This window comes from Schistocerca serialis, chromosome 3, assembly GCF_023864345.2.
Source record: "Schistocerca serialis cubense isolate TAMUIC-IGC-003099 chromosome 3, iqSchSeri2.2, whole genome shotgun sequence".
NCBI classification, from domain to species: Eukaryota; Metazoa; Arthropoda; class Insecta; order Orthoptera; family Acrididae; genus Schistocerca; species Schistocerca serialis.
In genome coordinates, this window is record NC_064640.1 from 354,895,189 (window position 1) to 354,967,277 (window position 72,089).

The following is a 72,089-nucleotide window of genomic DNA, read 5'->3' on the forward strand; positions in this document are numbered from 1 at the left end:
TGTGCAACGTGCATTCCGCCGTCAATTCAACAAACAGCCGCCTCGTCATAAGCAAATTTATGAGTGGCATCACAGATTCGTAGAAGATGGTTGCATCTGCAAGCGAAAAAGCACGGGTCGTCCACGCACATCGGATGAAAATGTCGAGCGTGTCCGTGCAGTTTACGAAAGGAGCCCTAGAAAATCCACGGCACGGGCAAGTCACGAACTAAACATGTCTAAAACAACGGTATGGCGCGTTCTGAGTAACCGTCTGCACATGAAGCCGTACAAACTGCAGTTATTGCAAGCATTGCGTCCTGACGACCACAACAAAAGGTTCGAATTTTCAACTGCAATTCTACAGGACATGGAAGAGGACAATTTTGCCGAACGATTAATTTTTTCAGATGAATCAACGTTTCACATTTCTGGTAAAGTTAATCGGCATAACGTACGAATTTGGGCGAGTGAAACTCCGAGGGACGTTATTCAACATGAAAGAGACTCACCAAAGGTTAACGTCTTTTGTGCAATTTCGGTAAACAAAGTTTATGGACCTTTCTTTTTCATGGAGAAAACTATCACAGGAACCATTTACCTGGACATGTTAGAAAACTGGCTATTTCCTCAACTTCAGGAAGATTCAAATCACTTCATCTTCATGCAAGATGGCGCCCCACCACACTTCTCTGAACCTGTACGACGGTACCTAAATAACACCATTCCAGGACGGTGGATTGGAAGAGCAGGAGCACAAGATCAATGTCATCGTCTGTGGCCTCCCAGGTCACCAGACCTTACTCCCTGCGATTTTTATTTGTGGGGGTACATAAAGGACTGTGTTTATGTCCCACCTATGCCCGCTACTCTTCAAGAGGTACGACATCGAATTGTTGCGGCCGTGAATTCGGTAACTAAAGACCAGTTGCGTCGTGTGTGGCAAGAAATGAGATACCGGTTTGATATTTGTCGTGTAACAAATGGTGCTCATATTGAGGTACAGTTTTGATATTTGTTGTGTAACATTTGGTACTCATATTGAGTGAAGGACCGTTGGAATTGTGTTTCTATCATTTGTAGTTTTTGAGAAATAAATGTTTGAAATCTGCTCTTTCTTTTTGAAACGCCCTGTATTTGGCAGCTCAATTGTTCTTCATGTTACTTCATTTGAGAATATTAGTATATTTTTTAGTGGAAAGCTGAACTATTTTTAGACATCTCAAAATCAAAATTGATACTAAGTAATTTTTAAAGCAGAATTATCATACTGATTACTCATGAACATTCTAGTTATATTGAAATAATAATAAATGTTTAGTGAGTTTTCTCTCATGCTAATTTTGTTCTAGTCTTACATAGACCAGTCAGGTGGCTGTTTACTGAAAATTATTTTTCTGCACTAGACATAACCTACTCACCTGTGGCAGGGCAAGAAAACTTATTTTCTTTGTGCATCTGACAATTCTTTGAAGTTGGTCCTCTTTTTGAATGACTGTATAAAAAAGCACACCATTATTATTATTATTATTATTATTATTATTATTATTTAGGAAGACACTAAAACTAAAGAAAAATACTTATTACTTGGAATAAAATGTATTTTGTAATGCTTTTAATTCCTGCATTTTAGCTATTTAAAAAAGTTCACACTGTCTTTACCTAAACAAACTGCATGACTGTTGATTACTTTTAAAGGTGACAAGCATTGGTAAAAGGGACCAGCTTTTCAACTTTTTCATCTACATTTGAGCTTATGGTATCAAATAAAATTGACTTGTTATGTGAAGTAGGAGGGGAGAGCCTCAGCCTGCTGTCGGTCACAGTAGGTTACAGCAGACTTACAAAAAAGGAACTAAGTGTAGATTTGTGTAAGCCAGATGGGGAGACAAACTAGGAACAGGATGACAGGTCACAGATATTGTGAAGCCAAGTGCTAGGCTTAGCCAGGTGACAGAGGATATACAGTATTTATACAAAGATTTTAGCATAGAGGGTCATATTACTGTAGTATGTATACTGAGGAACAGCTTGGCTAAGGATAGAAATTAGAGCATTAGGGGTGACCTGGATGAAATTAGGAGCAGCAATTACACACACAAATGTGAGTCTTCTGGAGCTTCTACAGTGACATGACCAGACTTGAATTAACTCTGTTGTGCGTGTTGTGAACAGTTGAGAGGGCTGCTGCTGACTAAAATGGTATCTCATATGAATGCAGTGCCTGTTGCTACAATTGGGAGATGAGGATGTAAAAGACATGGCCTACATATGAGTAGCGGAAGTGAAGTGGCTGAGTTTTTTGTAGAAAATGTATGGGGAGGCCACCATCGGACAATGCAAGGGAGAGTATACGGAAAAACTGTTCAAGGTAAAATTTGCAGCAATATTTGAAACAGCAACCAGCATAGAATTCAATCAAATGAATGTATCACCAACTTCTCCTTTTGAAATTAAGAAAATTATACATTCACTCAAAAATAAAAACTTATTTGGATTTCATGGTATTTCCAATAGGGTACTAAGGATTTGTTCCCATTTCATACATCCAGTCTTACCTGAAATATGCAATGCATGACTATTGCAAGACATTTTTGCAGAGAAACTGCAATATCCACTGCTGCCATTTTCCAAAATTTCTGAGAAGGTGGTGTATTCGAGACTAGTATCCCACCTGAGCAACAATAATATCTTCAGCAAATCACAGTTTGGATTATATAAGAGTTGCTCTTCTGAGAATCCCATTACGTGTTCACTTACCAAATTTTACAAGCATTAAATAATAAAACAGTACCAGTTGGTATTTTCCATGATTTATCTAATGCATTTGATTGCAGAATCAATATTCTTCTACATAAAAATGGATAGCAACATATCTAACCAAAAGCATGCAAATGTAGTTGAGGGACCTTATTCTGACTGGGGAGAAATCACATATGATGGTCGCCAAGGCTCAATCTTAGGCCTGATATTGTTACTCGTGTATCTAAATGATGTTTCATGTAATATACATCAAGCAGAATCAGTTCTTTTGGCAGATGACAGTGGTATTGTTATTAATCCAAGCATACATTCAGCAAGATAAGAAGTAGTAAACAATGTTGTTGAAAGGGTCATTGACTGGTTTTCTGTGAATGGTCTCGCCCTCAATTTTTGAAGACACAACATATTCAGTTCTGCACATCTAGGGACATTATACAATGATAAGTATAACACATGCTGAGGAAACATAAATAGGATGGAAATTCAAAATTCTTAGATGTCCATATTGATGAGAATTTAAAGTAGAAAAAGCACATTTCAGAACTCCAAAAACAAGTTACTTCAGGCACATTTAGTTAGTTAGTTAGTCTTATGTTCCATGGATCAATTGCACAGTAAATTGTGATGACATGGAATGAATAATATTGCATGCACAGCACAACTTAATTTTTAAATATGGCTATATGCTGAACAGTTGTAAACTGCTTTTTTAATTCTTTATAAACATCTACAAATGTGAGCTACTAATTCCTCCCACCACCTTTTACACATTACGGTAATAGAAATTATTCTACAGAACAAGAGAAGTTGCCAAGGATAAACTTTTTTAGTTTGTTTTCAAATTTTGTCTGTCAGACATTTTGTATCACTAGGTAAGTTACCAAAAATTTTTGTTGCAGCATTGTGCACACCTTAATTTGCTGAAAACAACCATAATGTGTAGTGATGAATGCCAATTTTCATTCTGGTATTGTAATTATGTACATATTGTTCCTGTTGAACTACAGTGGATTATTTACAACAAATTTCATGAGATAGTAAATATGCTGTGAACAGTTCCCAACCCTTTCGATAGATGTCTACAAGATGATCATGGGTGTGTGACACATATTACTCTTACAGCTTGTTTTAGAACAATAAAGACTTTTTACTTAAAGATGACTTTCCCCAGAACATTATTCCATATGTTATTACTGAATGAAGATATGCAGAATGTCAACTTACAGATTCGTCTCTCTGTAAGATCTGCAGAGATTCTAAATACAAACTAAGTTGTTTTGGTGTTCCAAAATGTGCGTTTTCTTGTTTAAATTCTCATCAATATGAACATCTAAGAATTTTGAAGTTTCTACCTTTTTTATTATTACCTCACCACACGTTACACTTGTCAGTGGTGCAGTACCCCTAGACCTGCAGAACTGAATATGTTATGTCTTTTTAAAATTGGGGCTGAGACCATTTGCAGAAAACCAGTCAATGATACTTTTATGAACATTGTTTACTATTTTTTCTGTTTCTGTGTGTATGCTTGGACTGCATCTGCAAAAGAACTAATTCTGCTTCTTGTCTATCAGACGGAAGATCATTTACCTATATGAGGAACACTAGTGGGCTTAAGGCTGAGCCTTGGGGAACCCCGTGCATGATTTCTCCTCGGTTAGAGTAATGTACCTGGACTACATGGGTTGACTTACTAAGTAAAACTTACTGCATGTGTTTTGTCAGATATGACATTATCCATTTGTTGCTTATACCATCATCCCCATAAAACATCAGTTTATCTAAGAGAATATTGTTATTAACATAGACAAATGCCTTAGATAGGTTGCAGAAAATACCAACTGACACTGTTTTATTATTTAATGCCTGTAAAATTTGGTGAGTGACCATGTAAATGGCATTTTCAGTGAAGCAGATCTTCTAAAATCCAAATTCATGTTTGCTGTGGATATTATTGTCGATTAGGTAAGATACTATTCTGGAATACACCACCTTCACCAAAATTTTGGAAAATGGCAGCAGTGGACCAAGTCATTAACTACTGACATCTGTTCTATCACCTTTCTTACAGAGAGGTTTGTCAGTGGAATATTTCAGTTTCTTTGGAAAAGTGCCTTTCAATAGTCATGCATTACATATTTCAGATAAGATGGGGCTTATGATATGGGAACAAATCTATAGCACTCTATTGTAACGATCATCAAATCCAAATGAATTTTTAATTTTGAGTGAATGTATAATTTTGTTAATTTCAGAAGGAGAAGTTGGTGATACATCCATTTGATAGAATTCTATGTGGGTTGCTTTTTCAAATACTGCTGTGAATTTTCCCTTGAACTGTTTGTCCCTGTACTTTCTACTGTATTTAATAAGTTAGTATTAAACATATTTTCTACCTGTGACTCATCATTTATAGTCTTTCCATTTACTTCAGTAGTGATGATGTACAATTCTGTGACTGGTTGTCCTGTCTCGTTTCACTACATTCCATATAGCCTTAACTCTGTTGTCAGAATTACCAATTTCCAACATAATGTGCATGTTCTTTGAATTTTTAATAACTTTTCTTAGTAATTTTGAGTAGTTTTTGTATTGTGCAAATATTGAATGAAATCTCTTTGTTCTTGCCAATGGGTACATTTCCCTTTTCCTTTCACAAGATACTTTAATTCATCTTGTCATCCACAGTTTTTTACATGGCTGTTTAATGTTCTTTCTGGCTATGTGGAAAGCTATTTTGAAATAATTATATGACTTTATTGTGGAATGGATTAAATTTTATGTCAGCATTTGGTTCATTATAAATTACATCCCAAGTCATCTCTTGTAAATCATTCTTAAAAACATTTGGTCTGGAGTCATGAATTATTCCAACTGATTGTCACTGAATATCGATGCTGTAAGGCACTATCTTATTCATCCTAACTAACTGAGCGTCATTATCTAAAAGAGCATTTGTTAAGAAGTACACAGTTATTTTCTTGCTTTAAAGAAAATATTATCAATTAAGGTCCAACTGCCTTCTGTTTCTTGTGCTGGAATGTTAGTTACTGAGATAAAATTTTAGGCTCCAAGTAAGGTTTCCAGATCATTTTTCCTTTCAGAATCCTTTAGAAAATCTACACTGAAGTCGCTGGAGACTATTAACTGTTTGCTGCTGTCTTATAGCATAGTAAGGAATCCAGATTCCTCATAAACAGTTAGAAATTTCCCAATATGGATTTATATACAGTTGCAGTTAAAAGCAAACTATTTTTCAGTATTAATTCACAAGCACACACTTCTTTGTGATGATCACCACAAAATCTTATCTCATTGTTTCTGAATTTGTGTTATGTTTTATAATACGTAACAACTCAATCTTTTCCTAAATTAATTCTGCATGATGAAGCTGATAGTGTAATGTTTTATATGTAACTTACTTACATAACCCTGTGGTCATTGTAAATTTTTGGGAGAGACGAATCAGTAAGTCGACATATTTTTTTATATTTTCATTCAATAATGTCATATGGAATAACCTTCTGGGGTAACTCATCATTAAGAAAGGAAGTCTGCATTGCTAAAAAATGTGCTTTAGGAATAGTGTGTGGTGCTCACTCATGATCATCTTGTGGACATCTGTTTAAGGAGTGGCACATACTGGCTCTCACTTCACCGTGTATTTATTCTCTCATGCAGTTCATTATAAATGGTCCATTGCAGTTTAAAGGGAATGATATTGTACATAATTATAATACCAGAAGGAAAAATTTCCTTCATTACTACACTTTAAGGTTGTCTTCAGCACAAAAAGGTGTGTACAATGCTGCAACTAAAATATTTGATCACTTACCCAGTGATTTAAAATATCTGACTGACAGCAAAAGAAAATTTGAAAACAAAATAAGGAAGTTTCTCCTTGACAACACCTGTTCTGCAAAAAAACTTCTTTTAATGTAATGTGTAAAAGGTGGAGGGTAGGTATTACTAACTCACATCTGTAGATGTTTAAAAATGTAATAAAAAGTTTAAAAAGAGTTCAGCATGTAGTCATATTTACAAATTAATTTGTGATGGGAATGTGAAATACCACATTCCATATCACTACAAGTTTATCATGCAAATTATCCTTGGAACATGAAACTAATGAACTTTACTTGTACTTAATTGTAATAAACCTTTCCATCAATGTGTGACAATTCGGTCATGTAAAAAACAAAAATATCAGATTACAATATTATGGAAAGGATAGTTGCTACTCACTATATAGTGGGGATGCTGCTTCACTCTATGGTGAGTAGCAACTATCCTTTCATAATATCGTTACGTTCCATCCTGGATTTTCCATTGCTAAAACATCAAGTTAGTTTTATACATTGTTCTTTATTCTGGAACTGGAATTCCTAGCCTTGTGGAATTAAAGATACAGTATTAGATTTCCAACATACTTTTGTGCAAATATGTTAAACTTATGTCAAACCATAAATAGTAGTTCCACACAAATTTATTGGTGTTCCCCCTCGTCATCCTCAGGTGGAAAAATTGTGTGGCACCTCTGATTGGAGGTACAAGTCCATTACTAGTACTATGTTTTAATGTCTGAAATGTCAGTGCTTCATACAAGAATTTTTCTTCTTTGTGTATAAGTCTTCTTATAGTGCATATCTGGTATTCACTACTTCCAGATTCCCCCACAAATTTTCCAGGTAACAGTTATCCTTATATTAACCTTCAACATCTTTGGTTCTTCAGGTGTCTGTAATATTTATAACAAATTACCTACTACAAACAAGCCCTTCATGTTGCATAATTTTATTTTGTCCTTACAGATTGTGGCTTCTACTCATCTGCAGGTATTTTTATTACTAGATTACAACTCTCTCTCTCTCTCTCTCTCTCTCTCTCTCTCTCTCTCTCTCTCTCTCTCTCCCTCTCCCTCTCCCTCTCTCCCCCCCTCCCACCCTCTCCCCCCACTCTCTCTCTCTCTCTCTCTCTCTCTCTCTCTCTCTCTCACTCTCCCCCACCTCTCCCCCCCTCTCCCTCCCCTCTCCCCCCTCCCCCCCCCTCTCTCTCTCCCCCCCCCTCTCCCCCACTCTCTCTCTCCCCCCTCCCTCTCTCTCTCTCTCTCTCTCTCAGCACTTCATGCAACAAATTGTCACAACAAAATTTCTCTCATAGTCGATGATCAAATGAAACATACGTGTTGAAGATGATACAGAAATGTGAACTGCCCATGTAGTATCCTCTATTCAGTACTGAGAGAGATATTTACATATTGCAGAAACATCTCATGTGGTGATATTTGGACCTTCTTCAGTGTTATGTAGAATGTGTCCATCATGATTAGACAGTATGAGTGAATATTGGTCTACCTCAAACCATCATTTGTGGGTGCTACTTATCCTGTCTCAGTTACATCATGATAAACAGCAGAAAAGGTTAGATGACTCTGCTGTATTCTGGTTGGAAATGCAACCAAATTGCCTCATGTCCATTACCAGTTACAACTGAAAAAATTTGCTACTAATGGGTCAAGGAAATTTTTCAGTTTTCTGTAATAGTACCGTACCTCTTGAGTAAAGTAAGCTGTATCCTTAGAGACACTGTGTTGTTACAGTCTGTCCCATGGATTGTACCATTCCTGTAGATTTCGTAGCTCTGCTGTACTTCATTTTGATATAGACATGGTATGCAAAACTTACAGACAAAAATAACTATCACATGATATGTCACTGCCACATAGTATAGCTTGATGAAATTTGGACCCTGCACACACCTTGTATCAGAGTTGTGTTACAGCTGTGGCTGTGAAAAATAAAAGTAATGGATTATGTTCACAAATTCACTGTATTTATTCAAAATTTTCTCATCCTTTATTAATACATGCTGACATTGTTTTAAAAGTGTTTTGAAATGGTCATTGTAGTCCTTTTGTGGAACTGCATGTAGTACAGCAGTACAATTATCTGGAGCTTCCATAAATGTGTTGTAGTATTGTCCTCTCAACTTCAATTTGGGAATATCAAGAAGTTGGCTGGGTCAAATCCAGCAAATATGGTGGGTGATCCAGGACTGTGATCCATTTGCTGGCCAAAAAATCATAGGCAGTCTTTGCTTTGTGGGTTGGGGTGTTGTCATGGAAGAGTGAGCAGGAACCTGGCTCTCTCTATTCGGGTCAAATACAGCGTGTTCAAAAGAAAGTGTTGAATATAAACTTGGGTCTGGAAATCCATACTTTCCAAGGTAAACACATGTTTAAAGGAAGGGCTTGCATGATGCGTGGTTACGGATGTTAGCACAGTCATTGCATTGGCGCTCTGTCAAATGTGTCTGCATGGTATTATGATATCTTACTCACAGTGCTCTACCTACAATTAGGTGGTCAAAAGTCAGTTGTGTGGTTTGAGTTATATTGTAGCCTACATTAGTTTTCATTGTGTTTTTGAGCCGTGTTGTACAGTTCTGTCAACTCTGGGAATGTATCATGGTCTTTTTACCTTCTTCCAGATGTGGATTCAGTCATATGTTTACTGTTATTACTCTGTCTGTATGTACAAATGGTTTAGTAGATTTACATTTCCTCTCTTCCATTACTTGTTAGCAATGGAAGCCTACTACTGGGCAAGTGAAATGGTGCATATGCTATTCTGCTATGGTCTAGCAAATGGACATAGTCTGTGAGCCCACACTGAAAAATATTCACAGTGCAGAGTGCCCTCTGATAAGCTGTTTGGTAGACTTTTCAGCATCTGAGGGACACACATACCCCTGCACCTTGGAAGACTGGCAGCGGAAGGCCCGCACAGTCTGCACATCTGACATGGAGGAGTGTGTGTTACCTTTGGTGGAAGAAACATCTGGGAGCTATGTGCGATGATCAGCAGCAGCAGAAAGTGTGTGTCATTCTCTTATCTGGCAGGTGGTTCATGATCAATTGCTGTACGTGTATCATCTAAAATGTGTTCAGCCCTAAGGCCACAGGATCATCATGGCAGATGGCGGTTCTGTCAATGGCTGTTGCAGAAGTGTGGTGCAGACCGCTGTTAACATCCAAGATTTTATTTACTGACGAGGCATGGTTGTCAGGAGATGGTGTTGTGAATTTCCACAACCAGCATGTATGGGTAGATATAAGTCCCCAAGCATTTAAGGAAAGAGGGCATCAACACTGATTCTCTATCAACATATGACCATATGTACTTGGCAAAAGATTAATAGGACCATACATGCTACCACAAAGGTTAACTGGGTGCATTGTCTGGACTTTCTAATTGATGTATTGCCTATGTTGCTAGAGGCTGCATGATTTTAGCGACGAATACAGATGTGGGTCATGCATGATTGTGCACCAGGACTGCTGGATTGATCAGGGGGCCCCATACCTTGGTATGCTCATTCCTCAGACCTCAGTCCCCTAGACTTTTGGTTATGGGGACACCTGAAGGAATTGATCTACACTACACCAATCAATGATGTGCAGACACTACAGGGTTGTCTCTTCAATACGTGCATGCATGTACAACAGCAACCAGATATACTTGAAAGGGTGCATCATTCCTTACTTGGAGGGCAGAGGGGTGCATTGTCATGAATGGATGCACATTGAACACCACCTGTAAACATGTGTTTATTGCAAAAAGTATACATTTCAGGACCCATGTTTACTGGAGTTATTTTTCTTGTTTTGAAGCCGACTGGAGTGGCCGAGCGGTTCTAGGCGCTACAGTCTGGAACCGTGTGACTGCTACGGTTGCAGGTTCGAATCCTGCCTCAGGCATGGATGTGTGTGATGTCCTTAGGTTAGTTAGGTTTAAGTAGCTCTAAGTTCTAGGGAACTGATGACCTCAGACATTAAGTGCCATAGTGCTCAGAGCCATTTGTACCATTTTTTCTTGTTTTGATGCATACTACCACTTCTCGCAGTATTTAACACTGTTTTTGAACACCCTGTATAATAAAATTTTTCGCCCACAAATACTAAAATTAATATAAAACTTGATGCTGCATCACAGCTCCACCTCCACCTCTATGCACTGTTACTTTAGCAGCCAGAAAGTCTGCCACAGCAACACTAGCAATTTGTCCTTTGACACGGCTGTTGCTGAAACTTCAAGAATCATACCTTACCAAGAGATAACATTGCGGTGTGGAATTTCACACAAGCAGTCCTAATGAAACAGGGACTTGCTGTGTAGAAAGAACTGCTGCAGTATAGTATGGAAGGTAACTGAATGGTTATATTATTCTGAAATATCAGGTAGGCCACAATTGCTTATAAATCTTTTTATTACTTACTGGACTGGACAGATCTAGGCTGTTGTCATGGGACCTTGTAACACATTAACAGAAGTTCATGATCTTTACAAACTTGCAAGTCACATAGTGACATTGTGTCTCTTAGAATAAAAGATAGCAAGGAACGTCAGCACATCAAACATAAACCAGCACAAATATAAAACATACATCATGTTGTGCTGATGTATTTTAGCAGACATTCATTTAACATTACAATGTTGACCAGGCTAGTAATGTTAATGTTTTACAAGATGCAATGATAACAGCACAGATCTGTCAAAACTGGTAATCAATAAAAAGATTTAAAAGTGATCTTGGCATACCTGATATTTCAGACTAATATAATGATTCAGACTGTCACCTGCAGTTGGTACAACGTCAAACATATTTAACTGAAAGAAATATGCAGTAAAATAAACAGAAATAACACTTTTACTCAAAGACAATAATTACACTGAAGTCACCGCTATTCGTGATGCTCCCCTGGATGTTACAAGAAAAGATGAAACATGATTCTTAATAGGATGTGTGATCACCATAGACAGCGGTGCATGCTCTGCAGTGTGTTCCCATGCTGACCACAAGGTTGTTAAAGAGTTCTCCCTGTAGGACATTCCATTCATCCACCAGCACAGTTGACAAATGCTGGATGGTCGTTGGTGCATGTGGACGTGCTGCAATGTGTGTCTCCGATGCATCCTATGTGCACTTGATGGGAATGGGCAGGCCATTTGATTCACCGAATATCCTCTCATTCAGAGAGCAGCTCCACATGCAGAGTTTGATGTGGTTGTTAACTGTCATCCATAAAAATGAAGTTGGGGCAGAACAGTTGCATGTGGGGAAAGAGTCCAAAAACTAAATTGTGCTTATTGCATCTGTGATTGGGAGTCCTCATTTGAGGAGTCTGGCCACCTGGTGCAAGTCTTTTTTTTTTTTTTTTTTTTTTTTAAATCGGATGCCACTTTGATGACCCATGCATCAATGACAATGATGAAATACTGATGATGACAACATACACATCCTGTCCTGAGCAAACAAGACCTTGAGCTGCTGACGTAAGCATACAAAGCCACAATAATGTTGACGGGTGAATGTACTTTGTCCAACGTTTTGGAGTTCTGCATTGTTATGCCTTCATACACCATAACACATGGACTGCCAAAATGATCATGTTTGACTATGTTTTTGGGTGCATTACATCTTCCCACCTCTCTCCACATTAGGATACATTCAGCATTGTTGAACATGATCACTTAGGTGGTTGATTTGGTGATTTATTTCAAAAATCATAATTTTTACTGCAAAGAAGAGATCCAAGTGAAGTTTCAACCACTAAAACATGCTCCTACTGACTAACTTGTAACGAAGTTTACAAAATGTAAAACTCATTGGAATAGTTATTTGAAAGCATAAAGTGGTTACAGTAGAGGAGATGATGGAAATTATAATGTGAAATGTGCTTTCTGAGTTTTATTGAGATATTCTCAGATATATTTTAAAACACCACTGTTAAAAATGTCCAGAATAAGGATGGAACAGGACACTCTTCAGCATCAACATGTAGCAAAATTTTGTGAAATTTGGTTGTCTCAATTATTTATTCCTGCAATTGTGAAAAATTTTGATGCAATAAACAATAAAAATTGACAGATAGATAATTTTTAGACACATTTCTTGGACATAATTAATTCTTGTAATTTTCCAGATCCCATTCCCAGTCTTCTCCGTAATATGGCTGAAGCCACGTGTATCAGGAGTGTTTTGAGGAAGTGATTGTTTTGCAGTGATTCTTCATTTGGACTGACAAAATTCATTGCACAAATGAATTAGATTAGAATTGTGTGTTGAATCCACAAATTTTGTAGGCCTTTGTTTGTTTGAGCAATTAGTAATAATGACAGGAGTATCACAGTACGTTTATTCCGTAGTAAATCTGCTATTAACAATCTTTTCAAATCTGAATATAATACTGAAACAAATAAGGTATTGTAAAGAAGCTGATTCTTCTCATTTCCCTTTTCCTGTTTTTCTATGGTGTCATCATTGCTATAAAGGCTGAAACAAAGTTAGTGACAGTTGTTCCCTGGATGGAGTCTGGGTACCCCATCTCTCTGTATCTAGTGCAAATCTCATGTTCAAGTGTGGGAACATTTTCTAAATGTTTACGTAGCATGTATCTGATGTGGGATGTGGGTACCAGCCCAGTATTTACCTAGGTGGATACTGGGAACTGCCAAAAAACTGTATCCAGGTTGGCTGGCTTGCCACAAGGTGGATTCAATCTTCGGCAGACTCATCTTCCCGAACCCTGCAAATGATATGCTAATGCCCTCAGCTACCCGAGTGGGTCAAGTGCTCTAAAGGAACATGGTCTTGACTGTTATCTAACTTTTGTGACAGTAAGTAGTGACTTGTACAGCTATTAAAGTCTTCTCAAAAATGTATGGTAAATAACAAAGATATTTTCAAAAGCAAGTGAAAATTGTTTCTACCTGACAGCTGCTACTGTATGCTGAGTGAGTTCTTGAGTAGAAGTAGGTAAAATAGTAGTTATATCTTTGTAAATATACAGCTTTATGCCACAAACATACGTATGGCAAAAATGTATTACCATGTATTACCATCCAGCTCATAATTCTTGCGATTATCAACCACAAAGCCAACCACCCCTTCCACTCTTTCACACAGCTTTGTTTTATAATCTCTGCATATGCAGCATTAATGTTGCAGTCTGCCTGTTTGACACTTTCATTCTCTGGGTATTAACAATTAATGCTTCCCATATAATGTTGCTTAGAGGTTTTGCTGTGTCAAGTAATGTCCATATTGATACTGGTACTTTATATAGGATATATTTTATTACAAAAAGGATTATGTCTTACCAGTTTAACAATTTTCTTGTGCAGCAGTCTATTGGAATTATGAAGTTCAGCTTCTTTTACATGAGCACTGATGTGTGTTCAGGTTATGGCAGGCTGTAGTCAGGCAGCAATAATTATTAATATTTTGTATGTAACATAACTATCATTTTAAATGGTGGTTATACCACACAGTCTTTGATACTCTTTTATGTCGTCCATATAATCAAGAAAATTCATATTTGGCTTGAGCATTTTGAAGACAATTTTACAAATTCACAAACTATGTCACAATTCTACACTGCACATTGGAAGAAGTCGGCTATGCTATATTCTCCTTAAATTCATGCACCAACCGACAGCTGTTGACAGCGAAGACAGATTAGTTTTGCTAAGAGCTTTGAAAGTTGTCTAAACATGTTCATGACTGCCTTTCTGATGCTTCGATTCTTACTGAGGTACAAAATCCATAAACAGTAAATATATGGAAAAAACCTTAGTTTAGATTAATGACAGATGAATGATGTAACTGACTCTTCTTTACAGCTTAGCTTAAGGTGATTGAATGGAAGGAGGAAGGTGTACATTTACAGAAATAAATACAAAATCAACAATGAGTGGAGATTTATTATATTGTGGCTTCTGCACACTTTCATGTTAAATGGCAAGGAGAAAGATTATGAATTCATAAATTTCAGTTATGGTACACTCTTCTTACCTGGTTTCTGATGCTGCTTAATTTGTGTCCCTTTACTCACTTAAAGTTTTCATGTGTCAGAAATAACAAGTTAACTATCCTGCAAAGGGAATGTTGTGACATACAATAAATTCATATGTTGAAAACCATAATGGAATATTTTCCTATACCAGTACTTGTAAACTTTATTCCTGTTATGCTGATGGTGAATGTAGAAGGGATTGGTGAACCCATTATGGAAAAACAGTCAGTATCAGATTAGTCAAACCTGATCCATTGTGCAGAACTGAGATTTTCTTTGGTAATCAGAGTGATCCTCATGTTGCGGGTACTTAAGCTATTAAAATTCTTTTTTGGGGTTACTTTGAGGTCACTTAAACATACTCTCAGCTTGGTTGTCAGGGTCATCAGTCTGAAGATGGGTGTGATACAGTTTCACCACCCTACTCTATTCTGTCTGAGCCTCTTTACCTCTGCATAACTACTGTAACCTATGTCCATTTAATTTATTTAGCTGCTGAAAGTGAAAGGAAACAGAAGGAACCTGTATTGTGGTCTGCAATCAAAATGTCAACTTAGTTGGTGTTAATCCACCTCACTTTAGTGAGCTATACTAGAATAAACCACATCACTTGTGTGAACTTCGCATCCATAAAACACTTCCTGTATCCTGCACTGTGGTTCTTGTGTTTTTGAATAGAGTAATTAAAATACAACAAGGGTACCTTTCTTATACTCATTTGTATAAACTAGGAAAAATTTGCAGCACCATCACTGAGGGTGCTGATATTTATCATTTCTCGAACTGTGAGTGCCGAACAGGGAACATTAGGGTTTAATTTCTTGTGCAGGATAAAGTCTTCATGCAAACTTAACTATGTCCTTTTCATAGGAAGCATCCCAGTATTCATCTTAAGTGATTTAGGAACACTTAAATCTATAAGACCAGAAGGGAGTTTCAGACCCACTGATTTGAAATGCAAGTCCAGTGTCTGTGGGATTGAATCAATGTGATGATGAGGAAAGTAGGGGTGGGATGTAAATGCTTATCACATTAATATTATTCCTTAACTTAAACATGCTGTGTGGATGGTTGTTGTCATCATCACTCTGAAGGTTGGTTTGATGCAGTTTCACCACCCATCTCTATTCTGTGCAAGCCTCTTTCTGTCTGTGAAACTTCTGCAAATTATGTTCGTTTGAACCTTCATACTTCACTCACACCTTGGTCTCTTTCTGCAATTTATTCCCCTCTCCTCCTTCCTCCCAGCTCCAAAATTCCTTCTTATAGTCTAGTTGTGCCACAAATTTCTTTTTCTTGCAATTCAGTTCAATACCTCCTAATTAGTTATTTGAAGGAAGGAAGGAAGGAAGGAAGGAAGGAAGGAAGAAAGAAAGAAAGAGTATGGTTTAATGTCCTATTTACAGCTCGATTATTAGACACTGTACAAAGCTTAGACTGAGGAAGGATAGGGAAGGAAATAAGCTGTGCCCTTTCAAAATAAGCATCCTGGCATTTGCTTCAAACAATCAAGGGAAATCAAGGAAAACTTCAATGTGTACAGTCTGATGGGGTTCGATCTGTCATCCTCCCAAATGCAAGTTCATTGTGCCAACTGATGCATCACTATGCATCAGCATACCCATATAATTTGAGCATTCTTCTGTAGCACCACATTTCAGAAGCTTCTCTTCTCTTGTCTGAATGTTTATTCTCCACATTTCACTTCCATACATGGTTATACTTCATACAAATACCTTCAGAAAAAAGGTTCAGATATTTCAGTTTATATTCAGCGTTAACAAATTCATCTTTTTTAGAAATGCTTTTATTACTGTTGCCAATGTCTGCATTAAATTCAGCCATCATCAGTTACTATGCTAACAAATTAGCAAAACTCATCTGGTGCTGTTAGTGTCTCATTTCTTAATCTAATTCCCTGAATATCATGTGACTTAATAAGAGTACATTCCATTACTCATGTTTGACTTTTGTGGTTGTTCATTTTATAATCTCTTTTCAAGACTATTTTGTTTAACTAATCTTTAAAGTACTTTCCTGTCTTTGTCAGAATTACAGTTTCATTGTTAAATCTCAAAGTTTTATTTCTTCTCCCTGAACTTTAATTCTTTTTCACAAAAAATCCATTGTAGATGGTAAGTATGTAGCCATATTTACATGCCAGTGTGTGATATGGGTATAAAGTGACTGACTCCACATCATTATTATTAATCACACAAATGATCCATTGAACATCAAACTAACTTCACATCTCACTCAATATACAGTTTGAATAACATAAGGGATAAATTACAAAGCTGTCTTACTTCCATCTGAACTACTGCGTCCATTCCTCACTTTGTAATCGGTTTACTTGCTTCAGCAAAACTGCTGTGTATAGTAGACCTAAACTCTGTTTTACAGGGGTACTTAACATGGCTCGTAGTAAGAAAGGGCAATTAATCATTACTTTGTTGCCCATATTATGAAGAAAGTAAAACAATGTTTAAAATGATCAGTGTGTTGCAAAAGTGAATAGGTATGTTGATGAAACATGCATTACCACATAACTTCTGTAACATCTGCTACACTTTAGTCTATTAGGAATATGCAGTACTCTGTCTGGGTGTTGTGGACAGTTTACTTGCTGCCTGGAAACAAAATTATCTAATAATAATAATAATAATAATAATAATAATAATAATAATATAGTACTTTCTGTGCTTTACTACATTATGTGATCTGCAAGGTGGAATAGCACACATCATCCATGAACCAAGGACCTTGCCGTCGGTGGGGAGGCTTGCATGCCTCAGCGATACAGATAGCCGTACCGTAGGTGCAACCACATCAGAGGGGTATCTGTTGAGAGGCCAGACAAATGTGTGATTCCTGAAGAGCGGCAGCAGCCTTTTCAGTAGTTGCAGGGGCAACAGTCTGGATGATTGACTGGTCTGGCCTTGTAACACTAACCAAAACAGCCTTGCTGTGCTGGTACTGTGAACGGCTGAAAGCAAGGGGAAACTACAGCCGTAATTTTTCCCGAGGGCATGCAGCTTTACTGTTTGGTTAAATGATGATGGCGTCCTCTTGGGTAAAATATTCCGGAGGTAAAATAGTCCCCCATTCGGTTCTCCGGGTGGGGACTACGCTGGAGGACGTCATTAGGAGAAAGAAAACTGGCGTTCTACAGATCGGAGTGTGGAATGTCATATCCCTTAATCGGGCAGGTAGGTTAGAAAATTTAAAAAGGGAAATGGATAGGTTAAAGTTAGATATAGTGGGAATTAGTGAAGTTTGGTGGCAGGAGGAACAAGACTTTTGGCCAGGTGAATACAGGACTATAAATACGAAATCAAATAGGGGTAAAGCAGGAGTAGGTTTAATAATGAATAAAAAAAAAATAGGGGTGCGGGTAAGCTACTACAAACAGCATAGTGTATGCATTATTGTGGCCAAGATAGACATGAAGCCCACGCCTGCCACAGTAGTACAAGTTTATATGCCAACTAGCTCTGCAGATGACGAAGAAATTGAAGAAATGTATGATGAAATAAAAGAAATTATTCAGATAGTGAAGGGAGACGAAAACTTAATAGTCATGGGTGACTGGAATTCGGTAATAGGAAAAGGGAGAGAAGGAAACATAGTAGTTGAATATGGATTGGGGGGGAAGAAATGAAAGAGGAACCTGCATGGTAGAATTTTGCACAGAGCACAACTTAATCATAGCTAACACTCGGTTCAAGAATCATAAAAGAAGGTTGTATACACGGAAGAACCCTGGAGACACTAAAAGGTATCAGATAGATTATATAATGGTAAGACAGAGATTTAGGAACCAGGTTTTAAATTGTAAGACATTTCCAGGGGCAGATGTGGACTCTGACCACAATCTATTGGTTATGACCTGTAGATTAAAACTGAAGAAACTGCAAAAAGGTGGGAATTTAAGGAGATGAGACCTGGATAAACTGAAAGAACCAGAGGTTGTACAGAGTTTCAAGGAGAGCATAAGGGAACAATTGACAGGAATGGGGGAAAGAAATACAGTAGAAGAAGAATGGGTAGCTTTGAGGGATCAAGTAGTGAAGGCAGCAGACGATAAAGTAGGTAAAAAGATGAGGGTTGCCAGAAATCCTTGGGTAACAGAAGAGATAATGAATTTAATTGATGAAAGGAGAAAATACAAAAATGCAGTAAATGAAGCAGGCAAAAAAGAATACAAACGTCTGAAAAATGAGATCGACAGGAAGTGCAAAACGGCTAAGCAGGGATGGCTAGAGGACAAATGTAAGGATGTAGAGGCTTATCTCATGAGGGGTAAGATAGATACTGCCTACAGGAAAATTAAAGAGACCTTTGGAGAAAAGAGAACCACTTGTATGAATATCAAGAGCTCAGATGGAAACCCAGTTCTAAGCAAAGAAGGGAAAGCAGAAAGGTGGAAGGAGTATATAGAGAGTCTATACAAGGGCGATGTACTTGAGGACAATATTATGGAGAGGGAAGAGGATGTAGATGAAGATGAAATGGGAGATATGATACTGAGTGAAGAGTTTGACAGAGCACTGAAAGACCTAAGTTGAAACAAGGCCCCGGGAGTAGACAACATTCCATTAGAACTACTGAGAGCCTTGGGAGAGCCAGTCCTGACAAAACTCTACCATCTGGTGAGCAAGATATATGAGACATGTGAAATACCCTCTGACTTAAAGAAGAATATAATATTTCCAGTGCCAAAGAAAGCAGGTGTTGACAGATGTGAAAATTACCGAACTATCAGTTTAATAAGTCACGGCTGCAAAATACTAACGCGAATTCTTTACAGATGAATGAAAAAACTAGTAGAAGCTGACCTCGGGGAAGATCAGTTTGGATTCCGTAGAAATATTGGAACACGTGAGGCAATACTGACCCTTTGACTTATCTTAGAAGCTAGATTAAGAAAAGGCAAACCTACGTTTCTAGCATTTGCAGACTTAGAGAAAGCTTTTGACAATGTTGACTGGAATATTCTCTTTCAAATTCTGAAGGTAGCAGGGGTAAAATACAAGGAGCGAAAGGCTATTTACAATTTGTACAGAAACCAGATGGCAGTTATAAGAGTTGAGGGACAGGAAAGGGAAGCAGTGGTTGGGAAGGGAGTGAGACAGGGTTGTAGTCTCTCCCCAATGTTATTCAATCTGTATATTGAGCAAGCAGTAAAGGAAACAAAAGAGAAATTCGGAGTAGGTATTAAAATCCATGGAGAAGAAATAAAAACTTTGAGGTTTGCCGATGACATTGTAATTCTGTCAGAGACAGCAAAGGACTTGGAAGAGCAGTTGAACGGAATGGATAGTGTCTTGAAAGGAGGATATAAGATGAACATCAATAAAAGCAAAACGAGGATCATAGAATGCAGTCAAATTAAGTTGGGTGATGCTGAGGGAATTAGATTAGGAAATGAGACACTTAAAGTAGTAAAGGAGTTTTGCAATTTGGGGAGCAAAATAACTGATGATGGTCGGAGTAGACAGGACATAAAATGTAAACTGGCAATGGCAAGGAAAGCATTTCTGAAGTAGAGAAATTTGTTAACATCGAGTATAGATTTAAGTGTCAGGAAGTCGTTTATGAAAGTATTTGTATGGAGTGTAGCCATGTATGGAAGTGCAACATGGATGATAAATAGTTTGGACAAGAAGAGAATAGAAGCTTTTGAAATGTGGTGCTGCAGAAGAACGCTGAAGATTAGATGGGTAGATCACATAACTAATGAGGAGGTATTGAATAGGATTGGGGAGAAGAGAAATTTGTGGCACAACTTGACTAGAAGAAGGGATCAGTTGGTAGGACGTGGTCTGAGGCATCAAGGGATCACCAATTTAGTATTGGAGGGCAGGGTGGAGGGTAAAAATCGTAGAGGGAGGCCAAGAGATGAATATACTGAGCAGATTCAGAAGGATGTAGGTTGCAGTAGTTACTGGGAGATGAAGAAGCTTGCACAGGTTCGAGTAGCATGGAGAGCTGCATCAAACCAGTCTCAGGACTGAAGACCACAACAACAACAACATATCAAGAAAGACAGTTGGGCCATGCACCCTGTAGATAGATGAATTCTATGAATAGTAATGAGGCAAAAGTGTGTTCTTTTAGTAGAAGAAAGATAAACAAGGATCCTTCTGAAACTGTATTCTATGTATAACTGCATGTGTATTAAGATGGTTGTATAAATGTCATTAAGATAACTATAATAAACCTACTGTGTAGACACATCCATTAAGAATCTTCCTAATGAAAGCCTTCATCACAGTTGTACTAAGACAGTCTTCAAACGCTGCACACAGTGCTGAAAAATGAAATATTCATTCCAAAAGACCATGTTTTGCTTAGTTTGAAATGTAACCTCCTCCTCCTCCTCCTCCTCCTCCTCCTCCTCCTTTTAAAAATACACGCTGTATTGATGTGGAAATGGTGAAAACTGGATTTTGTTCTAATTATTTAGTTAAAGTGAAATATTTTTAAAATATACAGTTTTGTGCATGTCATAGTAGTTTATCAACATTTGTATTTCAAAAGCGGCTATGATAATGCTTCCAAGATGAACACAACAACTCAGTTACGTTCCTTAGAGGATTCCTTTGAATGAAATTAACTAATATCTGGAAGACATTTCTGTGTGTTAACTGATCCACTGCCATGAGGGAACTGGTGGAATGAAGATCTTAATTATATTTTACCTGACACTTTATTATGTGTTGAAGTAATATAATTGTACTGATTATCATTATACACAGCTTCCCCTAATGTGAGATGTCAGTGGTAAATGCACAGAGTTTAAAATGTAAATTGAAATGCTTGCTTCTAACACACTTCTCTAACTCTGTACAGGAGTGCTCCAGAATAGTTTTAGAGTGTTAGTGTGACAGATTATATATATCTACATCTACATGGTTACTCTGCAATTCACACTTAAGTGCCTGGCAGAGAGTTCATTGAACCATTTTCTCTACCATTCCACTCTCGGAAGGTGCATGGGAAAAAGGAACACCTAAATCTTCCCGTTCGAGGTCTGATTTCTCTTATTTTATTATGATGATCATTTCTCCCTATGTAGGTGGGTGTCAACAAAATATTTTTGGACTCAGAAGAGAAAGATGGTGATTGAAATTTTGTAAATAGATCTCGCCGCAAAGTAAACCACCTTCATTTCAGTGACTGCCACCCCAATTTGCGTATCATATCAGTGACACTCTCACCCCTATTGTGCAATAACACAAAATGAACTGACCTTCCTTGCACTCTTTCAATGTCCTCCATCAATCCTACCTGGTAAGGATCCCATACCGCACAGCAATATTCCACCAGAGGACGGACAAGTGTAATGTAGGCTGTCTCTTCAGTGGGTCTGTCGCATCTTCTAAGTGTTCTGCCAACAAAGCACAGTCTTGGTTTCGCCTTCCCCACAGTATTATTTATGTGATCTTTCCAATTGAAGTTGCTTGTAATTGTAATTCCTAGGTATTTAGTGGCATTGACAGCCCTTAGATTTGTGCGATTTATCGTATACGCAAAATTTATTGGATTTCTTTTAGTACCCATGTGGATGACCTCACACTTTTCATTGTTTAGTGCCAATTGCCACTTTTTGCACCATACAGAAATTCTTTCTAGATCATTTTGTAATTGGAATTGATCGTCTGATGATTTTACTAGACAGTAAATTACAGCGTGATCTGCAAACAGTCTAATGGTGGTGCTCAGATTATCACCTAGATCATTTATGTAAATCAGGACCAGCAGAGGGCCTATGACACTACCTTGCAAAACACCAGATATCACTTCTATTCTACTTAATGATTTACCGTCTATCACTATGAACTGCAACCTCTCTGAGAGGAAATCACAAATCCAGTCACACAACTGAGACGATAATCCATATGCATGCAATTTGCTTAATAGTCGCTTGTGAGGAACGGTATCAAAAGCCCTCTGGAAATGTAGGAATATGGAATCGCTCTGGGATCCCTTGTCGACAGGACTCATTACTTTTTGGGAGTAAAGAGCTAGCTGTGTTGCATGAGAATGATATTTTCTGAATCCGTGTTGGTTGTGTATCAATAAGTCATTTTCTTCAAGGTGACTCATAATGGTCGACTAAAGTATATGCTCCAAAATCCTACTGCAAATTGAGGTCAGTGATATGGGTCTCTAATTCAATGGATTACTCCTATTCCTTTCTTGAATATTTGTGTGACCTGTGCTACTTTCCGGTCTTTAGGAACAGACCTTTCGTCAAGTGAGCAGTTTTATATGATTACTAAGAAAGGCACTATTGTGTCTGCATACTCTGAAAGGAACCTGATTAGTATACCATCTGGACCAGAAGATGAGCCTTGGACAACACCTAAGATATCTACTTTTCTGTCACTCATGCTAACAGCTGTTCTGGTTTTGAATTCTGGAATATTTATTAACCCCTCTTTTGTGAAGGAATTATGGAAAACTGTATTTAGTAGCTCCACATCAGTGGGACCATCATCGGTAACATTTCCATCGCTATCGTGCAGTGACGGTATTGACTGTTTTTTGCCACTGGTGTACTTTATATATGACCAGAATCTCTTTGGGTTTTCTACCATATTTTGAGACAATGTTTCATTGTGAAAACTATTAAAAGCATCTCACATTGACGTCCACACTAAATTTCAAGATTCTGTAAATCTTAGCCAGTCTTGGGGATTTTGCATTCTTCTGGATTTGGCATGCTTTTTTTTTGCTTCCGCAACAGTGTTTTGAGGTGTTTTGTGTACCATGGTGAATCAGTCCCATCTCTTATTAACTTATGTGATATCAATCTATCTATTGCTGTCGATAGTGTATCTTTTAATTTGAGCCATATCTGGTCTACACTTACATAATTAGCTTGGAAGCAATAGAGACACTTTCTTAGGAAGGTATGAAGTGAATTTTTAACTGCTGTTTTAAATAGATATATTTTTCATTTATTGTTAGTGGTTTCAGTTGATATGGTTTTGAGCCTTGCTACAATGACCTTGTGTTCACTAATCCCTGTATCCATCATGACGCTCTCAATTAGACGAGGATTATTTGTGGCTGAGAGATCAAGTGTGTTTTTGCAACCATTTACAATTTGTGTGGGCTCATGATGTAATTGTTCAAAGTAATTCTCAGAGGAAGCATTTAGTACAATTTCGGAAGATGTTTTCCGTCTTTCTCCAGCTTTGAACATGTATTTTCACCAACAAATTGAGGGTGGATTGAAGTCTCCACCAATTATAACTGTATGAGTGGGCTACTTATTTGTAATGAGATTCAAGTTTTCTTCGAACTGTTCAGCTATTATATCATCTGAGCCAGAGGTTTGGTAGAAGGGGCCAATTATTATTTTGGTGTGGCTGTTGAGTATAACCTCTATCTATAGTAATTCACAGGAACTATCTGTTTCAACTTCACTACAAGATTAACTACTACCAACAAACACAAACACACCACCACCTACTTTATTTAATCTATCCTTTCTGAACATGGTTTGTGTCTCTGTAAAAATTTCGGTAGAATTTATCTCCAGCTTTAGCCAGCTTTCTGTTTCTATAATGATATCAGTTTCAGTGCTTTCTATCAGTGCATGAAGCTCTAGTACTTTTCCAACACAGCTACAACAATTTACAACTACAATACCGACTGTTGCTTGGTCGATTCTCGTCATTTCTTTGCCCTGTATCCTTTGAGACTGGAGCCCTTCTTGATCTTTCCCGAAACTGCCTAACGTAAAAAACTGATCAATCCACACAACACAGCCCCTGCTACCCATTTAGCTGCCTCCTGACCTATTTAGTGGAACGTGAAACCCCCCCTACCCTATGGCTCAAGTCAAGGAATCTGCAGCCTACACGGTCGCAGAAGTCTGAGCCTCTGATTCAGACCCTTCACTCAGCTGTGTACCAAAGGTCCACAATTGGTCCTGTCGACGAAGCTGCAGATGGTGAGTTCTGCCTTCATCTCACTAGCAAGACTGGCAGTCTTCACCAACTCAGATAGCTGCCAGAAACCAGAGAGAATCTCTTCCGATCCATAGGACAACCGTCATTAGTGCTGACATGAGCCACCACCTGCAGTTGGCTGCACCCTGTACCCTTCAGTGCATCTGGAAGGATGCTTTCCACATCTTGGATCTCCCCCGGTATGCACATGGAGTGCACGTTGGCTTTCTTCCCGTCCTTAGCTGCCATATACTTAAGGGGCTCCATCACCCGCCTAACATTGGAGCTCCCAATGTCAAGCAGTCCCACCCTCTGCACTTGTCCAGACCTCTCAGGATGACCGGCCATTGCCGCAACAGGTGAGGATGCCCTTGCCGGCTCAGAAGTACTTTCGGCAGTGGGCAGTACCTCAAACCTGTTACGGAGGCATAAGGGTACAGCCTTGGAGCCAGCACCAACTTTCACCTTCTACCCAGGGATTCGCGATCCTGCCACAGTTCGCCAAGCACTGTCAGGCAAATGTCGACCAACAGGGATGTCCGAATCCGAGGGTGCAGTGGCATCAGAGATGTCAGGCGATGCTACAGGTTCCAGAGGCGCCAAAGCACATGCCTTGGGTGTCCCAATGTCACCACCGCCCAGGGCAACAACCTGGAGCCTGTCGACCACGGCCAACATAGCTTCCAGCTGTTTACCAGTGGTGGCAAATTCCCCCTGAATCTGTACACAACAGGTGCAGTCCCTGTCAATCCCTAACAAATTTTTTTCCTCTCTTTTATCTCACAGGCCATTCAAAAGGAACAGATGACTGACGACTATGTGAATTTACGCTATACGGGTACTAAAACGTGATGCTTCAACTCTCAAATACTATAATACACCTGAAATTTGTAAATTAAACTATGCAAGTACCCAAAAACATGCAAAGAAATTAAGAATTAAACTATAAAACAAATAAGTGTGCTAAGAGTGCGACTTGCTACTGGCTGCTGCTTATCCTATGGCGGCAGGGAGTATTTTATCACAAACTTCTTGTTTTCATACATTATTTTTAACTTTTAAAAAATTTCCATCAGACTTACGTGTTTACAAAGCTCACAAGGATGCATAGGGTCTGATGGGGAAAACTGAAGTTCAATGCAAATATTCCAGAGTTTGAAACTGTGAAAATATTTCATGTTTCTCATTCCTTCAACATATTTGAATTGCTTTCCATGCAGCTTCTCTTTTAGCAGTCAAAATATGTGAAGAATAAGTAGAGTCAAGGTCAAGTAAATAGAGTACGTATGAATTACACTCAATTTTCACTTTCTTTACAGCATTTCCATATGTAATATTGGCTGCTGTTGCTCCGCTGCATTTGTGCCATTTCATGATAACCCTAGCTCCACACCAAGTGAAGTTTAGCTTTTAGGCTTGATGATAACTGAATGTAAAATGATTTGGTTTTTGGTTAGGAGGTATTGCATTATTTCTTTCTTGTTCTCTTGGTTTCAGATTGACTAGTATACACATAAATGCAATTGCCTGTGGCAATTATTTTGTCAAGGACTTGATGCTTGTGGTTTAGAATTGGGATTCTTCCCCACAGGCTTAATCAATTTCGCAGCCAGTCAGGACTAATTTGGTTCTCATCTCATGGGCTCTTAATAGCATCTGACAAAGAAAAATAGCATTGGTAGCTCTTTCCTCCACATTTATGATATATGAATCACCGAATTCATGCATTAGGCCTAAAATGCTCATTATTTTGGACTCTTTCAGCACAAAATTAAATGTGATGTTGCATAAAAATTTAGCCCAATGCTTTAATTTGTGAAATTGTTTGTTTGGAAAATTGTGGCATTGTTAGTGATTCAACAGGTTTACTTAACTGAAACATGCTTGATGGTGACTGATTAACAATGTACATTGTTGGTCCTCAAAGATGCTATTATGCTTGATGTGATGGCACAAGATTTTTAGAAAAAGTTTGCACTGCTGGAAATTAAAATTGCAACACCAACAAGAATAACACACAATGAAATTTTACTTATTGTGCGTATACAGTACAGTAGGAAGAACATATGATTAAATCTGTAGCTCACTTTGGGATACAGAGACTGCAAAATTTATTACACAGAGCTGTCACTCCTGGCTGCAACTACAGCTCTAATTCAGCTGGCCATTGAGTCAAACAGAGCTTGGAGTAAGTGCTGCTTCATTTTTATGCCAGAGTTCGTTGATAAGAGATCTGGGAGCATGCTGTTTAATGCAACGGTCAAACATCCTCTGTTTAGAGATAGATCAGGCAGGACAGGCTACACACAATCTTGCAGTATCGTATTGAAAGATGTCACCATACCAGCTGTCCAGATGACCAGCTATTCAGACTAGAAATAGGTGGTAGTGTTGTGTACACAGTGGCATCTCATCATACCAGGTGCTGGGCCTGTATAATAATGACAAATGCAATCAAGTACTGTTCATTCTCCTTGGAGTCACACCTACATAGATACATCTGTCGCGATGCTGTATGCAGAACTGGAACTTGTTTGAAAAGATAATGTGCTGCAACTCCTGTGTCCATTGTTGTAGGTTGGCATATTACTAGTGGTGTGCTTCTCTCTGCTGCTATGTGAAGGGAAGCTGCAACAATTGTCAATGTGTTGACCGTCTGTGGTGCTGTAGATGCATGTCATTCTGCAAAGAAGTTTGTTTGTTGACTTCAGGTATTTGATGTTGCTGTATGATCCTACATGGCTGACTGAATAATATGTCTGTGTTTCTTGGTTGCTAGTCACATGGTACCATTGAGATCCTGCATGGAATTGAGAATGACCCCCATGAACCCACCAATTCTATATTCATATCAGTCGTGGGATTCCAATCAACATGAGCAGCACTACTACAGAAGAATAAACTGAAGCCCTACAGACTGTGATTCTGCCACTACTGAATTCTGATGTATGCTGTCAGACAACTCTCCTCCTTGTACGAGGCATAACACAATTGTCTCACAGGCAAACAAAATTAAAATGCAATTTCTGAAAAAGAAATGAAATCTTTCCTTATATATGTAGATTGCATTACTCCTACCTACTGGGTGAGTGAGGAGTAACAGTGGTTAAAACATTGGACTTAGTCATGAGGACGGTGATTCAAATCCTTATCCATCTACCTAGAATGAAGTTTTCTGTGATTTCCCTAAACCACTTGAGCCACATGCCGTGATGGTCCCTTTCAAAGGGCACGGGTGATTTCCTTCCCCATCCTAATGAAAACAATCTGAGCTTGTGCTTTGTCTCTAATGATCTTGTTGTTGAAGGGACATTAAACCCTAATCCTCCTTCCTTCCTTCCTTTCTTTTCATACCTGCTGTATGTAGCTGCACTGAAATGTTAATCATTTGCATACCGAAGCATGTAGTATATCTGAAGTTAATATGACATTTGTTGGATGTTATCTTCATGGTAGTCTAGTTATTAAGTTTAAATATGGAACTGAGAAGAATTTGAAGTAGGAAGATTAAGTGTTTGCAGCAATCCAGAGGATATGACTGGGAAACATAATGACAGAAATACTCATGTAATTCTGAGTAATGGAAATTGTCAAATTAGGAAACAGTTCAAGGCATGCTAGACATTGACAGAGAAAGAACTAAAAGTATTAAAATTGAAGGTGGATATGAAATCTATTGAATTCACATAACATAAGCAACAATAGGACAAAGAGAAACAGTAACAACGCAGGCTAAATTGTTTCTGAACTGGGCACCCCACACAGATGTATGGGAAATTTCAATATAAATATGAGATAATAATTGTTGCAAACAGAAAATTACATAAGATTTTTAACCAATTTGAGAATGCTATACTTACTTCAGTAATAGCTGATGTCAAAATTAATTTTGCATGACATGAATTTCATGTAAGTTACAAAAGAAAGGCAGTACTGCCTAGATAGTCACAATATTTCATTAACAGTCCAATAGTGGAAATAAATGGAACAACTCTGACTGCCATTAAAATATTGATAGCCCAAAAAGAAGCAAAATCAGTGGGAGAATCAATAACATTGTAACTTTCACCATCAGTAGAGAAGGGAGAACTGAATGGGGATGGGGTTGGGCGAGTTAATGGTTTCAGTCAAAACATTTTTCACCAATAAGCTTAGAAGAGAGAGATATACTATTAAATACTCTAAACATAACTTACACTTTTCTGCGAGCAGAGGAAGCAGTGGAAGTTGGATGATTTTGGGCCAGTATAGATTGTTTCGGCACATTGGCAAACTTAGCTAGGAACAGTAGACTGTGCTGTAGAAATATAGCACTGCATATGTAGTATTGAATTCAGTGTTGTTCTTGCCTTGCAAGAATGAGTTGGGGCATGTTTCCTACACACTTCTTCTATGGCGCAGTGGTTAGCACACTGGACTCGCATTCGGGAGGACGGCGGTTCAATCCCGTCTCTGGCCATCCTGATTTAGGTTTTCCGTGATTTCCCTAAATCGCTTCAGGCAAATGCCGGGATGGTTCCTTTGAAAGGGCACGGCCGATTTCCTTCCCCATCCTTCCCTCACCCGAACTTGTGCTCCGTCTCTAATGACCTCGTTGTCAACGGGACGTTAAACACTAATATCCTCCTCCTCCTACACCTCTTCTATTCTAGATTGTTTCTCTCCTAGATTAGATTAAATTAGATTTACTTTCATTCCAAGTGATTCGTAGTGAGGAGGTCCTCCAGGATGTAGAACATGTCAGAAAAACAATAACACATGACAGATATTTACAACTAAAACAAATAAGCTAATGTGCCTTCCACAGGTCCCAAGTGGAATGATCATCATTTTTTTTAATTAACACTATATGAAAGGATCATTTTACAACACTCATTAACTAAGATGGCATTAATGCACTGAATTTAAAATTTAAAAAAAAGGTTTTTTTATTTATAAGGCAATAAACATATAATAGAACTACTACAATACTTATTTACAATTAACACATTACTGCACTGAAATGGTGGAGAAGTTAGTCAGTTGGTTCTACTGAAAAATTCATCAATGGAGTAGAAGGAGTTGGCCACCAATAAATCCTTAATGCTTCTATTAAACTGTATTTCATTGGTTGTTAAGCTTTTTATGGCTGCTGGCAAGTTATTGAAAATGTGTGTTTCTGAATAATGCACACCTATTTGTACAAGACTAAGTACTTTAAATCCTTTTGAAGATTATTCTTATTTCTAGTATTGATTCCATGAATTGAGCTGTTGGTTTGAAAAAACGATATATTTTTAATGACAAATTTCATTAATGAATGAATATATTGGGAAGCAGTAGTTAGTATCCCTAGTTCCCTATAGAGGCCTGTGCAGGATGTTCTTGAGTTCACACCACATATAACTCATATTGCACATTTTTGTGCCCACAAAACTTTTGCTTGGCTTGATGAATTACCCCCAAAAATAATCCCATATGGACATTATGGACTGAAAGTAAGCATAGTATGCCAGCTCTTTCATTTTTATATCCCCTATGTCTGACAGAATTCGCACTGCTAATAGAGATTTGTTAAGACGCTTGAGCAGTTCTGTGGTGTGCTCCTCCCAGTTGAATTTATTATCAAGGTGTAATCCCAAGAATTTAACACTGTCCACTTTTTCTATCTGCTTGTCATCGTATGTCAGGCACATACTTGTGGGACACCCCTTACAAGTTCTGAACTGCATTTAGTGTGTTTTTTCAAAGTTTAGTGACAAAGAATTGGCTAGGAACCAGTGATTAATGTCCACAAATATTTTTCTAGCCGATCTTTCTAAGACTACACTTGATTTGCTATTTATTGCAAACAAAACAAACTTGGCATCTGGTAGATGATGATCACTTGCTTAAAGTCCCAGCATCCTGTGGAAGTGCCTAGTTATACTGCATGTTTAGTAGTTATGACTAAATATGCAGTAAAAGAAAACAAAATGACTTGTTACAAATTACTGAATTATAAAAGATCATAACAATCTACATAAACGAACTTAAGCGAGGGGAATTTGTATCATAGTGACAGAACACAAGGTCCGAAAGTGACAAATGTAGAATAATGTAATACTGAACAATGATCATCTAGTGACTAGATTCTAATTAGTCTGTTTACAAATATACATACGTTTTATTTCACCTTTGAGCATATTCACATGCAATCAGTGTCAACAAAGTTAACATAATAATAATAATAATAATAATAATAATATAATAATAATAATAATAATATAAACTTGGAGAAATATCATCAGTTATAAGAAAATGATCCAAGATAGATACAATACATATTTAAGTAAATACCAGTAACCACAGGGAGTGTTCTTACAGAGTAATTACAAGATAAATGATCTACATAGTTAAGTGAATGACAAATATCCTAAGTAATCAAACAGATTTATGAAACAGTAATAAAACAGTTACACAGTGTACCATATGTAAAGTTTGTAGTTCATTCTTATAAGAAATGTAGGTCATTTGATACACACTCAAGGAAATCTTGAGCAGAGTAAATTATGTTACCTTTCGTCCATCACAAAAGAATAGTTTTAAATTTATTTACTGGCACTGGGAAGGCATTTTCAGATAATTTGTTGAAGTAAAGAGAACCACAATATTTGTAACTGTTATGAGTCTTTGCAAGCCTTACATATGGCACATTAATTGTACGTTCACTTCTTGTGTTATGGTCATGAACTGTCCTCAGGAATAATTAAAAATTATTCACATTGGCTGATGATTTCAATCATGGAAGAAGAAGTGTTTTGAAAACACCTAAAAATGTGAGTGAACATAAAAGTGTTTTGGTCATAGCCATACACTCTTCTCTTGATGGTAAAAAAAAATTCACGATAATTAGGAGTAATTGTTCTGGGTACTGATGGATGCTCATATCATAAAACTGTAACCAATTACTATTTTATCTGTACTTAAAGTAATGAAGGTTTTTGCAAAAGCCATAAATCTGAATTCTGCAGAAGGAAAAAAAAAAACCATTTTTTAATGTAACAGAATATTAAGTAGCTATTAATTATAGAAGGTTATTTACCAAACTAGGAAAACTATCAGTTAAAGCATTTGTGTGCATAATGTTTGTAATGTGTTTTTATATAAGAATGTTTCTGCATATAAACTCTTGAAGTGAGGATTGAAAATTAATAATAAAGAAATGGAGTAAGTGGAAGCAGTATAAAAATATGTGTGCAAGTTGTAAGCAAACTTAATCATACCACCTTGATAGGAAAGGAAGCAAATTGATTGCATTACTAAGAAATAATTTGTTCAAGCATTTTCGAGCACGAAAATTTTTGTTTATTTATGTTTTGGGTCATTCCATGTCAAAGTGACAATATTAAAACATGTCTCCATTCGACCCTCTCCAAATCTAATGAAATTTGGTTTGAATGTTCTATATGGCCTTTGACGGTTATTTACCAAATTTCAGTCCAGTATCTTCAGTGGTTTAATTTTTATGGACCTTTAAAGGGAGGCTACTCATCTTCACACACGTATGAAGGTGCAAATGTGCCAAGTCTGCTTGACATCTTTTTAAAAGTTCTAGAAAACATTTGGTTATTTGCTCTAATATACATGGAGAACTTCTTATGCTGAATCACACCATGGCAAAAATTATGGAATTAGCCACATCTAAATATTGATAAAAGCTTCTAAAGTGTCTAAAAAATTCGTCGCACTATTCTGAGAGCCAAGGTTTGACTGACCACTGCTACCTTTCATTTGAACCAATCAAACCAAAACTTCAGAGGGTCATTTCTACTTATGATGTCTATATGTGGATCAAATTTAATTAGCACTGGATGCCTAGTTGAAAAGATATGCATCACCAGAGGTGACCAAAATTTTCTACATGCAAATTTTAGGGTATTTTTGGGGGACAATATCTCAACTGTGTCGTGTTCAATCCTTTTTTTTTGCCACAGCTGGAAAGAGCATGCTTTAAGCTTTCAAATCTATATTGTTTAATTTCTGGATCTTGCATATTGATGAATCAGAATACCTATCAAAAGTAGGGAAAATGGATTATCGATAAATGCAAAAAATTAATACAATTTGAAGTTGTAAGTCAAAAAATGTGTAATTATAGTGTCTTTTAATGGTATAAGATTTGCCTTTGGTTTAGGGAGTGTAACTATGCTAATAAGAAGTGTTTTTACATTATTTTACAGTAGAGAATATAAGTATAATAAAACTTGAGAAAATGCTCTTAAGATTATAAAATCTAGATGATCACAATGGAATGATACACTGCTTTAGAATGTTTTAACCCTTCAATGCATGGTGATGCATATATGCTTTGTCACTCAGTTTCACTTGGCATTATAAAGCAGCAATAGTTTTTTAAGGCTCTATCCTCACAGTGGTGGTACATTGCTGAATCATCACTTTCAATTGCAGTTTTCAGTATTGCCACTTTTCATAATGTCAGTCTTCTGTGTAGTGTAATCTCTGGTGTTGACATTTTACAATCTTAGTGTTGAGTACTGAGTGTTTGAATAATCAGTAATCATTGTTGTAGCTAAAGGTAAGCACTCAACCAATATGTTTTGATACACTAATTTGTATGTTTTATATAGCTGTACAAACAAGTCAGAATCTGCTGTGCTTCAAACCAGGATGTTCATCGGCTTTCAAAATTGTTTGTTGTAGGTTAATAAACTATTGTATAAAAATGAACCAAGAGACCCTTGCACCTTGCTGCTTTGGTGGATCAGATGGAGTTGATTGTCATAAGTCATCACCATTCTGTTATGACAAAAGTCAACTACAATCAGTTACGGAAATGTCACCAATAGACAACGAGCTTCTATGACATAGACCGGGGCTTGATTTCACTGAAGGTGCCCAAATTAGTTCATACCATAATGCCTTGTTGATGACAAAATTTCAGTTCCTACAGAAGACTTGCTGCAACCCATTTGGTAAAGAAAAACATCTAATGAAGAAGGCTTTAACACCAACAACCATTGCAATGTCTGACAGGTTGAAGTTACTGACTAATGAAGTTTTTAAACCTGGTCAGAAAATTTGTACCAAATGTAGACATGAAGTGGCCCAAAAACAATCATCCCACCAGGATAAGCAAGAACCACCATCCACTGAAGACATGGATGTTGTTGATGCTTGCTTTACTGCTAATACTTCATTAGCATCAATTGGAGAGTCACCATTAAAGCTTAAACGGATCAGCAAAAAGGATTCAATGGGATACATAAAGTGCAAAGTTCTGAAAGCCCAAGGCAGCATTACTAAGGTAATTGCCCCAGCTGCTGGTGTGAGCCAAGTAGATGTTGCTCAGATGCAAATGGAAGAGTGCCAAAAATGTACAGACATGGACATCTTAATTCAAGAACTGAAGATTAAGCTTCAGACTTCAGGCAATTGCAGTAAAGTTCAAATTTTGACCTGGCCCCAAACAGATGGACTATTGAAAAAAGGCTAAAGAATTTACTGTTCAACTAAAATGGTGAAGAAGGCTAGGAAAGTAAAGATGGAAAATGGGCTTTTCCCCTTTTCAGTTTTGCCAAAATCCCAGTGTTGAAGTAAAACAATATGTTCTCACCTTTCTAAAAATGAGTTGTATGTTTATGTCCATGGAAAAAGAATTGTGTTGTAGTAGGAATAAATAGGCAAAAGAGTCACAAGTAGAAACGCCTGCTCCTTCGTAAGCTGAAAGAAATGTACATTGCTTATTGTAAGCAATATGGAAATCAATTGAGATCCTCTAAATTTTTTGAGCTCAGGCCGATATGGTGTACTGCAGATGGTGATCTGAATCACACTCAGTATGTGTATCTGCAATTCATCAAAATTTCAAATTAATGTTGGCTTCAGCAACATCCATCCAAGATGACTACAAGAATTTTATGAAAAATAAAAAACTGTATGCAGTTTGGAATCAAAAGAGTGTATGCTGCAACGTTCTGAGGAATGTTTAGGAAACTAGAGGCTTTTCTTGAAGATGCTTTTAAAGATGATGACTCGGAAGAAACAATGGAATGCAAGCAATGGTCCATACTGACAGACACACATTAGATACATATCAGAGAACTGTTGAAGATTTCACGGAGGCACCGATTTTGAAAATTACCGGTTTAAGACACCATCACTTTGTGTCAAAACGCCGAAGTTAATAATTTAAGCAGTTAAAAAGAACTCTTGCAGAAAATGAATTAATTATATTGATGGAGTTTGCTGAGAATTATTTATTTATTGTTCAAGATGCTGTACAAAGATTCCATTGGGACAATAGTCAGGCCACATTACATCCATTTGCTGTCTAATTTGGTGGCAAAGAATATCAGAGTATTAGCATTTGTGGATCAGAAACAGTCTCTGTGATGATACTATTGCTGTTCATGCCTTTCAGATAAAGTTAATAGCATATTTAAAGACAAAGTTTGAAAATATTAAGAATATTTATTATTTTAGTGATGGTTCAGCTGCTCAGCATAAGAATTTCAAAAATTTCATCAGTTTATGTTTGCACGAAAAGAATTTTGGTATCACAGCCAAACAGAATTTTTTTGGGACAAGCCACAGTAAATCGCCTTGTGATGGCACTGAAGGAACAGTAAAAAGACTAGCAGCCCATGCTAGTCTGCAGAGCCCCTTGTTGTTGTTGTCTTCAGTCGTGAGACTGGTTTGATGCAGCTCTCCATGCTACTCGATCCTGTGCAAGCTTCTTCATCTCCCAGTGCTTACTGCAACCTACATCTTTCTGAATCTGCTTAGTGTATTCATCTCTTGGTCTCCCTCTACGATTTTTACACTCCACACTGCCCTCCAATGCTAAATTTGTGATCCCTTGGTGCCTCAGAACATGTCCTACCAACCGGTCCCTTCTTCTTGTCAAGTTGTGCCACAAACTCCTCTTCTCCCCAGTTCTATTCAACACCTCCTTATTAGTTATGTGATCTACCCATCTAATCTTCAGCATTCTTCTGTAGCACCACATTTCAAAAGCTTCTATTCTCTTCTTATCCAAACTATTTATCGTCCATGTTTCACTTCCATACATTGCTACACTCCATACTAATACTTTCAGAAACGACTTCTCTGACATTTAAATCTATACTCGATGTTATCAAATTTCTCTTCTTCAGAAATGCTTTCCTTGCCATTGCCAGTCTACATTTTATATCCTCTCCACTTTGACCATCATCAGTTATTTTGCTCCCCAAATAGCAAAACTCCTTTACTACTTTAAGTGTCTCATTACCTAATCTAATTCCCTCAGCATCACCCAACTTAATTCGACTACATTCCATTATCCTCGTTTTGCTTTTGTTTATGTTCATATTATATCTTCCTTTCAAGACACTGTCCATTCCGTTCAACAGCTCTTCCAAGTCCTTTGCTGTCTCTGACAGAACTACAATGTCATCGGTGAATCTCAACGTTTTTATTTCTTCACCATGGATTTTAATACCTACTCCGAATTTTTCTTTTGTTTCCTTTACTGCTTGCTCAATATACAGATTGAATAACATCGGCGACAGGCTACAACCCTGTCTCACTCCCTTCCCAACCGCTGCTTCCCTTTCATGCTCTTATAACTGCCATCTTAGGTAACAAAATATTGGCTCCATACGATTTGTTGAATCCATGGATAAAGTTTTTTTTATGTACCAAAAGAAGAGATTGAAAAAGAAAAAAAAAAAAAAAATCTGCCCGATCAAGAAACAAGTTTGCCATGGGGCATACAATATCTGGAGCAAGAGAAAATCATCAATTTAACCAAATTAATTGCAATCAGTTTGGAGCAAGCAGAGTTTCAGGTGACACCACAGCAGTTGAGTTTAAGCCGTTGAAGCAGATGAAGAAATTCCAGCAATCTCAATTTCAAGTTTACAACCAACAATATATTGCATGTATGTATGACATGTTTTGGTGGATTGGAAGCTTGTGTGAAGTTTCACATGAACAACAAGATGTCCTCATCAGCTTTATGCACTCACATGGTTCTGCTCGTTCCCTCCACTGGCCAGCTGCTAAAGACATCTGCTGGTTTCCTGAGCTACATATTTTCATGACTTTAGAAGCACCATCATCATCATCATCATGAAGACAATACAGTTATTCACAATCTGTCCTTGACAAAACTGTAGAACTGTTTAACCATAAATAGAACTGACTCTTTAGTATTTTTTATTATTTTAGTATTTTATATTAGTATTTTTTGTGAATCTGCTGTGTTGTGTATTATATTTGTTTTTATGGTATGTGTTAAATTAATTTTTGAAACTGATTTATAATCTGGAATAAAAAATTAATTATGGTGCTTAATGAGCAAAATATTTCACATTTCTATCTTCTCAAAGTGCTAAAATAATAAATTTTGAAACGTATTCTTACTCACCAATATGCAAGATCCAGGAATTAAGCAATATAACTTTGAAAGCCTAAAGCATGCTCTTTCCACCAAAGACAAGAAAAAGGGATTGAACAAGACAGAGTTGAGTTAATGCCCCCCAAAAATTACCCTAAAATTTGCACATAGAAAGTTTTGGCCAACTTTGCAGATGCATATCTTTTCATTTAGGCACCAAATGTTAGTTAAAACTAATACATACATAGACATCACAGGTAAGAATAACTCTCTGAAGTTTTGGTATGATTGGTTCATATGACAAGCAGCAGTGGTTGGTCAATCCTTGGCCCGCAGAAAAGTGTGGCATATCTTTTAGCCACTTTAGAAGCTTGTATCCCTATTTAGGTATGGGTAAATCGCTAAATTTTGCCATCGTGTGATTCACATTAAAAGGTGTCTATGTATATTAAAGCAAATGACCAAATGTTTTCTATAACTTCTAAAAAAAGCCTAGCAAACTTGGCACATTTGCACCTTTGTATGTGGTGTGAAGATGAGTAACCTCTCTTTAAAAGCCCATAAAAATTCAACCACTGAAGATACTGGACTGAAATTTGGTATGCAACCATCCAAGACCATATGCAATATTCGCACGAAATTTCATTAGATTTGGAGATGGTCGAGTGGGAATCCCTGGTTCCCTTGATGTGGAATGTTTATTTCTTTTAAGTTCTTCACAGGAGGACATCTCTCAGTTTACACTCATCTGTATTTGTTCCTTCCAAAACTCATAATATTTATGAATGCAGTGTCTCTTTAGCCTCTGCAGGATTTTTTTTCCGTCTGTAGGAATACACCTGCAGTAAACTGCTCATCATTTTCAACTGAGTTGATCGATTTCGATAAACTTTTCACAGCCAAAGGACCCAGTTGTAAGTTGATGAAAAAAAGTCATGCACTACTAGGCAATAACATGAAGCTCCTTTATCAGGGTATATACGTGGACAAGGGGAAAAATCCGGATTTTTCCCGGATTTCGCGGTTAAAAATTAAGCTTTTTTCCAGGTGAAAATACACTTTTCCATGTTAAGTGACAGTATACTTTCCCATGGAACTTATTAGTCCTTTAAATGGTTAACGTTTTGTATGTCATCGGCGTAGAACTTCCCGCCGCCACTTTTGTAAACGAAATCCATCAGAAAAGATATCTTGGATGATGTGCACAACGTGTACGCTACATATTTTCGTAATTACGAAAGTGTAAAGTGGAATTTTTCAGCAGCTCGTGGTCTTGCGGTAGCGTTCTCGCTTGCCGCGCACGGGGTCCCGGGTTCGATTCCCGGCTGGGTCAGGGATTTTCCTTACCTCGAGTTCACTGGGTATTGTTCATCATTCATCCCCAGTACGGTCGGAGGAAGGCAATGGCAAACCACCTCCACTACGACCTCTGGGCGTCCCGCATCGTTCCCTACGCTCCTCGGAATATGGAACCTCCTCCTCCTCATCATCATCATGAAATCCGAATTCCACCAAAGAAAGCACTGAAATCGAGATTGCGAAGTCCTATTGTAAGCCAGTCATAGCTCATGTCGCGTGATCTCGCCAGCCGATATTTACAGCATAGGACACTTGATGTAGTCAGCCAATACAAACATCACTGTTACGTGGCGCGAACAGTTGATGGTCTAGATTAATATACATAGTGTAGCTACAAGAAAAGCGAAGCTTTTGCATATTATATTGATCTCGAAGATTAGTAAGCTACAAGAGAATCTAAGATTTCACATGTAATATTGGTCTTTCTTTTGCGTGTGTTATACTATGTAAACAAGTCAAACGCTCTATGATGTAAAAAATTCATCGCACATTCTCACACGTAACGTAATTTATCTTTCGTAAAAGGAAATTTACTTTGAAAGTAACGCTTTTGAAACCACCAACTGCAGTATTTTCCCGAGACCTGTTAGAAATACAGTAGGTTCTTTTATGCAGTTGCCATGGTGTGCCAGAAAACAAGCGTTACTACGCTTGCGCAGCTACGATAGCGTAGGAAGCCCGTATGTTCGTACGTATAATGCATTAAGATATCTTACATTACATCATAAAAGAAACAGGGCATCAAAAGTTCGTAAACCATATTAAAATGTATAATTCGGCTTGAAGTACACATTTGTATGTCCATATTCACAAAGAAGTAGGACCCAACCTCATATTACCCTTTCTAGTGTGGTTTTCGGGATGTCTATTTTCTCAGAGTACCAGTACTGTACTATCTCATGTTTGGTTCTTTATTATGGAAAAATGCCATACTTGCCAGAAGACGAAAACGTGCACTTGAAATTCAGCACACTGGACTATACTGTGGAATGAAAAGTTTTGTTTCAAAGGAATTGACTGCGTCAGCGGAAAACTTTAATAAAAGCCAAATTTCTCTAGCAAACCGACAAAAATAACTTCAGTGTTCTGCAAAGCAAGTATTGCTTGACTGTCAAAGATGAGGAAATGAAATAAAATCCGAAAATTGAAACTAGTAATATATTTCAGCCTTCCGTAACTATGTGAATGTATTTTAATTCACTTGATAGCTCCTGGCCACAGAAATCAGTTTTGTTTTCATTTGACAGGCACAGCAAAACGGGCCACGTGGAGACTAACCACCTCCCCACTACAACTCGGACTGCTCCGCGCGAATCCGGCAGCTTGGGAGCACCAGAAAAAGATTATCGGTTAGCATCTGTCTTCAAGTAGCCGGAGAACCGGGAAAGACAGCTCTTGTGAGACAGAACTGCGCATGCGCCCCCTGGCAACCTCTCAAACGAACCTATGTAACTAGTTGTGACGTTACGCTCATCGGAAGCAGTTTGTTGTTACGAAGTATTGCAGTCTTCATTCTAAGGCCTTCGACACATTTTGCTGTTTGCAGATGCTTGTGTGTGCACGGTGTTTTGTAGTTGTAAAAGGCACATTTCCTTTGGTATTTTTCTCTCGTGTATGTTTTATTGCTGCAGTATTATTTTGCAGTAGCGGGATATAGTAATATTCTCTGTTAGAGTATCAATTATTACCAGTCAAAATTACAAAAATTTACCTGAATATAAAACCATGAAAAATCACCGGTATTCCGAATAATTTCCGGATGACAAAAATTCTCGGGTTTTCCCGGATTTCCCGGTTGTCCCGGGGCATATACATTCTGTTTATGTTGTGAGAAAATAGTTATTTATTCATCTCATCATATAATTTATTAATATTCTAATTAGAGTACATGAGACATGCCAAAATTCAGTCAAATGAAATTAAACTACAGCTAATGAGAACCGGCAGTTTTGTGAAATTAATATATCTTTTTCTGAGAACAAAAAAATGGTTCAAATGGCTCTGAGCACTATGGGACTTAACTTCTGAGGTCATCAGTCCCCTAGAACTACTGTAACCTATCTAACCTAAGGACATCACATACATCCATGCCCGAGGCAGGATGCGAACCTGCGACCGTAGTGGTCGCGCGGTTCCAGACTGTAGCACCTAGAACCGCTTGGCCACCCCGGCCGGCTGATCTGAGAACAAACAGTTATATACACGTAAATGGGTAACTAGTATCGCCTATGATCGAAATCCGACCATTCGTATCGATGCCATAAAACTGTAAGTGCACATAACATGGTGAATTACCGTATGTAGAAGTGACTGATCTATGATAAAAAAAAAAAGGTCATACATCTTAAAGTCACACGCTCCACATAAAAGTGTCTGAAATTTTAGTTTCGGAACTGACGATAGCAAATTCTGCATTGTAGCTATGAATATTACTGAAATAATTCTTTGATTCCTCTTTAATTGTTCGAACATTTGAAGTGAGTCCTTGATACAGCGCATTGAAAAATAAATTTTGTGTTGACAGTGGCAAATTAACTTTCCTCTTACGACAACACAAAGCCGGCCGGAGTGGCCGAGCGGTTAAAGGCGCTACAGTCTGGAACCGCACGACCGCTACGGTCGCAGGTTCGAATCCTGCCTCGGGCATGGTTGTGTGTGATGTCCTCAGCCTAGTTAGGTTTAAGTAGTTCTAAGTTCTAGGGGACTTATGACCACAGCAGTTGAGTCCCATAGTGCTCAGAGCCATTTGAACCATTTTTGACAACACAAAATGAATCAGGCAAAATAATCTCACACGCAAAATGGCAGAATGTTTTGCTCTGTCTGCACTATAAATTTAGCAAACAGCAATGCGCCATTTTCCGCTGTTATAAGTATGGTTCGAATTATGTTATTCTGATAGATTATAATATTTCAATAGCATCTACTGTCAATATTCTTACCAAATACCTGTTACTTTTATGTAAATAAAGCTCAAAAAGTCATTAAGTATCAAGATCTGGTCGCGTGATCGAAAACGTTCTGTTATTGACTGATGCTCTGACGAAGTCACAGGCAATAAAAAGATCCTTGTGTTATTGGAGCGTTAAATGAAGTTACGAGGTTTTTACGTATTTTTACTGAAAACAGTTTAGCTATGTAGTGACAGAAAACGCAATTACAACTTTGAAGTAACAACAGAAAGGAATTTTGTGGACGCTGATAATGGAAGCCTTGCGAAAGTTGATGCGTTTATGCTCCACCCATTTAGAACTGCGATATCTGCTACGATGTACATTGTTTTCCCTGCGCCCTGCAACGTCATTAAACTCGCTCAAAACTAAGGAATTGTATAACTTTGGCACATGGATACATATATTATAAATAGATTGTCGACTATCAGTCATGAACTACGACCCAAGCGCAAATTATTCCTGGTAAAACTGATTTCCTGCCCAGAAGGCACTCAGCAGAGATTCTGTACCTGTCAGCCGTTCTGTCGCGCAAGTGACAGCGCATTTGACTGCAGTATAAAGGCGGGTCTACACTGAGCGCGCCGTGCCGCGCCGCGCTGCGCAAAACTGCTGTGCGCGTCCAGTGTGGACGGCGAACCGCGCCGCGCAGTTTTCCGGCTGTTGTCGGTACATCAAAGGGAGTGGCGCGTTTGCGCGCGCTCAGTTTAGACGGGGTTTCGGCTGGCGGGCGCGGTAGTTTATTGCGTGCGTCAATTTGCGGTGACAGGTCGTGTGTTCTCGCGTAGGTGTCCTCGTTATGGAGTGGGACCGGAAGCAAAGTGAGAACCTCATAGAGCTGTATAGACAAAGGCGGGAACTGTGGGACCCAAAAGACAATAATTACCACATGAAAACCAAAAAAAGTGATGCTTGGCAGTGGGTTGCGAGTGGCGTCGGCTGTGGAATCGATGAAGCAAAAAAAAAAAGAATGACATCATTGTTGTCTTCCTACAGAAGGGAGAAAATGAAAATGAAAAAGTCGAGGGGCACTGGAAAAGGTAATTATTCATAAACGATGTTTGTAACAACACAGTTTCCCATTTACATTTTTTATAACATCGCACTATTGTTTCAGGGCTGACAGACACAATAGTAACTGGTTTGCTTTCCCATTATCTGAATTCCTGAAGGAACGAGACACTCCCACTGGTACCATAAACACAGAATATGTACGTACATGTTATGTAACAATTATCTATAATATACAGTCAGGTTCTATTAGCACTTTAACACAATAGATAATTAGGCCATAAAGTGTGGTCTTCACAACGGTGTAGTGATAACAAACACGTATATGCTTTCATGCTGCCTCATCTTGCCAAGGTATATTTCCATTTTTGATAAAATAGTCGGCTATATCTTTGCGAATAGCTCGGGCATTTGACGAACTTTTTCTTGCCACTGCCTTTAAATTGCATAATGACATTGGTTGTGCTTCCCGTCTCCATGTTCCTTCCACTAAAGTACCATCTGTCCACTGTGCCGTCTGGAGCATACAAACTGGAAGATTTCTTGCTCTGTCTCAAATAATTATGCAAGTAAATAGTTGTCAGTGCAATAACACTGGCTTTTTCTGGGTCCAGAAGCATTGGCTTCCTCATGACCCTAAAAACGGATGTCAGGATTCCAAAACAATTTTCGATAACCCGACGGGCTCTTGAAAGTCGATAGTTGAATGTTCTCTCTTTTGTACCTTTCGCATAGACGCCTGCGTATGGTTTCATCACATTCTCATGCAAAGCAAATGCTTCGTAGGCCAATATAACATATGGTGTCATCTGTTCACGTGCACTAGCGGTTCTAGGCGCTTCAGTCTGGAACCGCGTGACCGTTACGGTCGCAGGTTCGAATCCTGCCTCGCGCATGGATGTTTGTGATGTCCTCAGGTTAGTTAGGTTTAAGTAGATCTAAGTTGTCCCATAGTGCGCAGAGCCATTTGAACCATTTGTTCACGTGCAGGAAGTGGTTCAGGTCGAGGTATATTAAGGAAGTTGTCTTGCAATTTCTTCCACAATTTAGTGCTTTTGAATATTCCGCCATCAGATATACGACCTTGTGAACCTACATGTGCACACAAGAAATTGAACTTTGCATCCACCGGAGCAAATAACACAATGCTAAAAAAGTTCTTGTAGTTATAGTACTCGCTGCTGTTATTTATTGGTGCCTGTAACATTACGTGTTTACCATCTGTAGCAGCCAGGCAATGGGGGAAATTCCATGCTTTATCAAATTCCTTCGAACATCATTTCCATTCTTCTGTAGTACTCGGCAACTGAAAAGAAAGGGTTTCAAAGAAGTTACAACATATCTTGTCTTAAAAACTGAAGAATTGAAACATGTCTTTGTTAAATAATCGTGTCAAGTGTGGTTGAAATGAGCGTCTACAATGGGCAGTTCTAGAATGAAAGCTTGCCGATAACAAGAATTTCTCTTGTGCGGGGGTCACAGTGATATAATATTTTCTGAAGGAAATCATGGCGCGATTGACTGTTGACAAATTTTTAGTATCACGTCACAACTGCAGTTTCGGCGTTAAGCCATAGTCCTGCATTTTACATAGAATTTTCATTCCATATATGAAATTCGTACTGCAATATTTTATGCTCAGAACAAGTGCATGCCGGTTACAATGATATAACTTAACATATTTCGAAATTCAACTTAACGATGGCTTACGGCCGAAACTGCAGTCGTGACATTGTCATAAGAGTTTGTTAACAATCAGTGCCATCATGTGTGCCTTCAGAAAACATCCGATATCAATCCATCGACCACTGTTCACAAATTTAACCGTACTTGTCACTATAGTGGAATTTCCGAGTTCGCCAAGAAATATTGAATTAAAAGAATAGAAATTACTTCGTACTGTACCATAATGAAATAGAATTCTGGCTGTGGCATTTACTGTCAAACCTAATACATTATAGCCTAATGTTTCATTTCAGAGTTCTGGTGATGAAGAAAGCCAACAGGATTCTAGGTAAATGTCGCCGAAGAAGTATTACATCTAAATGACACCACTCCGGAGAGTCCTGGAGAGTCACCTCGTATTAACAAAGAAGAAGGAATGGCGTACAGGGGAAAGGATTTCCAGTCCCCCCCCCCCCAAAAAAAAAAGAAACCGGCCAGTAAACGTAAGAAGAAAGAAGATCCGATGCTCATGAAGGCCTATGGCATCTTGGAAAGTGTGGGAAATGTACGTCCCGAAGAGTGTTCCACATTCGGAGAACATATTGCAATGAAGCTCCGCAAATTTGACACCCACAGGCGATCAGGGCTAATGCACAGAATAAACAATTTGATTTTCGATGCCGAGACTGATTTGTATGCACATCATCTGACATCAGATAGTTCGTCTCCTTCTGCCGTCCATTCTCCCCAAAGCAGTCCTGTTCCCCACCCACCCCTCTCCCGAATGCAGTCCTATTCTGCAACTTCTCCTTCGAGTCACTCCCAGTCACCTGTGCTCATCAAACGGTTGTCCCTACTCAACCAAGCAGCAGCAATGAACAACATGACTCTATCTCGCTCCATCTACCAGATTCAGCTCTGCTCCAAGAACCTCCATCATATACTTTTCTGTAGTGCTTCATAAATACATTTGATTAAGCACATTCTGTTAACAATAACGTGTTTCAGACATTTTTATTTGTATGCGGATATTTACGTACATAAGGCTGTAACGAATAACAAAACTACAGTCAATAAATAATTGTTTGTCAGGAACTTTCTTTGATGTAAGTCTTTCAGCCCTCAACCTCTTTTACCTTGTACACATTTGACTTCGGACAGGTATCAACTTTATGCAAATAACGTAACTACAAATCCTTTGAAAAGGATGGTTTCATTTAACGACAATGAACAATAATAACTTCTTATCTTCACAAAGGGTTTCAGTGCATTATTGAGAGCGGTGCAAACTTCGATGACATTCGTTGATATACTTTGTTTAGATATTTGGAACAGATACATCAGACTTGTAAAGGAATCTCCAGTTACCAGAAAGCGCAAAGTTATTGCCAGTCTCTCTTTGGTAGATATAGCACATCTACAATTTGTGTCTTTCTTCATTACGTCTGGTTCGATCACTTTCAACAGATATTCGAAGTCTTCGAAAGACATTCGATAAAAGTTTTCGAACTGTATACTGTCGTCTGCAAGTAGTTCACTGAAAAGACCATGTCCACCGTATAATGCACTACTCTTTAACACTGGGGTTACCCAATGACGACGATTCTTCCTCTTCTTCCTTAACTGATGGTACAGCACAATAAATGCGGCACTCACAATCTTGGCTCGCTCCATCTTCAGACGTGCGCGCGCTCCAACTGGAACCACAGTGCGCGCCTCGGAACGGCGCGGACGGCGCATTCTACTGTGCTACAGCAGTGCGCGGGCTGCAGTGGCGCGGCGCAGCACGGCGCGCTCAATGTGGACCAGCCTTAAGAAGTTCGAATCCTTGCCAGCATGGTTCCTCAGCGTGTTAGATCAGAGGACTAGCTGCCCTCTGTAATAAAAAACTGAATGAAAGGATCAGCGATGAAAGTGAATGGATGTCATGGGACGTCTGACACAGACAAATACAACGAACAAAATGAGGTAAAAAAAAAGAATACTGGGAGGATCATATATTTTTAAAAGCTTTACACGAAATACGAAAATAGCATTATCAAGAACTGATTGTTGCAGTTGTTTCGAATGTGGGCTCTGTTATACACAGCTTCACATTAATCTTGGTCTGAGAAACCAGCAACAGAGAAAAAATGCATTTACTTTGTGAACAAACAATTTACTGTTTTTGGAAAGCATTGTTAGTAGTGATGGTATAACCATACATCTACAGTACAACGAAATGTAGGACGATGAGGTTATACGGAGAGATACAAAAGCGTGTACAACACTCAGGTGTGACAAACGTAAGGGCTGTGATGTTTGTGAGCGTAAACTAACATTAGCGTCTGAAGCAGACTTACCGTAATTCATCTTCATGTAAGAAATCTTCATGTAGAAATATCTTTTTTTAACGTGACGCATGTGAACAGTGATTGCAAATATAAGCGCATGTGAACATCAAGGACTAGAGTACTATCCTGTTTCTGATCGGCATGGTTAAGTTTTGTAATTGAGATTTGGTTTTCGTATGAGAGGACTGTCGAGTCGTTAAACAAGTTAAAATGTTCTTTCACGTTTCGCACCAGTGATCTATGGACATTGCCTTATAAAATTCGACGGTTTACCCCTCTAAGAAATGAGCTACCGAATAATTGAGGTGTAGTTAGGTAAAACGTCAGTTTTCAGTTGGAATTTAATTTCGTTGCATAACGACATCCTTCGTTGTAACAGTGGGAGAACATACCTCGGAGATGAGTTAATGTAAACTTCAAAATGCAACAATTTTTAATTAAGTTAGTAAACTTGAACGTCGACGTGTTGGAAATTTGCTGGTATAGGGCAACCACATATTACGCATCTTCTCATACTCCGGACCATTAAAAAACAATTTCCCACGAGTTTTTTAGATGCATTTGTACAGTATGGTACAACACACATTTTGTAACCCATTTTCCAAAATAAGACATCACTGTTAATTGGCATTATGACAGTAGGAGCAGCGAGCTAACCAGTGGAATCACAGGGATAACATGACTCAAATGGAGCGTTGTAGCGAGCGTTCAAATTATTTGATTTTAATTTCTGTTTTTATAAAAGAATACTGAAATTGAAGAGGAAAAAAAGTATGATAGGAGCATAAATGATATAACTAACCATTGAGACAATTTCCAGAAAAAATCTGCAGTTATAACTCACAAAATTATTTGGAACTAAGATCAGTGTACATTTAAATGTATCTTTCAAAACAACAACAGAATTTGGAAAACACGTTTGTGCCATCAGCTGAACAATTTAATGTTTATTCTCAACTGGTTTTAATTGTTACAATCATCTTCAAGGATAAAAACACTGTACACCAATGGAGCAACCATACATCTGCGTCATATATGTATATAATGAGCCATACAAATGTAGAACATGTCTATTTTTCATAATAGTCTGTCTTAACACAACCCATATGAACACACTGTGCCATGGCAAAATCACAGCAGTACAGTGACAGAAACGGATGGCTGATCCATTGATGTAGATATGCTTCTCATTGATGATGGTTGTAACAACCGAAACCAGTAGAGAATAAACATGAAATGTACAACGGATGGCATAAATATGCTTTTTCCAAATTATTTAACGTCTGTAGACAGTCACCTACGAAATTTTGTGTTAACAATAGACTTATCGTTATCAGTATCCACATTATTCCTGTTTCTTTGTCTATGCGAAGACTGTCTCTCTCCAGCTCTTTGTCTTTCAGTCCGACTCTTTAATGTTCTTCTTCGAGACATAGTTATTCAAAACGAAGAAATTAAAAATTAGGAACTTACTTCGGATTTTGTGGTAACAGCAGCAAATGAACACCAAGTTAATTCCATTCACTCACTGAAAGAGTTAAGAGAAAAAACGACTCCAGTACACAACGTTTCGTACTATTCGTGTTGCCCGAAGAGCCTTCGTTTCTACATTTTATTTTCCATTGCTGATAGCATCAACCCCCCCCCCCCCCCCCCCAGATGTTGTGGCAGATTAATTATGGCATGCACAGAGGCATTAAAACTATCATTCTTTCTGTGCTCCATGTGTGAATGGATGGGGAGAAAGGCTAATAACTATTACAATAGAATGTACTGTCTGCCGTGCCTTTTACAGTGGTTTGCAGAGTATAAATATAGACATAGATGTTGACGGCACCACATTTGTCATGTGATACAAATTGTATGATTATCTCTGGATGAAACCGTAATTCCCGATTAAAAGTAATCAATCATCATTCTGTTGTTACAGAGTTGACATTCACATTTTCTCTAAATTAACATCTTCTTCTTTGCTACTAAGTTATTAAGGTGCTTGTGAATCTCTATGGCCTCTTTGTACATGTATACATGATAATACATTATCTTTGCTAAAATACTTGTATCACTGAATTTTATTTTGTGATTTTCATCTCAAAAAATATGTTCTGCTATGGCTGATTTGTCAATATGTTTCACATAGCAGTTCCTTTTGTGTTCAACTAAATGGTTGTTAACACTTCTATTTGTGGTTCCATTGCATACTTACCTATATTTATATGGAATTTTATACAACCCAGGTGTCTTAGTGTATGCCCTACATCTTCTGCTGATCTTAAGCATTCCTTTATCTTCTTGTTGGGCCTAAAGGTGCATTTCAAATCCGTTCTTGTCCAAAATTTTTCCAGTCTATCCAAAAGTTTGTTAAGATATAGAAGGAAAACTTTCCCATTAGATGGCCATTGTTCGTCATTGTATATGGCTTTCTCTCCTCTTGGTTGGAATGCGTGGTACACCTCCTTTCTGGACAAACCATTCTTCTTGAAAACTGACTGTAAGTGATTCAGTTCATCTTGTAAATAAACTATTTTACAAATTTCATTAACTCTGTCCATCAAGGTTTTAATGACACCTTTATTGTCTTGGAAGATGATTGGAATTCTTATGGAGGTATCAATCAGTGTATGTAGCTTTCCTGTATGCCTTATGGCCCAAAGTACCATCCACCCATTTGATCACACATACATCCAGGAAATTAAGTTGCCCATTCCTTTTTTTTTCATTGTAAATTAAATTTTTTGGGTTGAACTTACTGAGATACACTGAGTGGACAGCTTACTCCTCTTCACTGTATGACCACACTAGAAATGTATTATCCATATAATGATGCCACTGAGCTGGTCTTTTACTGGCTGTCTGCAGTGTTCTTTGCTAGAAAATCTGTATAAACAAATAGACAATAGCTAAATTAAGATAGCTGCCCAGCATTAAACCATCAATATTCTCATAAAATTCATTTTCTGCAGTGGAAATAGGTTGTAGTGAGACAGTGTCTAAATAAAGCTACTGTACCAGTCAGAAAAATGTCTACATCTGAAATATCTTCATTCAAAAGAACCATCAAAAATAAAAACACAGTATCAAAGCTGGTAAGATGATCACCTGGGCCCATGTTCATGTCATCTAGTTTTTCCATAACATGTACTGAGTTTTTAATGCAACTGTAAGTTCTGCGAGAGCACAATTGCACAAGTGGCACTAGATATAACAGCACATCATGCATGGATGCCCCATTGCACTCACAATAAGTCTCAAAAGAGCTTCCAGTGTGTGCACTTTTCGTAGGCCATATGGTCTGGGCAGAGAACCTTCTGTCCTGCAGAGTCATTTCTTATGGCCTAAAAGAAAGAAGACACTTTTACCAGTTGACTGGTAATTCTTAAAACATTTGTTCTAGGGATTTACAAAGCCTTTTATAAGTAGTTGACTCCAAAAGGTCATTAATCTTCTTATGATAATCTTCACTATTCATTACAGCTGTGGCATTCCCTTTGTCAAAGACAAGGACAGTCATTAAAACCTTAATGGACAGAGTTAATGAAATTTGTCTACATTGATATCCCCCATTGCCTTCTTTTTTGCTTATAAATATTATTACCATAGATGGCTCAGATTCAATAATATTCTAGTGGTTTACTCCATAATTTCATGTCATTTCACTGTCTCATCTTGGCCTTTCCAGTCACAAACAAGGTTGTCCTGCAGTACATCTTTGTGGTAACTCATCAAGTCAAGCTAAAGTTTTCTGAGTACAAAAAATGTATAATTAGAATCATTGTCTAATGTGAAATCAAGATCATCCTACAGATGCCTGTCTAGGAAACAAAGTATACCAACTACTGCCTCCCAATATACTCATTCCTTAATGAAATTTGTAATTAAAAATTATATACCTCTTTTTCAAATGATGTACTTAGTTTATGGAATTAATATTACAAATATGAATAACCTTCACAAAGATATGCAGTCAACCACTTTGGTCAAGAAAGGTATGCATTATTCAGGAATGCACTTTTTCAATAACTTGCCAGCAGCCATATAAAGTTCATCTACAAATGAAGTTCATTTTAAGAGGAGCCTAAAGCATTTATTGATGGCTAAGTCCTTCAGCTCCACTGATGAATTTCTTAGCAGAACGGATTGATGTGTATATGTTACAAAATAATATCAAATAATGTGAGTATTATGTACAATCAGACTTCTCTACAATTTCGGTGCAATAATGCAATCACTGTAAATAAGTATTGTAAAATGACTTATCTATCTGATGGTGCATTGCTATAACAGCCTAAGAATTATCTTATTCGCCTCAGTGTATTAGACATTTACATGTATAGTAACAAGTTTGTTATTACAGGGTGACAATATTATTGAACTATATTTAAAAAAATGTAAATTAGTTACAAACTACAGCATGTCCATACTTTGTTCAACATGTAAACATCACTATATATATTCAGATTTAGTTTATGACTTATTCGATATGCCTGACATCATTGATGATAATGTGGCGCAAATGAATAGCAAAATTCTGCATGACCTGCTGAAGCGTCGGAACATCGATGCTGTTGATGACCTCCTGAATGGCTGTTTCAGCTCAACATTGGTTTTGGGGTTATTCCTGTACACCTTGTCTTTAATATAGCCCACAAAAGAAGTCACACATATTCAGATCTGGAGAATATAGCAGCCAATCGAGGCCCATGCCAGTGGCCTCTGCGTACCTCAGAGCCAGAATGCAGTCCCCAAAGTACTCCTCCAGGACATCAAACACTTTCCTGCTTTGGTGGGGTCAAGCTCTGTCTTGCATGAACCACATCAGGGTCACTTTGGATAATGGAAATCACATCATCTTCCAAAACCTCCACATACTGTTTGGTAGTCACTGTGCCATCAAAGAATATCACAACAATTATTCTGTGACTGGACATTGCACACCACACAGTCACCCATTGTGGGTGAAGAGACATCTTGATCATAAATTGCTGATTCTCAGTCCCCAAAATGTGCCAATTTTGCTTATTGATGAACCCATACAAATGAAATGAGATTCATCGCTAAATCAAACCATACAGTGCGTGCTAATTCTCATCATGCCCCATAGCCAACCACGCAGTTTGAACTTCCTAATGCGAACCATTCAGAAGTTATGATGATTTTATTTCATATAGTTCAATAACTGTCACCCCATACCATTTAAATGAACATATATTTAAGGCTTTCTAACTTATTTGACATCCAATTTTTGTTTCCTGTCGTGTTCTACACCCTGGAGTAAAATTGCATCTAAAAAATACAAAACACAGCTGAGCCTATACTGTGCATGATGTCGTATAGAACCGTATTGAATAGTGTTTTATTTGCCGAAGAAGTTACAATGCTGTATAATGCATACATATGATTTTGGGCCACTCAGTTACACAATTTAACAAGTACAGAGCACAAGTGGTTGGTTTGTTTGATGGCTAGGTAGCCTCCACTGTGGATAAATCATAGGGGTAGGTGTCTGCAGTGCCAGGGGAATTGGATCTACTATTTTGGACTGCATTCATATCAACAGGTCAGCCATCTTCGTTTCTAACATCACTGAAGATGTCATGATTGCAATCTTGTATTCTGAACCATGCAGGTTAGTACTTGTGCAGGAATAATGATATCCTCCTCAGTAGTTTATTGTCTTGGAGAAGTGCTAGAAATTCATAGCAGAGCCTTCATTCTTGATGCGTAGGAAGCCTGGATGCTACAGGTAAGCTGTAGATACAAATCTGCTGGAAATCTTAGATGTCATACATACAAGCCTCACTGCCACCCTATGTGAGTTGCAAAATTGCCGCCTCCCCCCTCCACCTCCATTTTTTTAAAAAAGTTTGTGTAATGTTAAAAAACGTCCATTATTTGGTATGTGTGGTAACTTGACTTAAATAGTTAGTCACATGATTTAACAACTCCAGCTCTTAACAGTTATTTTAATAAACAATGTGACTTTACTGTTACCATAAATGAACAGTTTTTACAGTTATGTCTCAATAATCTACTCTGTGGAAAACAAAATATATTACAACACAGTTTAAAATTTTCATGTTAATTTGCTTTGAAGAATAAGGTATAAATAATAATTTATTTCACATTGAACAAAATAAAGCATAATATTCGAAAGAACTATACCTCTGAATACTAAGAAAAGGAAAAAAAAAAACAGACAAATCAGACTTTCCTGGCTTTTGCTTATGCAAACTCTTTCACTTGATCCACATAATTTAAGTCCTCTGCAAGCTTGTGCTCAGTAAATATTGTTGGAGGTTCACTTAAATGAGATTGGCTCATTGTTGAACTGAGATATGTTTTCATCAATTTCAGTTTTGAGAAACTTCTCTTTATTTATTTATTTATTTCATTCGTGTTCTGTAGACCCAGTAGTGATAAATCGCTTCGGTGTAGAACATGTCATGTAGATAAATTTGAGACATTTGTTTATAATAATAGGTTGTACAATGAATAATATATTACATAGAAAAAATATTTACAAGAATTGTTTTTTTGTAAAAAGTTACAAATTACATTGAACAGACTTACAATAGATCAAAATCAATTCACATATTCTCTTAGATAAATTCGTCCAGTGAGTAAATGGTTTTACTTAGCAGATATTGTTTAGGTTGATCTTTAAAAGTATGTGGATCAGTAACTGACATTTTTATTGCCTGAGCGAGAGCGTTAAATATTTTTATACAAGAGTAGTGTACTCCTTTTTGTACCATGCTTAGATTCTTTTGTTCAAGATGAAGATCATTTTTTACCCTAGTGTCATAGTTATTATACATGCTCTTCATTTCAAAAAGGGATCGGTTTTTACACAACAAACACATGAGAGAGAAAATGTATTGAGATACTGTTGTGAGTATTCTCAGCTCTTGGAAGTGTTTCCTGCAGGAATGTCTGTACTTGACACCACACAGAATCCTAATGACTCTTTTCTGGGTTATGAGGATTTTGTTTGCCTTTGGCTGGTTTCCCGAGAATACAATTCCATAGGCCGTCAGGGCATGAAAATAACCAAAATAGGCAGCTTTCAAAGTATTTAAGTCACTGAAGGATGCAATCGCATGAATAGCGTAAACTGCTGAGCTTCGTTTTTTATATAGGTAAGGAAAGTGTAAGGACCAGTTTAGATTGCTATTAACAAGAAGACCCACGAACTTTGTTGATTCCACTCTTGCTAAATTCCCATCATTTTATTTAACTTTAATCTCACCTTCGATATTTTGGCTTGTATGGAACTGAATCAAAAGAGTTTTCTCAAAATTTAGTGTTAGTCCATTAGAGGTAAACCAGTTAAAGGTCTCCTGAAAAATTGCATTTACAGTGATCTCAAGATTAGTATTTGTTGAATTGTCTACCAGAATCGTCGTGTCATCAGCAAAGAAAGTAAATTTTACCATAGCCCTTGTACACATTGGAAGGTCATTTATGAAAATAAGGAAAAGTAGAGGACCCAGAATAGCGCCCTATGGGACTTGACAGTTTATTGTACCCCAAGAAGACGACACTGGTTCCCCATGAGTGTTGTTTACCATGACTTTGTGTTTCTGGTCCTTTAAATAGGAGGCAAGCCACATCCCTGCTTCTGCAGTTAACCCATAAAATTCTGCCTTTCTCAGAAAAATCTTATGGTTCACGCAACCAAACGCCTTAGAAAGGACACGAAAAATTCCAGTTGGAGACATTTTATTATTGATTGATTCAAGAATTGCGTTGGTGAAAGTATATATTGCATCTTCTGTTGAGATGTTTTCTGGAAACCGAATTGACTTTTATTGAGAATATTGTATTTACTAAGATGTTCAATGAATCCTTCTGTGTACAAGTTTCTCGAGAATCTTGGAGAAACAAGTTAAGCGTGAAATAGAACGATAATTGGTTACTTCGTTTCTGTCACCCTTCTTGTACAATGGTTTCAACAACTGTCATTAGAAGTGTTTGGAGAATTCTTTGAGAAATGGTAATACCGGGACAAAAATTATGTCTTTCTATAAACTTCGAAGTATCTGTTGGACTTATTCTGGGTTTTGCAAACGCTGAAAGGACTTTAAGTTCTTGCCTCAACTCCAGCACGTCAATGATGCTTGACTCATTAACTGTACCTCTAAATGTAGTTGTGTAGAACTAAACGTTTCAGTAATAGTAACGTTAGATCTTCTAGCTGTAATTCTGTGGTATGTTCTTTGGAATCTGTCAAGAAAGACACAAACTTTTCTTCTGTTTTGCAGTTCTCAAAATATACTTTCATACTTTCAAGTATTTCTACAGCCTCAGAAATATTTATGTCAGTACTCTGCAGGAGGGTCTTACTGACTACACTGATGTGAAGCAGTACATCATATCAGATTACTGGAGAAGTTAGAAAGGTGTAATTTTTTATTTGATTCACAAGTCCCATAGCTTTGTGAGCAGTCATACCATTGAATTCTTCTGATATGTGAACAAACGTGACATAAACTCCTCCAGCCTGAAACTTCAGGGGAGTTGTGTGCATCAATATAGCTTTCCCACCTAGTATTGCTCAGCAGTTTTAGTGTCAAGTTAGAAAGATACTTCTTCAAGGTAGTCCAACACTGAATGGAGGAGGAGAAGAAATCGTAGAAGCTATTCACTGTCAAAAACATGGAAACAGCATATTGAGAAGACATAGCAGAATCCTTTACCACAAGAATGAATGACTGACTGCTACATGGTGCATAAAATGCTCTTTTATTCAAATATAAAATTCTTTTCTGGAGACCAGAATACTTTCCATTCATGGTCACCCCACTGTCACACCATTGACCTCTCATATTCTAAAATGAATTTTTTTTTATCTTCCAAGGACTTGAGTATGAACCTGCATCAGAGTGGAGCTTGAAGAATTGGATATTGAAAGGAATCTCAGGAAATGCCCCAGAACTCAGGTGTCGTATACCCCTCCAAGTCATGTCTCCTGGATTAAGCATACCACAGTTGTCATAAGCTCAACATTTAAAATACCTGGTGTGCAATCCAGAGTGATACTGTAATACTTTGCAGACATCATCATTACTAAAATAATGACCCTTGTCTTACCTTTCTTTGTTCTATAAAGGTTCTCTATCATCACAGCTCCAAACTTTTTCAAATAATTCAATGACTTTAAAGAACTTTCCATTGTCATGCTGAAAAAGTTTATCAGTACTTCTTCTCAAGGGCAGACATTGCTGGTCCAGGAAACTTATTATAATTATTAAATGCTGAAGAACATTTTTCCAATGTTTGCTTTCAATATTCAGTAGCCTTTTATGATGGGTGTCAACAGTTCATGAATTTTTCAGTCCTTTAGAAACGCAATCACCTTTTTGTGTGAATTCAAATCCTCAGTAGACTGCCCATGAGTTTTGAGTTAAGAAGTAAGATGCCACCAGCTGCTTATACTGGTCCTTGCAAGTTTTACTGTAGATGACAAAAAAAGTTTACAACAAAATCGGAAGATAGCTGTTGGAGTTTACCAAGCAATTTCTGTCTGCTTTTCATAGATTTGTTAAAGAATAGCTGTAATGTACAGGGCTGAAGCGACAGTTGTCCACGTTTTTAGGACGTTCTTCAGCTTCTTTAACATGCTCTGGAGGAGCTTGTATGACCAAGATCATTCAAATGCAATCATTAATAATTTCCAGCCATCTTCTGGAATCGGAGTCCACTGTGTCTTCAAGTTTAGGCTTGCCTTCAATCCCACCTGTGGTGATGCCTGCTAAAGCTGATTTTCCCCTGGTATTTTAAAAGTCGAGTCATCTAATTTCATTTCTGCATGATGTGTCATTCTCGGAGCTTCTCTCATAAACCAGGTCTTCAGTCGAGTGGAGGCCTGTAGAGCATCCTGTGGATGGCCCACTCTCAACATTGCTGCTGTCTTCACTGGTCACAAGGATGTTCTTGCCAGCTTTGTGGTGCTGTCCTGAAGAACTACGTCTTATTAAATTCCGTAGTTTTGCCAGTCTCTTTGGTCTATGGCTCAGCATACATCTTTCCATCCTCGATGCTCCTGGATTGTTCTCCCTTTGGGCTGAAATATCTTTGTAGTGCATCCTTTTACTTCTCATTGTCTCTTCTGTTGTACGTGTCTTGACCCAGCTTATAAAGAATGAGTACATAAAACTAACTGTTGATGTCAGTGCTACTGTAAGATTTATCTTCATTTGGCTTTCATCATCTCCACTTGCCTCTTTTTTAAACTAAAAAATTATAGAAAAGTGGGAAGGATGGCCCCTGGTGGAAACTAAGGAATGATTCCGGCATTGGTCTCATGGAGCTGAGAAATCCTTTTCTTTTCCTATCATTTATTGAGATTATTTTCCATTTCATCATACCCATAGACTTTTCTTTCTAACTTACTAATTAGGCCCTCGGAATTTTATGTAGATTGGGTTTCTGGCAGTTCTTAGAAATCATTTTTTCTGAATTAAAATTTCTTGAACTCACACATTAACAAAACTAATCAGAATATTATAGAACTTCATACCATGAGTTATTGATGATGTAACAAGTCAAAATTTATACAAGGAGTGAGCTGAAGTACAGTGAACATAATAAATAACTTGTTGGCACAACAATTTAAATTTAAAATTCTATTCAAACAACTAGGCTGTTCAGTTTGAGTTCAACATATTTTTTGTTGGGGAAAAAATGCTTACACACAGGGCTCTCTGTGTTCACTAGTAATTTCTATAAATATAAAAAATTGCGTTTCTCAATCAAATACTTTAGGAGGAATAACCACTTAAAGTTGTCATCCCAACAACCTGTACTCTTGATTGACTACGTGATATAAAATTTGATTTCTGATAACCAAAATATAGAATATTATTATGTTAAAATCAACTTAAATCCCTCTCTCCAGTTGCCTTTTTGTCCACCCTGTGAAACATGGTCTTTTCCTCCTCATTCCTATGATATTTTTCTGAACTTCTCATGCAACAGCAAAGCAAGCATTTCAGACAAGTGCAGCCTGCTGAGAGGATCTGACTTCATGGTTCAATAAGGCTCAATTTCATAAATTTTTATCACTTTCTTTGGAATTTGCTGTTTCATATGTAGGACGTAGTGGAGACTATGTGATTCATAATAGCATCTTCAGAGATAAGGAAAAGATTTCTCGCAATGCGAAGCAAACTGCATGATGTTCTTTACCTTTTTGCTTTATAATTCTGGAATTAAGAACATCATAGAAGGTAAACAGAAAAGTATTAACGCAGGGCACCACAGTCACTAATTAGAAAGAACCACCACTGGACATATGTCACCCTTACCATGAATTATGAGGTAAGTCTTTCATGTCTGATTATTCAATAAAGGGTAACAAACTAGTCTTCATCATCATATAATTTCACTTTTCTTCCCTTTATTTTCAGTCTTGCTATTGGGGTAACACATGCTTATTTGGAGCCCTGCCATTTTTTCAAGTAATAGATCATAAGAAAACAAAATTTTCCTTTCTGCAACATTGAAGGAAAAATGTCTTAACTTATGAGCAACATGCATGCACAATATTAATTGTACTGTACATAACATCAGTTTAAATTACATAATCCAAATTTATAACAAGTTTTTTTCTGTGGTTAGGGAAAGTAATGAATGTACATCAGATCAGTCTTGACTCTCTCTATTGTTGTGACTCGCCAAGCATTCAAAGTGCGTCCTCTACATGCGGCGCTGTCTGCCAGCCATGCAGCACCCGCCCCACCTAAGCGGCCAGCCAGCCAGCAGCCGCTAGACTTGGACTCAGTTGTGATTTGACTGTGAAAGTGTACACCCGTCTTACTCTGTTTACTTGATCTGTGACTTTCATGTATTGCATCTTCCTTGAAATATATTTCGTCAACTTGAAGTTATAACAATTGGCGACGAGGTATTGAATTTTCTTTTCCATCGTTGACCCACATGTTTCCATGGCTACTTTAGAGCAACTACTGCAAGATCTCATAGAACAGCAAACGCTTCTCACAAATGCGATTCGTGATTTCGTCACGGCATCAAATGCGGGGCGTCTCTTGTCGTTGTCTATACCTCCTTTTCCTCCTTACGACGAGACGGCGGAAGACTGGTCTGATTACGAAAACCGTCTTCGACAGCACTTCTTGGCATTTCATGTCGCGGACGAACAAACGTGTAAGTCTCTGTTCCTTTCATGGATTTCACCTCAAATGTATCGGTTGTTGTCGCAATTGGCTCCTTTGAAAGAGCCTGCGTCTTTGTCCTTTGCTGAAATGTGCTCACTTCTCTCCGTCTATTTTCAAAAGCAAAAGCATGTGGTAGCCTCTCGTGTTGCCTTTTATCGTTGCAAAAACAACCAAATCAACCCCATCGCGCTTGGGCTGCTGAACTTCACGGCCTCAGTAGAAAGTGTCAATTTGTTACTGAAGTTTACAAAGAATCCTACGCCGATTCCTTGGTACGGGATGCTATTATGCCATCGGCGCCAGACAAAGAAGCTAGGCAATGTGCCCTTCAGTTGGCAAATCCGTCTCTAGATGAAGTCCTATCCACCACTCAGTCTTTTGAAATTTCTCGCGCCGCTGGAGCGCAAATAGAGGCATGGGGCGACGTTGGGGAAATACTCTGTGCGATGTTGACGAAGCGTGCGGCGTGTCCCCCACCGGCCGGCGTGGCCGCAGTACGCTCCCAAGCGCAGCCTCGGCCTAACCGTAAACAAACCTCTAACAAGGGAACCTCCCCATCGCACCCCCCCCCCCCCCAGATTTAGTTATAAGTTGGCACAGTGGATAGGCCTTGAAAAACTGAACACAGATCAATCGAGAAAACAGGAAGAAGTTGTGTGGAACTATGAAAAAATAAGCAAAATATAGAAACTGCGTAGTCCGTGCACAACATCAAGGACAAATGTTAGCTCAGGAGCGACGTGGTCCCGTGGTTAGCGTGAGAGTGAAAAGCTTACATTCTTTATTTTCGCAAAGTTATGATCTGTCCGTTCGTTCATTGACGTTTCTGTTCACTGTAATAAGTTTAGTGTCTGTTTTGCGACCGCACCGTAAAACCGTGCGATTAGTAGACGAAAGGACGTGCCTCTCCAATGGGAACCGAAAACATTTGATCGCAAGGTCATAGGTCAACCGATTCCTCCACAGGAAAACACGTCTGATATATTCTATACGACACAGGTGCCGGCATGTGCGTCACATGACAGAAATATGTTGTCGACCCACCTAACTTGTACACTTGGCGAATGGGTTTTAGCTTGCACGATTTAGGTTCTCTTGTGGATGTGATAATCACTCCCAAAAAAGTGATGAAAACATAAGAGTGTCACATAAACTGCTACAAATGAATGCAACAGTTTCACAGTCGCACGGTTTTCCCTGTGCTCTGTCAAAACATATGTTTTAACGGTTTTTAACGTTTCAAATTATTCCTTGTGTAGAGCGTCAAATCCTGAATATGTCCAAGCAAATCTGAACATGTCCTGGAATTTTGGAGAGCGAAGTTGATTATGTGTGAGTGCCTGAACTTTGATAATTGTCTGAAAATAAAAAATTAAACTTTTCACTCGAGGAAAGTCTTGAAGCAAGATCTTCTTTCTCCGCAGCTGCACACACTAACCACGGGACCACGTCGCTCCTGAGCTGACATTTGTCCTTGATGCTGCCTATGTTGCGCACGGACTACTCAGTTTGTATATTTTGCTTATTTTTTTTATAGTTCCACACAACTTCTTCCTGTTTTCTCGATTGATCTGTGTTGAGTTTTTCAAGGCCTATCCACTGTGCCAATTTATAACTAAATCTGAGGGGGGTGCGGTGGGGAGGTTCCCTTGTAAGAAACATAAATTGGGTTCAATAGCTGCTGCAACATCATTAAAAATGAGCACCCTTGTACCCAGTAGAGCATTACATATGTTAACACAATACTGTAATATTGAAATCTTATACTTTCGTTCTTAACTACTGCAATTTTTTTTCTTTGTTAGTAACTTTTACAAATTCATTCTGTCTCATGCAATGAAGAATTAAAATTGGCTCGTAGAAGGAACATCTACCTACCACACTGTGCGTCACAGACACAGCTATAGTTCCATGGACTGCACATTGAAAATGATTAAGAAACTGTATGATACCAAGTTTAGTTGTGCAAGGGCAAAAACAGAATGTATAGTTCACAATGTATTGGATCCATCGTGCAAAGAGCTTCTTACTGAAGACCTTAATGAAATGAATTTTATAAGCATTTCTATTGATACCAGCAATCATAAATCAACTAAATTACTTCCTCTCATTGTCAGATATTTCAAACCTGTAAGTGGGGTACATGTGAAGTTATCAGATTTCTGTTCTGTTGAAAATGAAACATCAGCCGTCTTATCAGCATGTACAACATGTTCTACAGGCCAATAACTGGAAGTCAAAATTTGTGTGTCTCTCAGCTGATAAAATGAATAGTACACTCCTGGAAATTGAAATAAGAACACCGTGAATTCATTGTCCCAGGAAGGGGAAACTTTATTGACACATTCCTGGGGTCAGATACATCACATGATCACACTGACAGAACCACAGGCACATAGACACAGGCAACAGAGCATGCACAATGTCGGCACTAGTACAGTGTATATCCTCCTTTCGCAGCAATGCAGGCTGCTATTCTCCCATGGAGACGATCGTAGAGATGCTGGATGTAGTCCTGTGGAACGGCTTGCCATGCCATTTCCACCTGGCGCCTCAGTTGGACCAGCGTTCGTGCTGGACGTGCAGACCGCGTGAGACGACGCTTCATCCAGTCCCAAACATGCTCAATGGGGGACAGATCCGGAGCTCTTGCTGGCCAGGGTAGTTGACTTACACCTTCTAGAGCACGTTGGGTGGCACGGGATACATGCGGACGTGCATTGTCCTGTTGGAACAGCAAGTTCCCTTGCCGGTCTAGGAATGGTAGAACGATGGGTTCGATGACGGTTTGGATGTACCGTGCACTATTCAGTGTCCCCTCTACGATCACCAGTGGTGTAGGGCCAGTGTAGGAGATTGCTCCCCACACCATGATGCCGGGTGTGGGCCCTGTGTGCCTCGGTCGTATGCAGTCCTGATTGTGGCGCTCACCTGCACGGCGCCAAACACGCATACGACCATCATTGGCACCAAGGCAGAAGCGACTCTCTTCGCTGAAGACGACACGTCTCCATTCGTCCCTCCATTCACGCCTGTCGCGACACCACTGGAGGCGGGCTGCATGATGTTGGGGCGTGAGCGGAAGACGGCCTAACGGTGTGCGGGACCGTAGCCCAGCTTCATGGAGATGGTTGCGAATGGTCCTCGCCGATACCCCAGGAGCAACAGTGTCCCTAATTTGCTGGGAAGTGGCGGCACTGCATAGGATCCTACGGTCTTGGCGTGCATCCGTGCGTCGCTGCGGTCCGGTCCCAGGTCGACGGGCACGTGCACCTTCCGCCGACCACTGGCGACAACATCGATGTACTGTGGAGACCTCACGCCCCACGTGTTGAGCAATTCGGCGGTACGTCCACCCGGCCTCCCGCATGCCCACTATACGCCATCGCTCAAAGTCTGTCAACTGCACATACGGTTCACGTCCACGCTGTCGCAGCATGCTACCAGTGTTAAAGACTGCGATGGAGCTCCGTATGCCACGGGAAACTGGCTGACACTGACGGCAGCGGTGCACAAATGCTGCGCAGCTAGCGCCATTCGACGGCCAACACCGCGGTTCCTGGTGTGTCCGCTGTGCCGTGCGTGTGATCATTGCTTGTACAGCCCTCTCGCAGTGTCCGGAGCAAGTATGGTGGGTCTGACACACCGGTGTCAATGTGTTCTTTTTTCCATTTCCAGGAGTGTATGTTTGGTGGAGTTAAGAGAGGGGCTAAACAAAATGTTTCCAGGAAATCAAAAGTCAGTCCTAAAAAGCCTCCTATAGGGATTGATTGCATGGCATATATAATTCACAACACCACAGTAACAGCAGTAGCCCACTGGTGTGGAAAACAATGTGTGTAAAATTTATAAGCATTTCCACATATACAGTGTTCTGGTGGAACGAATACAGAATTCTGTGATGTTGTGAATATTGAATATTAGCAAGTACTGAGTTACAGCAGAGCAAGGTGGTTAGCATTATTGCCTGCACTTTTAAGGATTGTGAAACTGTATCCTGCTTTAAAATCATTTTTCCTGTCAGAACAAGGGTGTTCTGCTACTTTGTATTCATTTTTCAGTAATAAGGAATCAGAATTATGGTTATGCTTTGTGCACAGTCAGCCAAATATCTTTTGAACAAGCATTCTAGAAACTTAAAGGCAGAATATTTGTGTTGCGTAAGCATTGCATTGTTATAAGCTACTAAAAACAAAGGTAAAAAATCTACATGTACATTTATATTCCGCAAGCCCAACGGTGTGTGTGCGGAGGGCACTTTACATGCCACTGTCATTACCTCCCTTTCCTGTTCCAGTCGCGTATGGTTCGGGGGAAGAACGACTGCCAGAAAGCCTCCGTGCGCGTTCGAATCGCTCTAATTTTACATTCGTGATCTCCTCGGGAAGTATAAGTAGGGGGAAGCAATATATTCGATACCTTATCCAGAAACACACCGACTCGAGACCTAGAGAGCAAGCTACACCGCGATGCAGAGCGCCTCTTTTATTTGTTAAACATCTGCGTAACGCTATCACGCTTACCAAATATGCCTGTGATGAAACGCGCCGCTCTTCTTTGGACCTTCTCTATCTGCTCTGTCAACCTGACCTGGTACGGATCCCACACTGATGAGCAATACTAAAGTATAGGTTAAACGAGTGTTTTGTAAGCTACCTTGTTTGTTGATGGACTACATTTTCTAAGGACTCTCCCAATAAATCTCAACCTGGCACTTGCCTTACCAACAATTAATTTTATATATTCATTCCACTTCAAATCGTTCCATACGCATACTCCCAGATATTTTACAGAAGTAACTGCTACCAGTGTTTGTTCTGCTATCATATAATCATACAATAAAGGATCCTTCTTTCTATGTATTCGCAATATGTTACATTTGTCTATGTTAAGGGTCAGTTGCCAGTCCCTGCACCAAGTGCCTATCCGGTGCAGATCTTCCTGCAGTTCGCTGCAATGTTCTAATGCTGCAGTTTCTCTGTATACTACAGCATCATCCGCGAAAAGCCGCATGGAACTTCCGACACTATCTACTAGGTCATTTACATATATTGTGAAAAGCAATGGTCCCATAACACTCTCCTGTGGCACGCCAGAGGTTACTTTAACAGCTGTAGACGTCTCTCCAATGAGAACAAGATGCTGCGATCTGTTTGCTAAAAACTCTTCAAACCAACCACACAGATGGTCTGATATTCTGTAGGTCCTTACTTTGTCAGGCGACAGTGCGGAACTGTATCGAACGCCTTCCGGAAGTCAAGGAAAATGGCATCTACCTGGGAGCCTGTATCTAATATTTTCTGGGTCTCATGAACAAATAAAGCGAGTTGGGTCTCACACGATTGCTGTTTCTGGAATCCATGTTGATTCCTACAGAGTAGATTCTGGGTTTCCAGAAATGACATGATACGCGAGCTAAAAACATGTTCTAAAATTCTACAACAGATAAATGTCAGAGATATAGGCCTATGGTTTTGTGCATCTACTCGATGACCCTTCTTGAAAACTGGAACTACCTGTGCTCTTTTCCAATCATTTGGAACCTTCTTTTCCTCTAGAGACTTGCGGTACATGGCTGTTAGAAGGGGATATAATAATTTTTTGTCCAAGTTAAATCCATCTTACTGAAATTGTATGTGTGTGACCGAGCAGCTCAAGATAGATTTTATTCATCTGCAAATATCTTCTACTGTGTAGCATATGACTATCTAGTTTCATGGAGTCAGAAATTTCCGTATAACACTGACTTATGTTGGTCTACTTTGAAATCAGAACTAAAATGGTCAGATGAAGAGGCCAGTATTTCCACAGTACAAGACATGGGTAATACAATCCTTGATTGTTCACTCTTGTTTGATGAATTTTGTATGGCTAAAACAATTACAGTAGAAAAATTATGTGAATGGAATGCTAACACTGTAGCAGTACAGGATAGATGGGTGGGAATTTTCGATCTATTTAAGGAGAAAAACATTCCAATAACAATCCTCCCTAAGGTTAAAGAATTTATCATTTGCCTTCCGGGCTCAAATGCACTCATATAACGTATTTTTTCAAAAATGATTAAGTGCTGGTCATGTAAAAAGACCAATGTTTTGGAATCTATGATCGTGAATTCTTTAATGCTACAATGTAATTTCACTTTCCCATGCACAGAAATGTATACCAGAGAGTTGACTCTCAGAAACATTTGTGAAAATATTCACTGCAGTGCAAAATATGTAAATAAGCAAACATGAATGACTGCATGAGATTTGCACTATACAGAAAAGATTTATAAAAATGTTAAATGGTTTTAAACGTGATAGTGTTCTTTCTTTTAACTACTTATTACTTGTTTTACATAAATAACAATGGCTCTTTGTTATCTCTGAAATGCAATTTCCTTACATGAATATCGATGGTAAAAGTCATTATTATCATATTCCAGTCACAAAAAGCAATTGTTGATCCATTTCAGTTCCAGTTAAAGAGGATCAATAAGTTGTTTTAGTGGATGCCTAGGTCATCTTTGTGTCAGAGAGTGACACTGGAGTATTTTTGTAGTTGTCCCGTATATTTGAAAAAAATATATGGTAGGCTGAGCCAAAGTCGTCCACACATCTGTATGGACTATTATAGCACTTTTTCTTACACAAGAACCTTTACAAATGTGTTGCGTGTGGTGTTAAAAACTTTGATGCTGCTTCTGCTATGCCTCAAACCTTAGAAAGATAGCTGTGTATAGTCTACAAGCCTACATACAACACATTGTGGGGAATATCTTAAATTACTGCTAACTGGCCCCTTTTGCTATTCTACTTGCATATAGAGCAGTGGGAGAATCGATATATACCACTGACAAGTACCTTTAAGTGTTCAAATGGGGTGAACACATGTGACTTGTACTCTGCAATATGGATCGTTAAGGAGATACTACTTATGGTCGACATATCTGAACTGATGTTCTATTATGTCAAGTATTAGCTGGAGTTCTTGACATGTAGAGAGAGAGAGAGAGAGAGAGAGAGAGAGAGAGAGAGACAGGAGACAGAGAGACAAAGACAGGAGACAGAGACACAAAGACAAGAGACAGGGAGACAGACAAGAGACAGGGAGACAAAGACAAGAGACAGGGAGACAAAGGCAAGAGACAGGGAGACAAAGACAAGAGACAGGGAGACAAAGGCAAGAGACAGGGAGACAAAGACAAGAGACAGGGAGACAAAGACAAGAGACAGGGAGACAAAGACAAGAGACAGGGAGAAAGGAGCGAGGGAGACAGGAGAGAGGGAGACAGGAGACTGGGAGACAGGAGACAGACAGAGGAGGGGGAGGTGTTTGGACCCTTTTGCTACTCCATGTGCTTATGGAGTAATGGGAGAACAAATACATGCCTCTGTTAAGTACCTTCATGCCTTCAATTGTTGTGAGTCTACGTGATTTATACTCTTCAATATGGGTCGCTATGGGGAGACTCAGTCTGTGGTGGACATAGCTTAAACTACTCTTTGATTATGTTTATTTATTTATCTATGTATTTAGCTTTGGTCCTGTGACATCTTGTACAGATATTTGACAGGTCAATAAATGATTCACGAAGCTAAAAATTACACACACACACACACACACACACACACACACACACACACACACACAGGGTGGTCCATTGATCATGACTGGGCCAAATATCTCACGAAATAAGCGTCAAACGAAAAAACTACAAACAACGAAACTTGTCTAGCTTGAAGGAGGAAACCAGATGGCGCTATGGTTGGCCTGCTAGATGGCACTGCCATAGGTCAATTGGATATCAACTGCGGTTTTTTTAAATAGGAACCCCTGTTTTTTATTACATATTCGTGTAGTACATAAAAAAATATGGATATTTTAGTTGGACCACTTTTTTCGCTTTGTGATAGATGGTGCTGTAATAGTCACAAACACACGCCTCACAATTTTAGACGAACAGTTGGTAACAGGTAGGTTTTTTAAATTAAAATACAGAACGCAGGTACGTTTGAACATTTTATTTCGGTTGTTCCGATGTGATACATGTACCTTTGTGAACTTATCATTTCTGAGAACACATGCTGTTACAGTGGGATTACCTGTAAATACCACATTAGTGCAATAAATGCTAAAAATGATGTCCTTCAACCTCAATGCATTTGGTAATACATGTAACAACATTCCTCTCAACAGTGAGTAGTTCACCTTCTGTAATGTTCGCACGTGCATTGACAATGTGCTGATGCAAGTTGTCAGGCATTGTCAGTGGATCACAATGGCAAATATCCTTCAACTTTCCCCACAGAGAGAAATCCGGGGACGTCATATCCGGTGAACGTGAGAGCGATGGTATGGTGCTTCGACGACCAATCCACCTGTCATGAAATATGCTATTCAATACCGCTTCAACCGCATGCGAGTTATATGCCTGACATCCATCATGTTGGAAGTACATCGCCATTCTGTCATGCAGCGAAACATCTTGTAGTAACATTGGTAGAACATCATGTAGGAAATCAGCATTTAGATTTCCATCGATAAAATGGGGAGCAATTATCCTTCCTCCCATAATGCCGTACCATACATTAACCCACCAAGGTCATTGATGTTCCACTTGTCGCAGCCAACGTGGATTTTCTGTTGCCCAATAGTGCATATTATGCCGGTTTACGTTACCGCTGTTCGTGAATGATGCTTTGTCGCTAAACAGAACGCGTGCAAAAAATCTGTCATCGTCCCGTAATTTCTCTTTTGCCCTGTGGCAGAACTGTACACTTCCAAGTCGTCGCCATCGCCATGCAATTCCTGGTGCATAGAAATACGGTACAGGTGCAATCGATGTTGATGTAGCATTCTCAACACCGACGTTTTTGAGATTCCCGATTCTCGCGCAATTTGTTTGCTAATGATGTGCAGATTAGCTGCAACAGCAGCCTTCTTGGGCATCATCATTTGTTGCAGGTCATGGTTGACGTTTCACATGTGGTTGAACACTTCCTGCTTCCTTAAATAACGTAACTATCTGGCGAACGGTCCGGACACTTGGATGATGTTATCCAGGATACCGAGCAGCATACATATTACATACCCATTCGGCATTTTGATCACAATAGCCATACATCAACATGATATGGACCTTTTCCACAATTGGTAAATGGTCCATTTTAACACGGGTAATGTATCATGAAGCAAATACCGGTACTGTCCGCACTGGCGGAATGTTACGTGATACCATGTACTGATGCGTTTGTGACTATTACAGCGCCATCTGTCACAAAGCGAAAAGAGTGGTCCAACTAAAACATTCATATTTCTTTATGTACTTCATGAATATGTAATTAAAAATGCACTCACTCTGTCTTCTGCCCACGAGTGGCCTACCGGGACCATCCGACCGCCATGTGATCTTCATTGGAGGATGCGGATAGGTGGGGCATGGGGTTAGCACACCGCTCTCCCAGTCGTTAAGACGGTATTCTTGACCGAAGCCACTACTATTCTGCCGAGTAGCTCCTCAATTACAAGTCTAAGTACACCCCGAAAAATGGCAATAGCGCATGGAAGCTGGATGGTCACCCATCCAAGTGCCGGCCACGCACAACAGCGCTTAACTTCGGTGATCTCAAAGGAACCGGTGTATCCACTGCGGCAAGGCCGTTGCCACAATAAAACATGGGGGTTCCTATTTAAGAAAAACGCAGTTGATATTCATTTGACCTATGGCAGCCCCATCTAGTGGGCCAACCATCTGGTTTCCCCCTTCAAGCTAGACAAGTTTAATTTGTTGTAGTTTTTTCGCTTGATGCTTATTTCATGAGATATTTGGCCCAGTCACTATCAATGGACCACCCTGTATATATATATATATATATATATATATATATATATATATATATATATATATATATATATATATATAGATCAATACAATGCTGTGGACTACAAATATCTACATTCAAACAACATTAAATGTACAGCTAGTACACTTTAATAAACAAATAATTGTCATAAAATGTTTATTAATTTAACATTATAAAATTCTGTTTCATTCTGAGTGGTATTCATTTACAGAGTAGAAACTGTGGTCCATCAGAAATGACTTCAGCTTTTTTTTTTGAACAAGCTGTCTTGCTTTACCAACTTGATGTTGTTAGGGAGGTGGTTTAGACGATTGAGTGCTTCTATGAAGGACACTTTTCTGGTAGGCTGTTGTTCTAGCATAGGAGACACGAATGTTATTGCCATTTCTTCTTGTGTAATTGTGCACAGAGCTCTTCAGCTGATAGGCATTGGAGGTTCTTAAATATTCTGTTACAAAGACTATTGTTTCAAATATATATAGGCATGCAAGGTTCAATATCTTTAGAGTAGGAAAAAGAGAGTGACATGATCCTTGGCTCTTCATGTTGCAGATGATTCTGATAGCTCGTTTCTGGGTTTTGAAAACAAATAGACTATAGGGTGCATATTATTCCATATCTGATTGCTGACTGGAAATGTGCATGATGTGCCTGTATTACTATTTCTCTATTACAGCTTGTGCTTAGTATCCGTAGCATTCAACAGATTGATGATAGCTTGATTGTAAGAGCTTTAATGTGTGTATTCCACTTGAGATCACTCTGCAGATATATTCCAAGGAACTTAACATCACCATTAATTCTACAATCTTGTTGTTTATTTTCAATGCGTGTTCATTTTGTTGTTTATAGTGGGACATATGAAAGTTCATGGCCACCATTTTCCCAGTGTTAATTATAAGTTTATTTTTCTCAAACCAATGTGTTAGCTCCAGCAATGATGCACCTGTAGTTAATTGAAGCTCTTTTCGGTCTGACCCTGTAATCGAAATAATGGTATCATCTGCAAATAAAGTTTTCTGTTTGGCATGGACAATGTCATTCAGGTCATCAACATACAAGAGAAATAGGATAGGACCTAATGTTGATCTTTGTGGCATACCATATTTAATGGTAGTTTTTTCTGAAGTGTATGTTGTTGTTCTTGAAACGTTTTCAGTTATTGCGTCCTGTCTGAGAACAACTTTTAATTGCCAGCTAGTAAGATATGATCCAATCCATTGATTTGGAATACCTCTAATTCCCTTTCTTTCCAACTTACATAGCAGGATACCATGATCTAAAATGTCAAATGCTTTGGATAGGTCCAAGAATATTCCAGTAGCCATTTCCTTTTCATCTACAGGTTTTAGAATGGTGTGCAAATATTCATAGACTGTTGTGGTTGCGGATATAGATTGCCTGAAGCCATGTTGATGATTTGACAGCAATGAGTTTTTGTTAACAAACTCTAGCAACCTATTATAAAAGAGCTTCTCAAAGAACTTTGAGAAGCCTCTAAGCTGTGCTACAGGTCTGTAATTGTTAACATTGTCTGTGGCTCCATTTTTGTGCAAGGGTGCTAATTTTGCAATCTTTAGAAAATTTGGAAAGGTACCTTTGGAAAAGGAGTGGTTAACTACATGCTTCAGAGGTTCTACAATTTATCATTTTGTTTGGTTTATAATACAATCCGGAATCTCATCAAAACAACATAAAGTTTCCTTAATGAGCTCATTGCCAGTATGAGCTCACTCTGTGTGACCTGCTTGGGTAACAAAGACCCCATCAGTGGTTTATAGTTCTCAATGTAGTTCATATTAGTATTCTGAAAGTTGCTTTGGATAAGATCATTTGCAGTTTTGCCAAAGTACTCATTGAAGATATTAGCTACAGAGGTAGCATCTGATACTTGTTTGTTTTCCAGCTTTAAGTTAATATTTTTTGCCACTGGTTTTATGTGTGTTTCAAATCTGATGATGTTCCATGCGGCCCGTGTTTTGTTGTTTGATTTGCAGATATATTCATCACTCCCCCTTTTCTTTGCCTCTTTAATAACTTTGTGGTAGATCTTACTGTATTCTTTGATATAATTTTGCATTTCTAATGATAAAGTGTTTTGTTTTTTATACAAATGTAGAAATCTTTTCCTTGCACTGGAGATTTTTATGCCCTTAGTAATCCAACTTTTGTTTCTGGTTGGTTTTAATTTATGTTGCTTTAGTGGGAAGACTGTGTCAAAATAGTACTTATATGATCCATGAAAGTTATGAAACATTCTATTTATATCTGTTTCATTAAACACTTCAGCCCATGTTCCTCACCTTATTATGTTGCAAAAGTTTGTTATAATGCCATCAGTGAAATCCCTGCACTCAGTTATTTTAATGGGAGATATTTTCTCTGAACATAATTCCAGTGATAACAACACAGAATCATGATCACTGTATCCCATCTTAACTGCTTCACTACTGTAGTGAGAAAAGGCTTCTTGAATAAAAATTTGGTCTGGTGCAGTTTTACTACGCCTAGTGATTCGTGTTGGTGTATTTACTGTGGGGATTAACTTGAAACTCTTTGTCATGTACAGTAATTCATCTTTGTAGTTTGAGGGTTTCAAAAAGTCTATGTTGAAGTCCCCACAAATGATTTTCTTTTCTTTAGTTCTACAATATTTAACATCATATCAAATTTATACAGGATTTCTTTTATGTCAGCATCAGGGGATCTGTATATAGTTATAATAACTTGTTGAATGTCAGTAAGTTCAATAACCACCATTTCAAAGACTTTTTCTTTATTCAGTTCAGAATATGTTCGGATTGCTTTATACCTCAAATGCTGCTTTGCAAAGATAGTTCTCCCTCCATGTTTATAATAAGACCTGCAAAATGAACTGACTAGAGAAAAACCATGGATCTTTAGAGTTTCTATTTGTGGTTCTTCTAGCCAATGTTATGTTATGCAGATAACATCAACATTTAGGTCAGAACATAGTATTATTTCTAGTTCTTGCAATTTGTTAGTCAGAGACTGAACATTATGATACATTATATGAAATGGCAGAATGTTAGATTTAATTTGCTTACTGCAGCTCCTGCTTTTAGTCATTTCTGATGAACCATTCACCTCCAATAAAGCCCTGACCCTGTTTATCTTGTGTTGTTCTTCTTTGCTCTGTTTTCTACTAAAAATCATTCAGGTGGGAAGGTGGTACCATCAAATGGGGATACTTTGACCAAAATTTTCAATATAAGTGTGATATCAGAACACACAAACAGTTCCTGAAACTGAATATTGTATATTGGGGGCTAGCCACCTAGCTACTGATTGATTTACCTAATAATTTTTTCATGTCACTGGTCAAAGTTACCCCATGGTTGGGGGTTCGCTGGGGAGCTTCTGAAAAGCTTGGAAGGTAGGAGACGAGACACTGGCAGAAGTAAAGCTGTGAGGACGGGCCGTGAGTCATGCTTGGGTAGCTCAATTGGTACAGCAGTTGCCCACGAAAGGCGAAGGTCCGAAGTTTGAGTCTTGGTCCGGCACACCGTTTTAATCTGCCAGGAAGTTTCAACTCAACAGATCTGAGCTGGATTATGATGTTATAGTGCCTGTTCCAGTATTCCAGGTCAGCCAGCATTACAATGGACCATTTTTAATTTCCTTCAAATTTATATTTTGGACCACAGACCTCCTTCCATAGGAAACCCACCAAGCTGTTGTAAATAGCCCAAAAGGTCTGAGCTGGATTGTGATGTAATACAGCCAGTGCCAGTATTCCTGTTCTTGGATTATGATGTTGTAGAGCTCGTCCCAGTATGGGCTGTCCG